At 39.4% G+C, this 72089-nt stretch overlaps 2 protein-coding genes and 1 long non-coding RNA gene across 3 annotated transcripts; 2 read left to right on the forward strand and 1 right to left on the reverse strand.

Annotated features, from left to right (window-relative positions):
* Positions 1-16655: 16655 nt before the first annotated feature.
* Positions 16656-20283, reverse strand: LOC122051799 (putative lipoxygenase 5). Its single transcript, XM_042613094.1, has 9 exons — positions 19817-20283; positions 19459-19742; positions 19135-19372; positions 18685-19008; positions 18499-18584; positions 18318-18425; positions 17935-18239; positions 17583-17849; positions 16656-17522 (listed from the first exon to the last, which is right to left on the reverse strand). Exons 1-9 carry the CDS (start codon positions 20187-20189, stop codon positions 16766-16768), a joined length of 2742 nt encoding a protein of 913 aa, XP_042469028.1. The 5' UTR covers positions 20190-20283; the 3' UTR covers positions 16656-16765.
* Positions 20284-40715: 20432 nt separating this feature from the next.
* On the forward strand, positions 40716-44653 carry LOC122051800. Its single transcript, XR_006131544.1, has 2 exons — positions 40716-40968; positions 44392-44653. It is a non-coding gene; the product is annotated as an uncharacterized LOC122051800 (long non-coding RNA).
* A 25677-nt stretch (positions 44654-70330) lies between these two features.
* On the forward strand, positions 70331-70856 carry LOC122053695 (superoxide dismutase [Cu-Zn]-like). Its single transcript, XM_042615683.1, has 3 exons — positions 70331-70431; positions 70565-70666; positions 70771-70856. The coding sequence occupies exons 1-3, from the start codon at positions 70356-70358 to the stop codon at positions 70824-70826; spliced, it is 234 nt and encodes a 77-aa protein (XP_042471617.1). The 5' UTR covers positions 70331-70355; the 3' UTR covers positions 70827-70856.
* Positions 70857-72089: the final 1233 nt, after the last annotated feature.

The following is a 72089-nucleotide window of genomic DNA, read 5'->3' on the forward strand; positions in this document are numbered from 1 at the left end:
ATTCCATATAGCTATGGAACTGAGTCTAGGTCTAAGGGTCAAGTCAAAAATACAAGGAAAGTTATCCCTAGGAGTATTTTTGTAACTAAGGTGACTATGACTTCTAAGAAGTCTAACAAAGTCACTAAAAAGGTCACAAGGGAAGAAATCCCTAGGGTTGACCTAGAAAGTGTGACCAAGGCTTCTAAGAAGCCTAACAAGGTCACTAGGAAGGTATCTAGGGAAGTTATCCCTAGTGAATACCTAGAGCATCCAAGGAGCATCAATAGGTTTTGGGTTCCTAGGAGCATTTTCTCTACCCCATAGATGAGTTAGAGAGTGTCAACTCAAATTGAAAGGGTAGTTAACCTAATCATGATGAAGTTAACACTCAAGGAGCATTTTAAGGTTATTATTAATCTTTGAAAATGAAAAGGAGTATCATTTGTTGGTGCGGGTAGCACTAACGGTCTAACCTAGGTTTTGATGAATGACAAATAGGTTAAGTTAGTTTTGTTGTTGTCTGACACTTTGATCAAGTGTGCAGGAGAAGTCCAGACAGGTCGACGGGCTGACCAGATGTCTAGAACGAAGCCCAACTAGGTCGACGGGCTGACCGGATAGCTGGCGAGAAGTCCAAGCGGGTCGACGGGCTGACCGGACGCTTGGCGAGAAGTCCAAGCGGGTCGACGGGCTGACCGGACGCTTGGCGAGAAGTCCAGACGGGTCGACGGGCTGACCGGACGTCTGGCAGGTAAGTCAGGTAAGTCACTGGAGGGGAGTGACTGCGAGGACGCGTTCCCGGGAAGGGAACATTAGGCGTCGATCCGGCTTAGATCCATTTCGGATGTCTAAGTCAAGATCGTGACTAGATTCCGGTCTCAGATAGACGGAATCTAAGTCATACCATTTGTGCTAATTCATATTATTATAAAATGTGCTAACAATCTATTTTGCAGGATACATATTGCCTCGGACTAACTTTGTTTTGCAGGAAAAGGGAGTTTTCTGGAACAAGGTGGTCCGGGCGCCCGGAGCCCCTCCGGGCGCCCGGAAGGCAAATTATATCCAGCCAAGTCGTCGCCACATGGAGTATCACGGTTTGAGCAGCTACGTCACATTCCAGGCGCCCGGAAGGAATCCAGGCGCCCGAAGCAGCATATAAAAGAAGCCCCAGGCAGGAGGTTCAGAATCAATCAATCAATCAGAGAACTCCTCTACTGCTGGTCCTGTTGCTCGACGTCAAGTACGACGCCAACAAAGCTCCGACAAAGTGCTCCTTCGGTTTCTTATTTAATTTCCTTGTCAGTATTACTTTGTTTTCACTAGCATTTTCTGTATTCATTCTGTAATCATATTTCGACTTGTTAGTGATTGCCCAACGAAAGTGGTCAAGGACCACGGGCCTTCGAGTAGGAGTCGTCACAGGCTCCGAACGAAGTAAAAAACATTTTGTCTATTTTACTTTTCCGCTGCGTTTATACTCCAAAATTTCTAATCGATATTCACCCCCCCCCTCTATCGAATCTAACGGTCCTACAAGTGGTATCAGAGTAGGTATCGCTCTGATTTGGTGCAACCACCAATCAGACTGGGGGTGAATTTTTTCTTTCTGTTTTCAGTCTAATTCTAATTTTTTTAACTAAATCTAAATTGGTGCAACGCTATTCTAGATTTTTTTTGTCTTGTCTCTTCCCGCACTACTAATCAAAGACCAAGTCTTGGGATTCTTTTTGGTTCTCTTCTTTCGTCTGTACGCAAGACTAAAATGTCTCAGATAGAAGGATTCAGCACAGTACGACCCCCGCTTTTCAACGGGGACGATTTTCCGTACTGGAAGAAGCGCATAGAGGTCTACCTCAAAACAGACTTCGACCAGTGGATGAGCATTACGAGACCCTACAAAATTCCAGTGGACAACTCCGGGAATTTACTGGATCCTAAAGACTGGACAGCAGACTTAAAGAAAAAGGCGTCAACAGAGAATAAAGCAATCAATACTCTACAGTACGGATTAACAAGAGAAGAACTAAACAGAGTCGGTCCACACAAAAATGCTAAAGAGCTGTGAGACAAATTGATCGAGCTGCACGAGGGAACGAGCGACGCTAAGGTAACAAAACGAGACCTGCTTTTAAATAAAATTTTTAATATAAAAATGCAGGAAGGAGAAACAGCGAATCAGCTCCACGCGAGGATCAAGGACATCCTCAACGGGCTTCATGCGATAGGCCACCAGATGGATAATAGAGACTTAATAAGGTACGCATTAAACGCCTTTCCACGTAATAGTTTGTGGGCATCAATAGTGGATGCCTACAAAATTTCTAAGAATCTTTCTAAATTAAAATTAGATGAGCTTTTCTGTGAATTAGAATTACACGAACAAACTAATGCTGGAGCCGAGAAAGGTGTAGCTTTATTTGCAGGTTCCTCAAAAGAAAAGAAAAGCAAGCCTGAATTTGAAGAAGACTCCGACCAAGACTCCGAAGAGAAGAACACCTGGTGAACTTGGTAAGAAAAATGTTCACCAGGAGAAAGAGGAGCTTCAGTAAAAAGGATCTTCAAAAGATCAGTTCTCCCTCAGAACAAAAGAACGTGACTTGCTACGGCTGCAATAAAAAGGGACACTACAAGAACGAATGCCCAAAACTGAAGTTCGACAAACCAAAGCCAGCCAAAAAGAAGGCACTCAAAGCAACGTGGGACGACTCCTCGGACGAATCGGAGGAAGAAGAACAGAAACATCAGAGCCACCTCGCACTGATGGCCCACGAAGCTGAAACAGAAGACGAATCGGAAGATGAAGACGGGTCTGAACTCGAAACAAGCCACGAGTCCGTACTCGTTTCCGAAGGCCCGAATGAGGTATACTTTAATTTAAACAAAAAAAATTTTAGAATTATTTCCTGTTTAAGCAATAAATTAATTAAAATAGAAAATGAAAACAAATCACTTCTTGAGGAGAATCAAAACCTCAAGGAACAAATCAAGAATTTCAATCCAACTCAAGATTCAACACTTGAGGAGGAGAATCTATCATTAAAAAATGATATTAAAAATTTAAAAGAAATGCTAGAAAAATTTACAACAAGATCAAAAAATCTTGACTTAATCCTGAACAATCAAAAAGCATGTTATAATAAAACCGGACTCGGATACAAGTCAAACTCAAATAAAACTTTTAAGTCATTAATAACTCAATACAAATCAACTAATCAAGCTTGGGTTCTAAAAGCGTGTCTGACCACGCAAGTAGGACTTAAGCAATATTATATACCTAAAGAAAAAAATACATTATATAAAATCGAATAAACCAAACCAAAATCCAAAATACAAATCTAAATCAAATTCAAAATCTAAACACTTTAAAAATCAACAAAATTATCACCAAGTTAATCATAACTATAAAAAGAATCGACACAAACCTAAAACCAAAATTTAAGTTAATGGCCAATAATTCAGGGGGAGGCTCCAGAATAGCTGGCATCTCCAAAACTAACTTACCCGACAGGGTAACCCAAAACAAACTAACCCGGCAGGGTAATTAGGATTAGAGACCAAGTTTAACTTGAATCATGGTACTGGTGAAATTTTTGGATGATAGTACGTTAGGGAAGCTTGGGCATCCCATATCTAGAAAGACATGGCTTCGATCTGGTGCATTTGGCCAAGTGGAACTGACCGAAGCTACCCTTAAATGGATCCTAATCAGTTAGACCAAGATTTAATACTAAGCTCCGTGGATAGGACTATTCGGAAAATCTCGAAAGGTTGGTTACTTCTAATGACGTCCATGTGACTCACCAAGCTTAGAAATTTATCCGAAGAATGCATATTTGTGGAGACCAAAGCTAAATCTGAATCTAATACAAGTTAAACCAAAACTCCATAAGTAAAAAAAATCTAATTTCATCTCACAAAATCATAGGATTCCCTGATTGATAATATAGATCGGGTGAGATGAATAAGGTACAAAATTTTAATTTTAAACTTAAAAATTAATTTCAAAATTTAATTTTAAACTTAAAAAATTAATTTCAAAATTTTAATTTTAAAACTTAAAAAATTAATTTCAAAATTTAATTTTAAACTTAAAAATTAATTTCAAAATTGTAATTTTAAAACTTAAAAATTAATTTCAAAACTTAATTTTAAAACTTAAAAATTAATTTCAAAATTTAATTTTAAAACTTAAAAATTAATTTCAAAATTTAATTTTAAAAAACAAAAAATTTAATTTCAAAATTTTAATTTTAAACTTAAAAATTAATTTCAAAATTTTAATTTTAAACTTAAAAATTAATTTCAAAATTTAATTTTAAACTTAAAAATTAATTTCAAAATTTAATTTTAAAAACAAAAAAAAAATTTAATTTCAAAATTTTAATTTTAAAACTTAAAAATTTAATTTCAAAATTTTAATTTTAAAACTTAAAAATTAATTTCAAAATTTAATTCTAAAACTTAAAAATTAATTTCAAAATTTTAATTTTAAACTTAAGTTAATTTTAAACTTAAATAATGCATGCTCAAAAGACTAACTTTAAATCCTACTTACTGTAGGAAACCAAGTGGATTTTGGACAGTGGTTGCTCCAAACATATGACTGGAGATCACACCAAGTTCACTCAACTCACTTACAAAAGCTTAGGAACAGTTGCCTTTGGAAACAACGGCAAACTCAAGGTAATTGGTATAGGTAATATTGAATTAAAATCAGACTTTATAATTACAAATGTTTTACTTGTTGAAAATTTTAAATACAATCTTCTAAGTATAAGTCAATTGTGTGATACTAGGTATAAGGTTAAATAGGGTATAAGTCAATTGATTTAAAACATTATAGGAGTGCAATAGGTAGCCTACTGTATTTAACTGCAAGCCGACCTGATATTTTATTTGCAGTTAGTATGTGTGCTAGATACCAAACTTGTGCTAAGGAATCCCATTTGACACAAGTTAAAAGAATTTTTAGATATCTTAAAGGAACAACAAATGTAGAAATCTGGTATCCTAGGACAAATAATTTTGAACTAATAGGGTATTCTGACTCAGATTATGCTGGATGTAAATTAGACCGCAAAAGCACAAGTGGTGGATGCCAATTATTAGGTTCATCACTTGTTAGCTGGTTTAGTAGAAAGCAACATTGTGTTGCTCTATCTACAACTGAGTCAGAATATATAGTTATAGGTCAATGTGTTGCACAATTATTATGGATGATGCATACTCTAAAAGATTTCAACTTAAATATCACAAATGTAAAAGTATTAATTGACAATATAAGTTCAATTAACTTAACCAAAAACCCTGTGCATCATTCAAGAACCAAACATATTGAAATTAGGCACCACTTCATCAGGGATCATATTACTAAAGGTGATATTGAACTCAAGTACATTGAGTCCAAATCAAATTTAGCTGACATTTTTACAAAACCACTCCCTGAAAGTGAATTTAGCAACTTACGTCGAAAATTAGGGATGTGCTTAATAGACTAGGATTTTTTTTCAAAATGATTTTCAAAAATAATTCTTTCAAATTATAAGTTAAACTTGTTTTCTTTCAAAACTTTCCATTTTTAGATTTTCAAAAACAGTTTTGGCCTTAGACTAGTTTTGAATCCTTAGAAAGCATGTACCCATAGGTCTAGTTTTTTAGCATCTCACCAATACCTTAGGTTTACCTTGCTTGTGTTTGACAAACATAGAAAGGGGTGAGATGCATAGGCCAATTGTCTGGACTTAAGATGCTTATTTCAGTGCATCAGCATAAGTCTGGACGTTAAATAACACTCAGATATTAATCAGATTAAGTTGATCAGTCAAGTCAACTTAATCTGACTAACCAAGAGAAAGCTACTATCTTCTGATAGTTAGTTAGTACCTAATTGGTTAGACAGCTGGTTAAATTTAAGTATCAAGTTCAGGGGGAGAAATTAACTAAAGTTTTGTGTGTCTGAAAAATATTTTTAAAACTAATTTACTTTGAACATTAGTTTACAAAAAGTTAAATTTAACTAAGTGTTTGAAAAAACTTGGAAGTTTAATTCCACCTAATTTTCAAACCTGATTTAAAAAGTTGACTATTAAAACTTTACAAATTTAGCTTTTATCAAATCAGCCTTAAAAATCTATTTTGGCAAAATTTAATCTCACTTAATTTTTGCTTTGTTTTGAAAAATTGAAGTTGAAAATTTACCTTTTGAAAAGTACATGTTACTTAAACCGAAAAAAAAAATTTTGAAAAGTTGAAAAACCTGATTTAAAAATTTTTACACGCCTGAAAAGTTAAAACTTGATTAACTTTAAATTCATACTTTTCAAAATTCAACTTATCTCCCCCAAGTCAACCTTTTCAAGATCAACTGTTTTACAGTAACTCTACACTATGTTTACCTTTGTTTTTTTTTATGAATGCCAAAGGGGGAGGGTTAGGCGGTTAAGTTAGATAAACCAAATTGAAAACACTAAAACTAACTTTAAAACCGATGTACCTGTTTTTTACGTTTTTTTCACTAACTTAACCAGGTTGTCATTCCATCAAAAAGGGGGAGATTGTTGGTGCGGGTAGCACTAACGGTCTAACCTAGGTTTTGATGAATGACAAATAGGTTAAGTTAGTTTTGTTGTTGTCTGACACTTTGATCAAGTGTGCAGGAGAAGTCCAGACAGGTCGACGGGCTGACCAGATGTCTGGCACGAAGCCCAACTAGGTCGACGGGCTGACCGGATAGCTGGCGAGAAGTCCAAGCGGGTCGACGGGCTGACCGGACGCTTGGCGAGAAGTCCAAGCGGGTCGACGGGCTGACCGGACGCTTGGCGAGAAGTCCAGATGGGTCGACGGGCTGACCGGACGTCTGGCAGGTAAGTCAGGTAAGTCACTGGAGGGGAGTGACTACGAGGACGCGTTCCCGGGAAGGGAACATTAGGCGTCGATCCGGCTTAGATCCATTTCGGATGTCTAAGTCGAGATCGTGACTAGATTCCGGTCTCGGATAGACGGAATCTAAGTCATACCAGTTGTGCTAATTCATATTATTATAAAATGTGCTAACAATCTATTTTGCAGGATACATATTACCTCGGACTAACTTTGTTTTGCAGGAAAAGGGAGTTTTCTGGAACAAGGTGGTCCGGGCGCCCGGAGGTCCGGGCGCCCGGAAGGGATCTGGGCGCCCGGAAGGAAAATTATATCCAGCCAAGTCGTCGCCACGTGGAGCATCATGGTTTGAGCAGCTACGTCACATTCCAGGCGCCCGGAAGGAATCCAGGCACCCGAAGCAGCATATAAAAGAAGCCCCAAGCAGGAGCTTCAGAATCAATCAATCAATCAGAGAACTCCTCTACTGCTGGTCCTGCTGCTCGACGTCAAGTACGACGCCAACAAAGCTCCGACAAAGTGCTCCTTTGGTTTCTTATTTAATTTCCTTGTCGGTATTACTTTGTTTTCACTAGCATTTTCTGTATTCATTCTGTAATCATATTTAGACTTGTTAGTGATTGCCCAACGAAAGTGGTCAAGGATCACGGGCCTTCAAGTAGGAGTTGTCACAGGCTCCGAACGAAGTAAAAAACATTTTGTCTATTTTACTTTTCCGCTGCGTTTATACTCCAAAATTTCTAATCGATATTCCCCCCCCCCCCCCCCTCTATCGAATCTAACGGTCCTACATCATTTACTCTTAATTGGAGTAATATGTGCTATAATTTGAGCATTTGGATATAATTATAATTGGCACAAGAAATCAAGTCTAAAGAAATGCCAAGTTGGGAGTTTGGCATTTTATTAGGGACTTAAGGGCAATCTAAGACTTAAATTTTAAGTTAGCCAAGGTTTTAGGATACTTAGATAGGTAATCTAGGTATTTTATTTATGCTAAAACCTGCCATGATTGTTTGCTTTTTATATGTCATGACATCATATTTATTTGCTTTGGCATTCATGCTTTATTATGAAAAATACCAAAAATACTATGTCATGTCATACATACATCATGTAGTCATAAGAAATTTTCTTTTGAAAATTATTTATCTTTGACGTATGCCATAACACATCATGTATTATTTTAATTCCTTGCAATTAAGGACCAAATGGCATTTGTTAACAAGTAACACCCTTGGTGGATGTTCACAACCTCAAAAATGCCTAGGTAGATATGCATGATCCCTAGACTAGGGCAAAACCAAAAATTTTACATCTCACACAAACTATAAGATGACTTGTGTGTGTTTTTGTACACATTAGATACAAGTGAGATGTTAGGATGATGAACAAAACTCAAGATGTTGATTTAATGCATTCTTTTGAGTTTTTAGGTTCATCAAACACATAGTTATGTGTTTTCCAATCATTGGGAAAGCTAATGTACAAGTCATGTGCATTGAGAACAAGGAACATGGTTGGATATTGGTTTTGAAAATCATTTTAAAATGCTTTTGGAAAACCTTGGTGAAGGCTATCTTTTGATAGTAATCATCATTGAATAGTTGAGCACAAACTTGAAGAAAACACTAAAGTGTTTACAAGTTTTCAAGTTTGTGTCAATCTTTGAAAATATAAAGTTTTTTCTTAGAAAACTATTTTTCCATGATACTATATGCCCTAAATAATGTCTACAATGATTTTTATGATTTTTGAAATTTTGTAGATTTTTCTAGAGGTTTCTGAAATTGACTGAAATGAAATTTCAGTTTTTTCAGAGCTTCAATCGATCACCCGATCGATTGAAGGGTCTCAATCGATCGGGCGATCGATTGAGAGCAAGATTCTCGCAAACAGAAGCTTCCTGGATCGATCCACCGATCGATCCAGCCCTCTTGAATCGATTAGTGGATCGATTCAAGCAGGTTCAATCGATTGGGACCCAACTCCAATCGATTGGGAATGCTGATTTTGGCTGGTAAAGCCTGATTTTAGCATTTTGGACCATCTTTAGTCTAGGTAACCATTCCAAACCCCTCAAAACATATTTATACACATTTAAGGGAAGTTTTCATGATAAAAACAAGGATGGATTGGTTAAGAAAGACTAAGTCGAAGTTTAGGTTGAGGTTTGGTTTCATTATTGAATTTATAAACCTCAAAACTTCTAATTTTGGGTTTCCTAAAGGTTTTGGGATTTCAAGTCATTGTTGGTACAATGACAGAAGTTTCGTGCATGTCTTTAGGGGAGTTACTCTTTAAGAACATGAAAAATACTTTTCATACACCTTGGAAGGTGGTTAACCTTCTTTCGCGGAAATGCTCGAGGTTGAGCATTTCAAAATAATGGAGAGTGGATATCTTCGTTATTCAAGGGGTGTCTGCTCAAGGATGAGCATTTAATGAGAGTGAAGGGTATGGGACCCTCGTTATCGGGTTGTGAGCAACAAGTGAAGTTGTGAACAACGTTAGATAGGGGAGAGTTTGCTTATTTTGATGTATACCAATAGGGGGAGAATGAAAGGATTTAAGTTAGGCCTTCATTATCTAAGAGGGAGTTTGCCCTCTTAGGGGGAGAACATAGGGTTTAACTTACGCCTTCATTACCTAGTGGCATGAAGGGAGTTGATGCTATGGGATTAGCCTAACTTAAATGTGGTATTGTCAAACATCAAAAAGGGAGAGATTGTTGGTACAATATTCCTCAGGTCAAGGTTGACCAAGTTGACTGAGCTTGGAATAAGTCAAGCTCGAGTCTTGATGTTTGGGTTTCGATGTTTGACAATACATGTAAACAACACATGGAGATTGCAGGGACAATTGTTCATGTGGGGAGATTGTGAAGAATAGTCAAGTAGGTCAAGGTTGACTGGATACTTGACTGGAAAGTCCAGGTGAGTGAAGTCAGGCAGAAGGAAAGTTCTGGTAAGTGAAGCCAGACAGTATGGAAAGTCCTGGTGAGTGAAACCAGGCAGATTGGAAGTCCTGGTGAGTGAAGCCAGGCAGAAGGAAAGTCCTGGTGAGTGAAGCTAGGCAGATGGAAAATCCTGGTGAGTGAAGCTAGGTGAAAGACCTAGTAAGTGAAGCTAGGCAGTATGGAAAGTCCTGGTGAGTGAAGCCAAGCAGATTGGAAGTCTTGGTGAGTGAAGCCAGGAAGATTGAAAGTCCTGGTGAGTGAAGCCAGACAATTAAGAAAAGTCCAAGTAGGTCAAAGTTTTGACCGGATACTTGGCACGAGGAAATCCAGGTGGATCAAGGTTGATCGGACACCTGGTGGTGAAAGTCCAAGTAGGTCAAAGGGATTAACCGGATACTTGGCACGAAGAAAAAGTCCAAGTGGGTCAAAGGAATTGACCGGATACTTGGCACGAAGAAAAAGTCTAAGTGGGTCAAAGGGATTGACCGGACACTTGGTGAGCGAGTTCTAGCAGGTCAAGGGTGATCGGATGCTAGGCATGATATACCAACAGGTCATAGGTGATCGGATGTTGGTTTAGGGGGCTTTGGACTTGATTTTGGGCAAAATCAAGGAGCTGAATCGATCAGCCGATCAATTGGCTCATGCCCAATCGATCGGCAGATCGATTGGGTGAGTCTCTGCGATAAGCTTCCTCCCAATCGATCGGTGGATCGATTGGGAGAGGCTCGAAATCGCACAGAACAGCGCTGAATCGATCAGCCGATCGATCCAGAGCTCCCAATCGATCGGACGATCGATTGGAAGGTGAGATTCTGCGTAATAAGCCCTGGATCGATCTGTGAATCGATCCAGGCGTTTCCCGAGAGCACAGAGGCACTCTGGATTGATCGACCGATCGATCCAAAGCCTCCCCGATCGATTAGAAGCAATCTGATCGATTGGGATTTGACCGTTGGCACAGGATATAGCTGTTGGCGTGCGTTCGTCTTCGGTAGAACTTCCAGAACTCACGGCTTCCATCTCTAATCCTCACAGCATCTCCACAGCATCTCTCTCAAGTTCAGATCGCCAGTTCTTGAAAGTTCTTGGAGGCTTGTGTTGGTGCATGTCCAAGTCAAGAGGCGAGGAAGAAGTTAGGTTAGGGTTTCGTGTGCAAACTTGTAAGCTTTTGCTTGTATCTTGTTTTCCCTTTCGTTCTTCTTGTACTGAGAGCTTGTAAGGCTTCTCCGCCTTCGGTAGTCACCGTAAAGGAGGGTTTTTATTAGTAGAGGGTGTGTGAGTGTGTGGATCCTTGGATTAGTCACCTCTTATTGAGGTAGATACCAAGTAAATCATTCGTGTTAGCGTTGTATGTTTTGTTTCTTGTATTTCCGCTGCATATCATTAAAGAAACAATCAACGAAGAGCACGAGGAGCGCGCCGAGCTATTCACACCCCCCCCCCCTCTAGCTACATATTTGGTCCCAGCATTATCGTCATGTCGGACTAAGTCCACCTGCAGGGTTTACATAACAATTCTTATGAGCTCCTCAAGGGGGCATCATCAACCTAGATTACTATGACACAGTTTCATTCTATAATCAACAACACACCATATAAATAATATCATTTCCCAACTTATTAGGTCTATTGATTTAACGAGCTAAATCACACCCTTTGATAAATTAAAGAAATACATATTAAGTATATGTGCTTGTTATTTTATCATAATTAAGAATACACACTTCCATAATAACAAAGGTATTGTTCTTTTATATAGTAAGTATAAAAGAAACTACCTCAAATGGTCCTGCTCAATACACTTATAGTGTACTAGTGTAATTTATTAGTCAAGATAAACTAATACCTAATTACACTACAACCACTCCAATAGTTTGTCTCATTCCATCCTAGTTGTGAGCAACTGTTTATAATTTATAAGGAACTGATAACATGAACTTCTGTGTGTCTCTGCACACCATGTTCTCTACAATATAAATTAAATGGACAACTACACTTAGCATAAATGTAGACATTTGACCAATGTGATTCTTATAAATGTTTACAAAGAACTAGACTTTTTGTATACACTCTAACACTTAGGAGCATAGGTAGTCGAGTGGAAGACGCAACTAGTGAGAAGGATAGCACGCGGTGCGTCCGAGGGACGAGGCGCTATGGAAGAATACACCGGAGGATGAGAAGGAAGTGTACGGTGGTTCCAAGGGATGAGAAGCCGGAGCGAAAGACTGCTCGGGGAGCAAGAGACGCAACTAGCGAGAAGGTCGGCACGGGGTGCCACCAAGGGGCGAAGACTGCGGATAAGTACGCTACCGGACGAGAAGGAAGCATGCGACGATTCTAAGGGACGAGCAGCCGGAGCGGAAGCCTGCTTGAGAAGACCGGAAGTTGGGTTCAGATGAGCCCTATTCTGGATGGCCGAGATCACCCAAATGAGCGAAAGACTCGGGCTAAGGCGAATAGAGCTGGAGTAGAAGACCCGGGCTAAAAAAGTGAATGATGTTGACTTTCCCCATCCGGGGCGCCCGGAACTGTCCAGGGCGCCCGGACTGAAAGTATATCCAGATCTCGGTCAAACCGAGATCTGTGCATTGGGAATAAAGTTTAATCCCCCCAGGACGCCTGGAACACTTTGGGGTGCCCCGACCAAAGCTATAAATACATCCTTGGTCCAGAAGCTTTACATTCATTCTAAGCAATTCATTTTCCAACACTTGTACACTTCAATTTAGTTAGCTGCTTTCTTTTTGCGCTTCATCGTTGTAAGAGGCTTCTCCGCCTGAAGGAGATACTAGTGCGACATCTTCCTTAAATTAACAACTTCTTCGGTTGTAACCAAGTAAATCCCTGTGTGCTTCTTCTTTTACTTTCTGTCTATTTAATTATTATGCAAGTGTTAGCTTAAGAAGTTTGAGAATGGTTGGTCTTTATTTTTGCAGGCTATTCAACCCCCCTTCTAGCCGGCCCCAACAGTCCAACAAGTTCAAGAACTCAGCGGATATCGGATAGACATGCATAATAAGATATAGCTAACAGTAATAATCATACGGTATAGTTTTCTAAACAATAAAAGGAAATGCAAACTAGAAGGGGCTAAAGAAAACTGTACTCACCATGACCTCCTATCTGAATATAAAGGGTCCTCAGACCAGATACCAAAATGTCACCTGTATGCATGTCAAACATATGCAACTCAAACAAATGCAGCATCCAAAATGCGCAATGACAAACAATAAATGTAATTTATGCATATGATGTAAAAATGACATGTGTCACCCCTGACGCCAGTCAGCCATCTCACACACGATGGTGAAACCGAGTGGGTATGGCTATGACAACTGTGCACTCTGCCATCACTGCTCCTGAGTGACCGAGTGGACATGATGCTATTGGAGTACACCTATCCTCCTACCCCAAATAGAGTGGGGGGGCTTAATGCTCTCATCTCCCTGTATCATAGTCAAGGGGAGGGATCCCTGCCCGCTACACGCTGCAGTCATCGCTACCCATGAGTGGACTAGCGGAGCCCTGACAAAGTAAACTGCACACACCCTGCCTGATATACCACTAACTCATGAATGGTTGTGTGTGCAGATCATGTAACTGGCAATGCGCTCAACAATAATGGAGTCAACCATCGCCAGCATTCAATCATGCAAGATGGTGCATGCCACTAAACATGTAGATACAAACAATATACCCTCTATATAAAATGTATCATTAAGGAAATAAATCATACGACGGTCTAGGTATCAAAAACCTAAGTACACAAATCAGATATGACAAACAACAAGACTACTACACAGTAGGCAATGTAAGTCACTATTTCTATGAACAGGGATACACATGGCGGCAATCAAAAAAAATTATAAGTAGAAATGCATAAAAGATAGGAATATAGGCAGACAACAGATACTAGATAGTGACATATCAAAGCAGATGCAAACATAATCATTATCACTAGAAATAAACTATTATGTATATCGAACATAACTATATCAAGAGATAAGTCAGAAGTACTCGCCTTAAATATAATATCATATCCGAAATAAATCCCTCGTCGAGATACCATCTCGAATCAAAGTCCTGTTACGACATGAACAATTTAACTAAGTACATATACAACATTTAGCTAAACTCAATCCCAAACTATTTAGGGAAAACTCTAGCTAACGATCATCAATTAATCTAAAAATAAATGTTTAACTCCTTTAATCACATCGGTTGATCAAGGAAGAGTTTAGCTCGATCACATTAGGTTAGGTTAACCACAACCCATTTCCAAACTCACCCAAATCTAGAGCCTTACCGTTGACTCACAGCCAAGGATAGTTGCTGCCAAAAGACCTGTGGCCTGAGCTACCACGAAGCCACTGCCACAGCAACCATTCCTAGTTAGCATAACATTCCACAATGAAATCAAATCAATGCTAAATCTAATGCCAAACATTTCTTTACCCAAACCAAAGATCCCTTATCCTACTACTTGAGACAACTGTTGGAAGATCAGTTGCTGCTGATCTTCCAAAACCAAAGCTCCTGTTTACACTCCACTGATCGGAAAGGAGGAGATGGATGGTAGATCGAAATCCTTCATGCTAGAGCTGCGACTGATCTGTTGGAGGATCTTGCGGCCGGCTTGAAGGGGGGGTTGGATAGACGGCACCCCCAAATCGTTAGCTTCCTACACTATTGTTAGCTTGCGCAGCGGAATACAAATAAAAACAAACAAGCTAAACTAAATACAAGACAAAGAAAGGAAATGCAAACCAAACCGCTAACACGTTCGATTTAACGTGGTTCGGAGATGATGCTCCTATTCCATGGCTGTGCGTAAGGTGGACGATCCCTCAATCCGTCGGTGGATTAGTCCCTGGAAACTCCGGCTAGCTCAACCTCCTTGTGGGTGGAGAAACCTCACCACAACACTCACCAACAACACTTGGACACAAGGGAACCTTGAGCACTTTGGTGACTACTAATTAGGCTTTAACCAAGTCTAATTTCGTCACCTTGGCCGGCCATACCAAGCTCCTTCTTATAGAGCTTGGAACAAATCAGAACCTGATTTGCCCGTTACTAGTCGACTGGTATCGGCACCAGTCGACTGGTGCCAGCTCAACGGCTCTCTCAACGGCTATGCTACAGTGCATCAGTCGACTGATCCATCACCAGTCTACTGCTACAGTGCGCTATAGTAACTGCTACAATAACTGCTACAGTGCCGCTACAGTAGAATCCTAAAACTAGGATTTTACTGCGAGTACAATCTCTCATGCACTCGTACCCTCACCCTTATGACTCATTTGACGCTTTCTTTGCAGCTTTGACCTCTTGCCTTCAAGCTTACTTCCTTTGGCTCTCGTCCCTCGGATGCATCCAAGCCCGTGGCTTGTCCCCAATGACATCCTTCGCGTATGCCTCGAAGTCACTTCCCTCGGCCCTTGTCCTCGCTGCCTTGTCCACGATCCCTCGGATGCTCCATCCTTCACCGGACCCGAAGCCGTCAACCTGAGTCACATATGTTACCTGCAGTCCTGCACAACTCAAGTACACATATCAAATAACGAGGGTAATCCTAACTTAAACCCTTTGCCCAAACACCAAAACACATGGTCTCGCGGACTATTGGGATTGCTCCAACATGATCTGCTCCGACTATGACAAGGGAGAGAGAAGCTCATCGATGATGAATCGTCGGCTATGGCTCAGAGTGGCTGAAGTAGCCTGATCCGGTGGTCGGCTTCAGGCTAGGGCACTGGTGCACAAGAGCGTGCGGCGTGGCGAGTTCGCGAGGAAAGGGGCGAAGGCTCGAGTAACACTCGGACGACGACAGCGATGAATTGCTGGGAAGATCGGGCTATGGAAGTGAAGAGGAGGTAGTGTCGGGTAGAAGAAAGATGGCTAGGGCACGACGAGGAGGAGGTGATCGGCGCTAGGGCAAAGGAAGAGAGCTCGGCGTTGCGTGAGGGAAGAAGGAAGCAGCGTTGGGAGGCTTAGGGAAATTGGCGCAATGAGATTAGGGCACGGGAGAGGAGGTCGGGCGATGCGCGCGAGGGAGTCGGGAGGAGAAAAGAGGAGGGAAATAAAAGAAATTAACCTAGGTTTTACTTAATCAAAACCTAGGTACATTCCTCAATAACTCTCACTTATTGGTATTCCAAACAGGCTTTCCCTTGGTTTAATAATTGATCCGCTTAATCTACGCCATACTAGTTCCGAAAAATTCTCAGAAAATTTCTAAAAATTCTGAAAAATTCGGTTAAGATTATTTGCCTATTAAACCTTATTATTAAATCTTTATTTGGGATACCGTATTTTACACTTAATTTATTAAATTCATTCTCTGTTTATGATAAGAGAAAATTACTTTAGTTTGCATAATTTTATCCATCTGATTTTTCTTCTATGGACTTTATGTATTTTGAGTATCAACTTGATAACTTTATTTTTAATATGCGAAGTAACAATTAATTATTTTAGGTTATGGGGATTAACGAGATTGCTAAACAGATAATTTAATTAAAGAAATATCGACGACAAAAAATGTTTTCAATAATAAAAATAATTAAAATCTTACTTCGTAATAAGTTGGGTGATTATATGATAAATAATTATTTAATATGGTTGATAATAAAATTATTATTCAATATTTTTAAAATATGAAATGTCCGAAAATCATATTATAAAATATATATGCAGTTAATATAGGAGTTTTTATTATACTTGTATTTTTTTTTTTTTGAATTCCCTATAAATCTGGGCTACCCACTGTTTAAAATTATCGACTTCCAGCTAAGCAAATTAATACACGGTAAATATCTAATTATTTACATGAAATTCAAGTAATTTTCATAATTTTTTAAGGGGAAAAAATCCTTTTTATACAATTTTTACTCATGATAATCAAGATATATATTATAATGAATGGAGATGAGTTCAGATGGTGACGCTGTTGGGCACTCCTCGGCACGTGATCCCGGGTCCCGAACTCGGCGCCAGTAACTCGTACGGAAGCACGCCGGCGCCGCACCTATTTCGCCTCGCAGGGTCGGCGTTCCGCTGCACGATCTCCGCCTCCGCCCGCCTCACCTCCGCAGCGAACTCGTGGAACGCCTCGACCATGTCCCCATCGGCCGTCCACGTGTACGGATCGGGGCGCTCCCCGAGGTATTCCTCATCCGCCGAGTGCGTCGACAGCGTGTCGATCACCGTCATGAACGTCGTCGCCTGCGTCAGAGACGGGAGCGACGCGAGGAAGTAACGTGCCGGGTCGCTCCGGAAGTACTCGTACTCCGGGTTCCCCACGGCAGGCACCAGGCGGCGCATTAAGGGAGGCCTATTGGGGATGTACCCGCCCAGCGGGTACTGCCCGAAGTTGAGGGCGGCGTGCTGAGCGGAGCAGAGCCAGATAAGGGTGGTGAGGAAGGAGCTCAGTTCTCCGGTACTCGCCAACTGCGGCCACCAGGGCGCGTCGCGCTTGTCGGCATGCCCGACGCCGACGGCCTCCGCGTACCAGCTCTGCAGCTCCCAGTCTGACCGTACCGACTCCGCGTCCGTGTAGTACGCCGCCACGTACTTCTCCACCCACTTCTCGATCGCCGACCATAGGAGAAGCCCGTCAGCGGCGTACGGGTAGTCCTCGATCACCAGCCTCAGCCCGTGCGGCTGCGTATCGTCCTCCACCGCCATGCCCCTGTTTCATGAACGGTAAATTCGTGTTCTCATCTAAAACTTTCGATTAATGAATCCTCACCGTCGAAGGAGATCGGCGGGGAGGCCTTCGTGGTCGATGCGCCAGTGGTCGCGGTAGGCAGCGGCGCTAATCTCCAGGCCAACAGGGCCGGGGGTGAAGCCCGATTCGATGACGCCGCCACCGTTGATGAGGATTTGGCGAGCGAGGGAGTTGACGTGCAATGTGTACCTCATGTGGGGCTTCAACAACTTGAATACCGGGTGCATCGCGCTTAGTTGCCGGTGCGCTGCCACGATGAACGGCTCCATGCACGCGTGCGTCTTCAACCTGCATCGCCGAATCTCCTCGATAAATTAATCCCCCATTCTTTAATATTTTCCCATCTTTATTCTCATTCGAATTGTATGATTACCAATGGTTTACGAGTTGGTGGACGCCGGCGTCGTTGGAGCAGACGTGGGCCTTAGCCAGTTGCCAGAGCCAGTTGCTGGTAGCGTCGGTGGGCGGAGTGAGGACTCGGTTGGCCTGGGGATCGCCGGGCCGCACCGGAGGCAGGCTGAGCTCGATGGCGATGGGCTTGAGCGTCCCCAGCTTGGTGAGGAAGAAGAGGGTGCGCGTGCCGTAAGCTTTCCGCCCGTCTTGCGCATTGATCCGGTCAAGGAAAGGGAGGTACGCGTCATGAAAATCCAACAGAAATAGCTTCTCCTCCTCCAGTGCCTGTCGATTGCAAATTCTCTTGAATCAGCATTTCTCAACTCAAATCGACATTTTTCATTCCCAAAATCCAACTTTTACCTGTTGAACGGGCATGCCTTCGAGGTGGCTGATGATGTGTTCTTCTTCAATGGAGGATTCTCGAGGCCCGTACACGGCAGGATCTAGTTCACTCACGGGAGGAAACGCCTAAGAGGATGAAGAATTCTTTTAAGTTGAGAAAAATGCACACAAAATACTCCTCCTTCGTCGATGGGATTACCTGAAGCTTTTGTATGTTGACTGGGTTAATCCCTGCAAGTGTTTGACGAGCGAACTCATCGTCCCGCAGCCACGCGAACTTGTCCTCTGGTGGATGCGTGTCGAAGGGAGAGCAATAAATCCAAGGCCAAACACTGGTGGAGAAATTGACGTGATCGTTTACTGGAAATCGAAAAGTATGGCTTACTGGTGATGATGTTAGGGGTGTCGTATCGGAGGAGACCGTCGCTGGACTCCTCGATCTTGCTCACCAGAGGGAGCTTGTGGAACAGCTGGTCCTGCAGACTCTGCTTCAGTCGAAGCCCTTCCTTGAAGAGGTTGTCCACTTCATGGAACGCCTTGAACTCGTTGCTCTCCGGGCAGAATCCGGCGACGAGCAACGGAACCAGGTTGTGGAGCACGGCCTTCCGCGCTCCCGCCGTCAACATCTCCACCTTCCCTTCCTCGAACCGGTCGTCGCGCGGCACGTACGTCGGCAGCGGATCCTCCACCCTGCTCTCTGTTTCTGGATCTGCAAACCAAAAGTACAGGAAAACAAGTGAATTGAGCTTTTGCCAATCAATGCAATCGCTTTCGGCCGACTCAGAATTCAACTGCTAACAACTCTTAGTACATCGCCGATATTGACATTTATGACCTGAGATTGTTGGAGGTCGCCCTGTCCTCAATCTTCTCGGGTACGGCCTCTTCTCGCCTCCAAGCGTGGGCCTCGCGAACTCGATTCCCTTATCGGGGTTGCCCAAATCGTTGTAGGTGTCGTAGTCGAACACTCGGTCGGTCAGCTTCCTCTGTCCTTTCCCGTCTCCGCGCAGCTCCTTGAGCTCCTGCTGCCGCAGCTCGCGCAACCCGACTGGAGTCTCCGACGGCAAATACGGCTGCGAAATCGAGTAAGATATCAGCATCTGTGATTAATTTGCAGAAAGCTTGCAACTTTGTAAGGGTTCGGTTGAGAATTCGAGACCGTGTTGCTGAAGAAGATGCGCTTGGTGGGGTGGATCCGTGTGGGTTGGACCCAGGAGTTGCAGGGGAAGTGAACGGGGCCGCAGGCGAAGCCCTCGACCACGACGCTCTCCAGGAAGAACTCACCGTGGTGCCAGTTGAGCACCGTGATCGCGCCGGCCTCGCCGAAGTCGGAGTCGACGGCGAACTCCGCCGTGTAGACCGCCTTCTCCGCCTTCGCCGCCGCCTTCTTCTCGGACCAGCCCCGGAGCTCCGCCCGGCTGCTCGCCTTCGGCTTTCCCGTTTCTGGCGTAAAAAAAAACAGATTTTTAGAGCTAATTCGCAGAAAAATAAGACCAAACGAATCGCAATCAACTCACTGAGATCAATCTTCGTGCTGATGAGCTCCAAGACGACGTGTTTACCCATCTTGTCCAATAAAGCATCAAACTGGCTCGCGACCGTCTCCTTAAGATCCTCCTTCTTCTTCCTCCTCACCGTCACTGCTGCGCGGACCTTAAACCTCACCGGTTTCTCCTCCACCTCCGCACTCACCGTCCTTTCTCTCAGAACCATCGTCGCCACCACTGAAGGCCTCACGGCTCCCCCAAGCCGGTAAATCCTCCGCCTCTCGACCTGGGAAAACCCGAACCTGCCCTGTTCGCTGGCGGCTCGCAACAGGGGCGATCTCGGAGATAGAAGAAGACTCCTCTGGGACAAAGAAGCCCCCAAATTCTCCATGGAAAGCGCCATTTCAAAGCTTTATCCTCTTCAAAATCTGAACTTTCCAAGAGGAAAACAATAATTGGACACGGAATTTGAAAAGGCAGTGGATTTGGTTCTTTACTTCTTTACTTCTTTACTGAACGGCCGATCAACTTATAGGGAGACGTAGGGGCGAAATCGTCATTACAGATCTCACGAGAAAATTCGCGCCCTTCACACGCATTTTGCGCGCGCATAAAATAAATAACGTACTCCAGTTCACACGCATTAATTAACACGGAATTTGATCCGTTAGAAATTTTTTTTTTTTAATTATAATATATTACATCTATAATTAATGTATAAATATGATATTATTAAAATATTTATATATATATATATATATATATATATATATATATATTCTATAATATCCTTATTATAATAACAATAACACATTAAACAAGGATTTTATTGTAAAAAAACCTACACACTGTGCATCCAAATCCCAATTGGCCCGGCTTAGTTTTCCGACTTATTTCGGTTCGATTGGTCATAATAAAAATCAAATCAGGCTCGGCTCCCATTGATTAATTAATTAAAGATATTGAAAAAAAATTAAATTAATATCATTAATATTAATTAGTTAAAAATGTTTTGCTAATTTATTAATGATACCTTGTCAATTAATTCATTATTGATTCCACTTCCCATTTATACCTTGTATTTATCTTTATTTCCTCATTAATTATCTATCATAATTTTATATGAGATTTTATTCTACCTTAAATATAATTCATTTTTAAATTGACATATTTCTTTTTTTTTATTATTACTCCGACTCACATTTTATTTTGCAATTAGTAATACTATTCTTATAAAACCTAACGAATTCTTTTCTCCTCAATATTTCTTAAAAATTCTAATAGTTCTCTAGTGTATTGTGCCATACTCGCAGAGAACGTCCTTCTCTTCCTTTGCCAATAATATTTTTCCTCGCTCTTTCTTTTTATTTCTCGAAAATAATATGAATTAAAGATTTTTTTTATCATAAAATACAAAGTTAAATGCATTTAAAAAAATAAATTTTTTAAAATTAAAATTAATAAAGTCTATTTAACATTCTAACTAAAAAGATTAAATAATTTAATAATTTTATTAATAAAAAATAAAATTATTATCAAAATATCGGTCAGAAAACTAAATTTTATATAAAAATTAATTTTTTTAAAAAATAATATTTAATTCTTTTTAATTACTAATTTTAAAAATATTTTTTTAAAATTATTATTTTCGGTCCCAAATCTAAATGAAAAATGTTAAAGAAAATTCAAAATATAATAAAAAAAATATTTTTTTATTTTTTTACCTAGGGCCCCAAGAAATCTTGAGACAGCCCTAAACCGAATCAATATTAAAAAGCAAAACTTGTTTCTCAATTGATTCTATTAAATCTCTTCACCAAATGTTGTTGAAAATGATCAAGCAAAAAGTAGTGATGAATGATTGAACATCAAAGACCCTCCCCCACCAGTCAATTGATTAAACTGTTCGAATTAGCGAAACATTTTAGTCGCGATCGAAAGGTGCATATATGTGAGATTAAAAATGGGTAATGTGCAAACAATTAGGAGGGCGGCATGGCATATGATGCCCCCTTTTCAACGTGTGATTAAATTTAAGATTTAGATTTAACTTGATTAAATCGATCGATTGAGTGTTGATAAGCGATCTACCGCGATCTAGATTCGCAAGATCTTGTATTGGTGAAAAATTCGAAGAATCGTATGTGGGAAAGATGTTGACGACTCCTCGTGGATTTTCCTTGTTCTATTTGAGGTATTGAGACGGTCAATTACGGAAGGAAGTTTGGATGACGTGGACCATTGCAGTGCTCCTATTCGTTTAATTTGGACGGAGATCCGCATTGCCGAGAATACACTATCACTCACATGTGGAGTATCCAAATATCATTTTAATAATAGAGAAAATTGCAAGTTCAACCCCCAATGTGCTCAATATTTTTGTTAAAGGGAGACCCGATTAAGAGAGCAATCTATCATGGTAATCATATTCTTCGGGAAGGGAATGAAACGACGACAGAAATAAAAAGAAACCAAAATAAACTTAAAGAAGGAAAAGGAAAAGCGAGTGGGGAAGGCTGCGGTGCTTCATGACATCTTACACACGACGTGATGAAGGAAGATGGAAAGATCATTCCGTCCATTTTTTAGTGAATAAAAAAATGAACTAATTTTATAAATGTTTAAAAATGACACGATGGTAAAAGTATTTATGGGACAAATAAAAGAGTTTGGCATTCAATCTAGAAGTCCATTAAATCGTCCATTTCAACATTAGTCATGCCAAAAAAAAAAAAAATTCATAGATGTTTCAGCTTTTAAAAAAAATAATATACAACCAACCTACCTTGGACTATAAAAATAAAATGCCACCACCGTCCTTTACTCCTTTTCTGCCACCGTCCTCGCCCAAGTTCAAACCGTTGGTGACTTGTATCACCTATCAAATCGAGAATATTGAATATTATATATATTTAATTTTTTTTTATTTCTAATTTTTAATATGTTAATTAAAAAAACGGCACTCGTGTTTCCATGCAAGCATGCAACAGATCAAGGACAACGTGGAGCACAAATTTAACACACAATGCACAGTGTGACCAAGAACACGACGATTACTACTGTTTTGGGTTTTAAAGTTTTAATGCTCGAAAGTGAGTCCTTGACGACGAACTACATTCCTAGCTAGGGCACAAAATAATTAACACATTTGGTTGAAGGTCGATTAATGGGACACCTTCCCAATTTATTGAACTAGGTTTATATTTCAAAAATGCTTGGATTAGGAAGGGGGAAAGGGACCTTGTAGTTGACATTGAAAGGGAATCAATGGAGCACAATGAGCCAACAAGGTGCTCCCTTCATCACCCTACCAACCGACCTATTCATCCTAATCGACTTCGGTTTTTACGATACCATTATTGTCTATACTGGGGGGAAATAAGAGATTGAAACTTCTTTTGAAAAAAAATGTATCATCTAGGAGAGGAAAAGGGGGGGAGTGAATATAGAATTTTTGGAGTTTGACTTTCGATTTTTGACTTTAGTGTATATGCATTATTCGACATTTTACCAACCCTAATATGTGAATTCACATATATATTTGACAAATTTTCCTGACAATCTATGAACATTTTGACAAGAATCGCCTATATTTGTCAACTTATCCCTTACCTCGATAGTAAATCTATCATTATGACAAAGATCTTCAGGGTTTGACTTTGCCCCTTGGCCCTTGTCAAAGTAAAACGGATATACAAAGTCAAACGCAAGAGCTAGCTGGAGGCAATGAAATCGATCAAACAACCAAATCTCCACCAAGCAGGCCGTTGACATTGCCTATGTCAACGGGAGAGTAATTAGTTAATTATAATAATAATTCAATATTTTTTAATCAACGAGTCCTTAATTAAGCTCGATCGATCACAATTGAAACATTTAATGGATCGGTTAGTTAACTACTGTTGGCCGACAAGAATATCATAAGCCTACGGATTGAAGTAGACGACTTGGCCTCGCTCCACGACGATACATCGATTATTGCTTGCATTCATGTTGGAGAAAGTAAACACGTTAGATAAATAAAAACCACAATTTTCAGATCCCTTCCAACCAAAAATATAATTTATTTTGCAATTAATCAAATATATATATATATATATATATATATATATATATATATATATATATATATAATTTTAACCCTTTAAATTTTGATAAAATTAAAAATGAAATTATATTAATATTTTTTTCTTTTTACACTGAAAATAATTTTAAGTTTTATTAATAATTTTTTTGATTATTTTTTATATAAAAATATGTATTTTCATGATTTTCTTTAGTCCTATATCTTAGAATTGGTAACATCACGAGCGGAGAAGTTTCTATAAATACCTTGGGCCGGCGACGTTAAAAGATTTCTTGGCCTTTTGGCTAAAATAAAATATAGTATCTACTCTTATCAATTCAATATCTAATATAAAAAATTAAATTAATTGTATATGAGGAAGAGCCCATTATAGTAGCTTGTTATTGTTAGTATTGGTGCAGGTTGCACTGATAATCAAGTTTTGATATATAACAAATAAGTTAAAGTTAGATGTATTTGTTGTCTACCCTTTTTACCAAGTATGCAGGACTGAAAGATAGGAACCTGACATCAGGTTGAAGCCCAATTAGGTCTGGAGGACCTAATAACTGGTACGAAGTCCAAATAAATCAAGGAGTGACTTGATATTTGGTAGGAAGTCTAGTTAGGTATGCGGGACCTGATAACTGGCTGAAATCTAGATGACACATCTGACAGGAAGACTTGGTGGGTCGAAGAGTCAAGTATATCTACAATAGTAAGTGAGGTAAGCACTGGAGGGGAGAATTTAGTGAGGGTAAGCCCCAATTAGGGGTTGTAGGCGCCAATCTAATTTAGAGTCATTTTGGAAGTCTAAGTTGAGTCCATGACTAGATTCTGATCTTGGGAAGACAAGATCTAATTAACAATCATTTTGTTCATTTTATACTGTGCTAACTTTGTGTTGGATGGTATTGTTACTAATACTTTGATATAGGGAAAAAGTTGGAAAACTCGGGTTCCATGCGCTCGGATTGCTTCCAGGTGCTTGGAGGTCCGAGCACCCGGAGTTGCTCTAGGCACCAAGAATGGGACGAACCCAATAAGCGCTAGGATGAGGTGGTGCACTCTGGTTGGTCAGCACGCGTCAGGATCCAGGCGCCTAGAAGTGGATAAAACTTTGTGGATGAAGTTTTGATGAGGTGCGGCCATGTCAGCAATTTAGGCGCTAAGAGAGCAGCTCTAAGCGCCCGGAATAGCCTATAAAAGTAGTTTCGACCAACAGCTTCAAATCATCAATTGCTACGACTTTTGTACTCACGCACTGCTTTGAAAAGGTTTCGAGGATATCAAAAAGTTGCTCCGACAACTAACAATTAAGTTTTCATTCTTTTATTGTCGGTATAATTTAATTACTGCATTGTACTTGATTTTGTAATAATTTTGTGATTATAGTGATTGCCCAACAAAACCACTCAGTGAGTGTGGGCCTTAAAGTAGGACTTATCGAAGGTTCTGAACAAAGTAAAAGAAACTTAAGTTAGTGGTTGTTTTATTTTTCGCTGCATATTCTCGTGATTTCAGAAAAAGCGACGGATGCTATTCAACCCCCCCTCTTCTAGAACCTTTTTTCTATTTTTATTTTTGAACCATTAGTCAGAATTAGTGTAATTACCTCTTCTGACAAATTTATCATATTATTATTATTATTATTATTATTATTTTATTTTTTTCTCAAAATTAGTGTAACACCATTCGAGCCATTCTTTATGTTTATTCTCCCTGCACTTCTTATCCCAAGATATAGTCTTGGAATATCTCATTGAAATTGCGTTGTGCAAGAAAAATTGTGAACAAAGAAATGCTTGGGCGAAATGTCAACGAACCACCACCATACGACCAAGAAGATTTCAACTACTGGAGGCGAGGAATGGGGTGATTCTTGGGAAGTAAAAATATTGACTATTTGTTGATATTAAAAAAGACTTCTCGGGACTCTGAGTTAAACAAAAAAGTAATTGAGTTAATTTGTATTATTTTACTGAACAATGTATTATGCATATTGGAAAAGTCCGAGAATACATACAAACTTTGAACTCAGTTGATCAAGCTTCACGAGCAACTGTTGAAGCTTGAGGATCAAGTTAAAAGTAAATCTAGATTCGAGTCCAACCCAATGGAGAAACCTATTGAATTAAGGGTTACGTTCAATATTAGTACAATTTACTAAAACATTCATGTCAGTATAGAATTAAATAATGTACATGATAATTTAAATAATTATAAAATTACTCCTAGTATGATGCATGATAATCTAGATGCATATATCGAAATTATTAAAAATTTAATTGATAATTCAGAAAATGAAATTATTAATTCTAAAAATTTAATTAATTCAAAAAATTTAATTCATTTGGAAAATTCTGATTTAATTAGTTCGACAAATTCAAAGTTAAATAAATTGGATGATAAAAATCTTAAAAAATTAGAAATAATTAATAATTCAAACATTAAAATAAATTTAAATTTAAAAATGACAAAATAGATATATATAAAATTAATAAATACCTTAATAAAATATTTGATAATTTAGATATAGTGAATCTAGAAATTTCTATTCAAAACTAATAATAATTTAATTAATACAAATTTAAATCTTAAAGATAATAAACTTAAAAACAAAGAAAATATAAATATAAAGATAAATTCAAATAATTCGAAATTAAAAACTAATAAAAACTTAAATATTAAAGATAAATCTTAAAAAAATAATTCAAAGAATTTAACAAATTTAAAATTTAAAAACTTAAATATTAAAGATAAACCTTTAAAAAAGATAATTTAAATAAATTAAAAATTAAAAATTAAAAATTAATAAAAACTAAAATATTAAATATAATTTTTAAATAAAGATAAAAACTTAATTAAGCTTATTTAAACAAATATTCTATGATATAGAGGGAGACATCAAATTAGTTGGCAACTCTAAAATATAGTTACCCATTTGAGTAATTAGGATTAAATTAGAAAGATAATTTGATTCTTGTCCAACCTAATATCAGGATGGAGCGAGATGACAGTGTTGGACCGTGTTGGCCGACTAAAAGGGGGGTTAAATAGCTCTGTAAAAATAAAAAGTAACCCTTCTCGATCTTTCAAATAAACACTTGCATAAATAAAGTAAACAAATAAAACAAGAAAGAAGAGGCAAAGGGGTTTTACTTGGTTACAACTGGGGAAGTTGTTAATCCAAGGAAGTTGAAGCGCACTAACTATCTCCTTTAGGCGGAGAAACCTCTTACAGCATTTAAGTACAGAAAATAAAGAAGCTAAACTACAAATTAAGTGCACAAGTATTGGAAATGCTAATTGCTTGTCTGTTGTCTAGCTTCTGGACCAAAGCTATATTTATAGCCTTAGTCGGGACGCCTGGAAGGGTTCCATGCGCCTGGGAGGGGATAAAACTTTATCCCCGACGCAACAGTCAATGTCCATGTCATTCTGGATAGAATCAGCATTCCGGGCGCTCTAAACTGTTCCGGGCGTCCTGGACTCTTACGGGCGCCCCGGACTATTCCGGGCACCCCAGACTGTTCCGGGCACCCCAGACTGTTCCGGGCACCCTGGGTGGGGAAAGTCAGCCTCGTTGACTTTTTCAACCGGGGTCTTCGGCTCCGTTCGCCTCGGTTCAGGTCTTCCGCTCGCTTGAGTGATCTCGGCCATCCGGAATAGGGCTCACCCGAACCCAACTTCCGTCCTTCTCGAGCAGGCTTCCGCTCTAGCCTCTCATCTCTCGGAATCGTCGCGTGGTTCCTTCTAGTCCACCAGCGTACTCATCCGCAGCTCTTTGTCCCTTGGACGCACAGAGCTCGTCGGCTCTCTCTCATGCCGACCTTCTCGCTAGCTACGTCTCTTGCTCCCCGAGCAATCTTTCACCCCGGCTTCTCGTCCCTCGGAACCAGCGCACGCTTCCTTCTCATCCGTCGGGGTACTCTTCCGCGGCACCTCATCCCTCGGACACACCAAACCCGTCGGCTCTCTCCCCGTGCCATCTTTCTCGCTAGCCACGTCTTCCGCTCGACTTCCTGTGCTTCTAAGTTCCTGCACACTTAGACACAGGGTTAAAATACGACAGGACCTAACTTAACTTGTTGATCACATCAAAACAACCTTGGGGTTCCAACAATCTCCCCCTTTTTGATGTGAGCAATTCAAGTTAAGCTAGGGTAACTAGCATAAATTAAAAGTAATTAAATTTTACAATGAAAGTGTAAAAAGATAAAATTTTTAATTTTGATGCTCCCCCTAGACTTAATATTACCTTCTCCCTTTTGATCACATAAAAAATGGGGTTCCAAGAAAAAATTTAAGGGTTAATCCTTTGAAATAAGCAAAGTATATTTATATGAAATACTTTGAAAGATAGAAACCAAAAGAATTTTCTGATAGTTTTTTTTTTAATTCAATTTTTGAGACCTAAAAAAAAGAGCATGCATTTTCAAGATTTATCACAAATTGCATTTTAGATAAGCAAACAAAAAAATTTTAAATTAAAAAAAGAAAATCCTTTGTAGGGATAACTCAAACGGTTGGGATTTTCGAGCCGCAAAAATCGCTTTTTGCATTGCAGAAACCCCGAAGTCCCATGCCACCGGATCCGTGCGAAGATTAAAATTTCGTGTACTTGTTTTCTAACCTAGATCTACACTAGATCTACATGTTAAGGAGTTTATACCTTTGATGCGAAGCCCTTCGCATATCCCGCTCGTCCAAAGTTCGCCGGATCTCAAGGGTGTCAAGTGAACACCCCTCTATGTGTATCCACACGAACAAAAGGTGGAGAAGAAACCTTAGAGTGTGCTAGCACCCTTGAAGGTTTCAGCCAAGGTGGAGGAGAGGGAGAGCAAGAAGAGAGGAGGAAGAAGATGGAGTTACAAAACAAAATGAAACTCACAACCATTGAATTGTGGCCGACCACTTTATGAGGAGTTTTAAACTCCATGGAATTCCAAGAGTCACAACTCTTGATTTCCCTCATGAGGTGGCATACACATAAACCAACCTTAATGATGTGGAACATCATTATTGGCCCACCTAATGCCAACTTACAAATGAGGTGGCAATGGTCAAGTCAAATTTGACCTTTCATCTTCCCTCTCAAGTCAAGTCAAACTTGACCACTTCTCTCCCATGGTTGATCAAATCTAACCATTGGTTCAAGTCAATTTTAATTTAATGAATCTCTATTCATTAAATTAAATTGACTCAATGAATCCAAGTCCAAATTAGACTCATTTAACACATGAACTAAATTGAGTCCAACTCAATTAGTTTAATTTGGATTACTCTTAATCCAATTTGGTTCATCACATGAACCTAATCCTCTTGGTTCATCATATGAACCTATTCTCCATCTAATTTCCCTTTGTGTGTGACCCTATAGGTTCTTGTAACGTTGGCAATGCTCCTAAACCCATTTAGAAGCATAAGTAATGAGCGGTATCTAGCAACACATCATTACTACCCAAGTTACAAGAATATTGAGATCCAACATCACCTTGTGACTACTAATTGTGACTCTTCACAATATATGACAAGTGTCCTTCTATCCTTGACATCTAGGTTGATCAATTTGAGGCATAGATGGTGTCATCCTCTGATCAATCTAAATCTTGAACTCCAAGTAGATTCACTATATTCAAATGAGCTCAATATCTCATATTGACTCATTTGGGCATGACCATGCACTTAGTGGTCTCACTCTATCAAGAATAACGATGTCACTCCCGTTATATAGGAGGGATAAATCCCATCTACATCACTCACATCCCTCTGCATAATTTGTTACATACCCAATAATCGCCTTTATAGTCCACCCAGTTATGGGTGACGTTTGACGAAGTTAAAGTATGTAACTCCTTATGTAGGGAACCATGTTGACTTCAGGTTCAAGGACTAATAGTCATACTAATAGCCATATGAGAAAGTATATGACACTCAACTAACACAAACTAAATTTGTCATGGTTTAACAATTTACAAAAAGAATAATATTAGCTTATTTTTATTTAAACAAAATTCATTCTTAAGTTATTGTCATTTCTTTAATATCATTATGATATCTAAATTTCCATTTTAGTCTACCATAATTTCTCAAATCACTTTTTTTTTTTTCAAATTTGAAGCAGAAAATATTTTGCATGCAAAAAATTATATTCTTTCCTTTATCATGTTATATTCTATTGTTAGTTTATTGAGATTCTTTAATCGACAAGTTGTTGCTTGAGTTTTTTTTAACTCACTATTCTTAGTAAATTTTTTTAGATTTTAATTCACAAAATTCTTTCAACAAGATAATTTCTAATCTACAAAAATCTTTCAACAACGTTTCTAATTCATAAAAATCTTCTAGCAACGTTTTGATTGACTTAATTAATTGGTCAGGAGGTGAAGACCATACCTGACTTACCTTGTCGGCTTTTGATTCTCCCCCTGTTGAGTTGTTTTCTTCCAAAGACTCTCCCCCTTCAGCGATTCTCATCTGGGATGAGCTTTCTGTGTCCTCGGGATGAAATTCGACTGTTAGGGCTATCCCGACAGTTTCCTCGATCTCGGACTCTTCTGACTGTGATTGGTGTCCATTAAGGAGTTGGATTTGACCTCAACTGGTTCTTCGTAGAGCTTCAAGAATTTTTCTCAAAGTTCTTTTACGCTTTTGTATTTTCTTACTCTGTCGAGATCCTTGGCAGGTAGTACGCTCAAAAGAGTGGACTCAGCCTTACCATTTGCCATAACCTCGTTACGTTGCTCGTCAGTCCACTGATGCTCCTCAAGTTCTTCTCCTTCTTTACTTTTGAGCATTTCAAAACCATATTTCATTGTTAGACACATATTAAACTCAGTTTTAAAATAAACCTGCATTCGTCACTTCCAAAAAGCGAACTCCCCCTCGAAAGTTGGTGGGTAGATGTTAGCTTCGACCATCTCATTGTTTCAGTCGATGGTTAGTCCTTCTGATGCGTCCTTGCTCTAATACCACTTGTTGGACCACGTTGGCCGACTAGAAGGGGGGTTGAATAGTCTTATAAAAATAAAAAGCAACCCTTCTCGATCTTTCAAATAAACACTTGCATAAATAAAGTAAACAAATAAAACAGGAAAGAAGAGGCAAAGGAGTTTTATATGTTATAATCGGGGAGATTGTTAATCCATGGAAGTTGAAGTACACTAACTATCTTCTTTAGGTGGAGAAACCTCTTACAACATTTAAGCACAGAAAATAAAGAAGCTAAACTACAAATTAAGTGCACAAGTGTTGGAAATGCTAATTGCTTGTTTGTTGTCTAGCTTCTGGACCAAGGTTGTATTTATAGCCTTGGTCGGGGTGCTTGGAAGGGTTCTAGGCACCTAGGAGGGGATAAAATATTATCCTCGACGCAATGGTAAGTTTCCACGTCATTCTGGATAGAATCAGCATTCCAGGCGCCCAGGATGGTTCCGGGCGCCCCGGACTGTTTCGGGCGCCCCTGGTGGGGAAAGTCAACCTTGTTGACTTTTTCAGCCCGGGTCTTCTGCTCTGCCTCCGTTCGCCTCGGTCCGGGTCTTTCGCTCGCTTGGGTGATCTCGGCCATCCAGAATAGGGCTCACCCAAACCCAACTTCCGGCCTTCTCGAGCAGGCTTCCATTCCAGCTTTTCATCCCTCGGAATCGTTGCGTGCTTCCTTCTCGTCCACCAACATACTCATCCGTAGCTCTTCGTCCCTCGAACGCACATCGCCCGTCGGCTCTCTCTCGTGCCGACCTTCTTGCTAGCTGCGTCTCTTGCTCCCTGATCAATCTATCGCTCTGACTTCTCGTCCCTCGGAACCAGCGCACGCTTCCTTCTCGTTCGCCGGGTACTCTTCCGCGGCACCTCGCCCGTCGAACGCACTGAGCCCGTCGGCTCTCTCCCCGTGTCGTCCTTCTCGCTAGCCACATCTTCCGCTCGACTTCCTGTGCTCCTAAGTTCCTGCACACTTAGACACAGGATTAAAATATGACAGGACCTAACTTAACTTGTTGATCACATCAAAATAACCTTGGGGTTCCAACAATCTCCTCCTTTTTGATGTGAGCAATCCAAGTTAAGTTAGGGTAACTAACATAAATTAAAAGTAATTAAATTTTGCAATGAAATTGCAAACAGATAAAAATTTTAATTTTGATTCTCCCCTAGACTTAATATTACCTTCTCCCCCTTTGATCACATAAAAAATGGGATTCCAAGAAAAAAATCTAAAGGTTAATACTTTGAAATAAGCAAAGTATATTTATATGAAATACTTTGAAAGATAGAAAAAAAAAATTTTCTTATAGTTTTTTTTTAATTCAATTTTTGAGATCTAAAAAAAAAGAGCATGCATTTTCAAGATTTATCACAAATTGCATTTTAGATAAGCAAACAAAAAAAATTTAAATTAAAAAAAGAAAATCCTTCATAGGGATAACTCAAATAAATTTTTTCATGGTTTAACAATTTACAAAAAGAATAATACTAGCTTATTTTTATTTAAACAAAATTCGTTCTTAAGTTATTGCCATTTCTAAAATATCATTATGATATCTAAATTTCCATTTTAGTCTATCATAATTTCTCAAATCACAATTTTTCAAATTTGAAGCAAAAAATATTGAGCATGAAGAAAATTGTATTCTTTCCTTTATCATGTTATTTTCTATTGTTAGTTTGTCAAGATTCTTTAATCGACAAGCTGTTGCTTGAGTTTCTTTTAACTCACTATTCTTTGTAAATAATTTTTTATATTTTAATTCACAAAATTCTTTCGACAAGATAATTTCTAATCTACAAAAATCTTTCGACAATGTTTCTAATTCGCAAAAATCTTTCGACAACGTTTTGATTGACTTAATTAATTGGTCGGGAGGTGAAGACCATACCTGACTTACCTTGTCGGCTTTTGATTCTCCCCTTGTTGAGTTGTTTTCTTCTGAAGATTCTCCCCCTCCATCAATGCTCATCTGGGATGAGCTTTCTGTTGGATCGAGAAGCGCTAGAGGGGGGGGGGGGGGGGGGGAATAGCGCTTGTGGCTTTCACACATTTCAGATTCAAAAATCGACAAGAGTAAAACAGCGGAATAAAAACAAGACACAAAGAAACCAAGATTTACTTGGATCGGAGACTTGGACGACTCCTACTCCAAGGCCCATGCTCCTTGAGCATTTACTTTGGGCAACAACTAATATAGCACAAAAGTTACAATTGAATATTACAATAAGTGCAATAAAAGCTATGCCAATAACAAAATGGAAATTTAGAAGTTCTGGGTCGTCGGGGACTTGTCGTAGCTTAGCCGGGTCATTTCTTGAGCAGCACATGAAGGATAAATAGCTTTGGAATTGATTATCTAAGCTGCTAGTCAAATACCCCATATAAAGGCTGTTAGAGGTGCCTCAAAGCCCCTTGAGGGCACCTCCAACGAGCCGAGTCAGCCGTGCGGATAAACGCTGAAGAAGTCATCGCTGATCCTTTTGAAGGCGCCTTCATAAGCCTTGAAGGCGCCTCCAACCTACTATCCGAGTCACCTCAAGCCACCATGAGGGCGCCTCCAACTCCATTGCACGCAACCTCTACTCCTTTTCACCCGAGGTGCCTCAAGCTCCATGAGGGTGCCTCGGGTACTGTTCATCCGAGGCTAATCTTGCTCCTTTGTCCCTGAAAAATATGTTAACCCACAAACCAACCACATATCCTGCAAAACAAAGTTAGGACACACAATAAACATAATAACATGAAAGTTTGACAATCACGGGCTGTCCGGTTCTGATTTCGAATTTTTGATCGGAAACCTTAGGTCGAACCGACACCTACTGTTCCCCCTTTCGGGGAACGCCTCCTCACCTACTCCACTCAGGAGAGCATACCTGATGCCAGTCCGGTTCTCCAGATCGACTAGACTTTTTCACCTAGGGTTACCACCCCCTAGGACCTAGGGTTACCACCCCCTAGAGGTTTTCGCCACTTAGGGTTACCTCCCCCTAGGACCTAAGGTTACCCCCCTTAGGATTTCTACCACCTAGGGTTACCACCCCCTAGGACCTAAAGTTGCCGCCCCTTAGGGGTTTTCTCCACCTTGGGTTACCACCCCCTAGGACATAAGGTTACCGTCCCTTAGGGTTTTCCAGTACCACCTAGGGTTACCACCCCCTAGGACCAAGAGTTACCACCCCCTAGGGTTTTCCACCTGCCTAACCGCAGTTAGGTCTTTCCTGAAAAACCTCATTCACACATGTTAGATAGCAAAACAACTTAACTTTGAATTCCTTTGCCATTATCAAAACTTGGGTTCGATCATGGGATGCTTCCCGCACTAACAATTTCTCCCTGTTTGATTATGGCAACTAAAATTCAAAGTTAAGAAAAAAGTCACAATAAAGAAGTGATGTAAAGATAACAATGCAAGCATAACTGAAAAATAGTGCAATCATAAATTTAATATAACACCCCCCTTAATAAAAGCACCCCTTAATGAAAACTCCCCCCTTAATAAAAGCTCCTTAAAATTTTATTTTGAATTTTCTCATACTCTCCCCCTTTGCCATACATCAAAACAAGCAAGATAGTAAGGAAAATTAGAAAAGTGATCAATGACCTTAGCTAAGAATAACTTCTTTTTTTTTTAAGAGATCTTTTTAGAACGTTTAAAATAGAGAATTAGACATATTTTGATAACCACTTAGCTTTTTAGAATAAATTTCCTTATAATACTTTTAGCTAAGTGAACTCAAGGGTTTTTAACAGACTTTAAATTTTGAAAAGCCTTGAAAAGTACTTAGATAAATTCGAAAGGATTTTGCAAAATATTTAGTTAAGATTAAAAAGGCTTTTGAAAAATACTTAGCCAAATTTGAAGTACGTAGCCAAATTTGAAAACTTTTTAAAAAGTACTTAGCCAATTTTGGAAAACTTTTTGAGAGGTACTTAGACAATTTTGAAAAAAACTTTTTGAAGAGTACTTAGTCAGTTTTTAAAGAAGGGAGTTTGATAGGAACTACCACACTTAGCTTAAATAGGAAATTTTCTTGTAGGAAAAATTAATTTTCGAAATAAATTTAGTTAAGGGAAAGTTTTGATTTGAAAAGTAACTTAGCTAAAGGTTTGTGAAAAATAGATGATAAAACTTTAAGGTTTAAAATAAACTTCTAGAAAATAACTCTTTTAGGGTTAAAGTTGATTTAACTTTAAATTTTATCACCACTTGAAATAATTTTAGCTAAGGCCACCCTCACAAAAAACATTCAAAAAGTCCTATAGTCCAAGCATGAGTAACTTAATATTCTTGGCCACATGTCTAACCATTTGTTACTAGCTGTTTACCTAGAGGGCAACAATTTTCACTTGGTTAGTCAAGTTAAGTTAGTGATCCAGTTATATTTGACTAAGTCTGGATAACTTAACTTGATTAATGTAAGTTAGGTATTTATGGGCCAGACTTATGTCGATGCATAGACATAAGCATATTGAAGTACAGGCAATACCATATGCATCTCACACCATTCTAAGTATTTTAAAACACAAGCAAGTTAACCCTAAGGTGCTTGTGAGATGCTCTGGTTGAAACTAGGGGTACATGATTTTTAGGGGGTAAAATCCTAGGCTAAACCAAATTTTTGAAAACACTAACAAAAGTTGAAATTTTTGAAAAATATTTTTCCTAGGATTTTAAAACCAAAATAGATAACAGACTAATTTTAGTATAAGTAGAAATAAGTGCTAAACATAACAACAAGCCAAAAGATAGTCATCTATACATGAAGTAAGTATAGATATAATCAGTACAATGCAAAGAGGATCAAATCGGAGGGTCGTCAGTTGAAGGAGGTGATGGAGGCCGCTCGGGTATATGCAACGCTCGATGAATCTCCTCCCGGAGAGAAGTAACCTCGGTTCATAGTGTACGGAAGCCGTCCAAGACCAACTGATGTGTCAGCACAGAGGATCACTCGAGACGAGCGAGTCTGTCCTCAATGGATAAGGAAGTGGAAGGCTGAGCTAACGTCGAAGGCTAGGATGGATCGATAGGCTCTCCAAATATCTGATCATGAGTAAACTCAAATAACTCCTCTCGTCCCTCAGGTGGCTGAAAGAACTCATCTGGGGCTAGGCCAAATCCCTTGACTGGAACAACTGGCTCAGCCTCAACTGGATTGGCTGGCGGCGGTCCACCTCTCTCGGAGAAAATCCTTTCCACCAACTCTGGTGGAATAGGACAAATCATCAACCCTCTTGAGGTTGTTGTAAAACTGGGCACATAAATCTTGGTTTACTGCATTACTGCAGTAAACCAATCTATCAAGCTGATAGTGCTCTATCATCTGAATGACGGGCTGGCAATAACTAGTGAAAAATGGCCTACTTAAATACCTACATTTAATTACAGAGTCTGAATGCTCAATGAAACTAAGCCTATGTTGCTCTGTGGGGAATCTAGCATCAGCAGAGGGGGCAGTGCCCTAAGTGGACACAACATTGCGTCTTTTCCTAATTTTAACCAAATACACATAAAATATCAAGACAAGCACAACACACATGTATAAAATGATTTAAAATGGATTAGAGTATACCTAGGAGGCATTGTTAGGTTTAGGTGAGGGAAACTTGGGTTGAAGGCGCCTTGGAAGGGAGAAATCGTCGTGGATTCGAGTGGAAACCGTGAGAAGAAGACGAACAGAATCTATTATGTTCGTGGCAAAAAGTTGATGTTGAGGGCGCCTTCAACGAGCTTGAAGGCACCTTGGAGGTGTTGTTTGAGGCGCCTCGGTGATGATCCGAGGCGTCCTATGATGGATCGGCGGGAGTTTTCCCGCCTTTCTCGAGGGCGCCCCCTTGTGTGGGAGGCGCTTGAGGTTTGGAAAAAAATTGCTAAACTTTTTTTTTTAAAGTTTTTTAAAGGATTTTTAAAATAAGTGTTTAAAGGATTTTTTCAATAAGTTTTTAAATAAGTTTTTTAAAAATATTTTTAGATAAGTTTTAAAAAGATTTTTAAATAAGTTTTAAAAGATTTTTAAATCAGTTTTTAAAATATTTTTAAATAAGTTTTAAAAATATTTTTCAATAAGTTTTAAAAAGATTTTTCAATAAGTTAAAAAAAAAATTTAAATAAGTTTTAAAAAGATTTTTTAAATAAATTTTAAAAGATTTTTAAATAAGTTTTTAAAAAAAATTTAAATAAGTTTTTAAAAGATTTTTAAATAAGTTTTAAAAGATTTTTAAATAAGTTTGAAAATATTTTTTAAATAAGTTTGAAAAGATTTTTAAATAAGTTTTAAAAACAAAATTTATATAAGTTTTTAAAAGATTTTAAATAAGTTTTAAAAATATTTTTAAATAAGTTTTTAAAAGATTTTTAAATCAGTTTAAAAAGATTTTTAAATAAGTTTTAAAAGATTTTTAAATAAGTTTTTAAAAAATTTTAAATAAGTTTTAAAAAGATTTTTTAAATAAGTTAAATAAGTTTGAAAATGTTGATTAATTCGATTAAGTTAATTAAGTTTATTTAGTTAAAATTTATTAAGTTTAACCTAGATCCATCTCACCCGATTCTACGTTATCAACCAGGGAATCTTAAGTAGTTTTGTGAGACGGTTATCTTTGTTTTGGATTATTTCTAAGGATTAATTTACATTTGAGTTAAACTTAGGTTTTCTAATTGGTTAATTAAATACACATTTCAAAGATTGGCTCCCAGACTGTAGTGAGGCACTAGGCCTTCTTAGGTATGGGATCATCCACCACTTCTAGACAAAGCCTTTCAAAGAAAATATATGTTTAATTTCCCTTTTGAAACCCCTAGGTTTAACTAAACAAGTATAGATTATGCCTAGGTCCTTAAACTATCCTAATATGAACATCCTGATTAAAAAAAAGGAAATAAACAAGCATCAAGTAATTTTTATCTATTTATTAAGATAGTTTTTCTATTGGCTCCCCCTGGATCATAGCCTCGATATGGTCTATCAAGGTAAATAGATAAAACCCTAAACCCTAAACCCTAAACCCCCAACTTGATTAACCAAGTTGGACTTAGGTATCCATGCTTGGACTATCTTTCTATTCGGTCTGTTAACAAGCGATAAATACGACCGATATTTCTTTTTGGTTTTAAATCATAGTCCGGATCGATTGTACACTACTTTCTGATTTCCAAGAATCAAGTCAAGATTCTTGGAACCCAGTGTAAACCATTCCAATGTAACCTTCAAATCTTTGACTTGACTTTTCAGGCTGGAATTCTCTTCCTCAAGCTTTTGGACTTGAGTTGAGGTTCCAGTCTGAAATGGGTCAGTCAAGGATTCAGGGTTAGTCACTTCTTTAAGGGATGTTACTTTCTTTAGAAATGACTTGATCCGAATATTAGACTTAGCTAGTTTACGCATTAAATAATTTATTAAATTATACAAATGAAATGTACTTACAAAGGGGTTTGGCCCTTCGGAAATGGATATAGATCCATGGCTTCTCTTAGACTCAGCTTCCGATTCGTCCTCGCTTTCGGATTCGTTGATTTGGTCTTGGGATGTCATTGCGAGGAAACTTGTCTGTTCGAGTTCTTCACTATCGGACTCTTCCGAAGAAGACTCGTCCCAAGTCACTTTCAGGGCCTTCTTTCTTCTGGGTTTCTTCGCGTCTTTCTGGTTCAGACAGTTGGCCTTGATGTGCCCCTTTTGGTTGCATCCGTAGCATGTCACCTCGAACTTCACCTTTGGTTGGGCCTCCTTGGATTGGATCAACTTTCTAACATCCTTTTTGTTGAAGCCCTTCTTCTTTCTGTAGATCTTCCTCACCAGGTTGACAAGTTCGGTCGTGAACTCGTCGTCGTCGTCGTTCGAATCTGGTTCTTCTTCTGATTTTGGTTCGGTTCTGCGCCTTCTACTTGTACCTGCAACCAAAGCTACACCCTTCTCAGTTGGGCGTGCATTAGCCTGCTCATGCAATTCAAACTCAGAAAAAAGTCCATCTAACTTTATTGACGAGAGATCCTTGGATACCTTGTAAGCATCTATGGATGGCCACAGAGTGTTCCTAGGAAAGGCGTTGAGTGCATACCTTATAATATCCCTGTTCTCCATCCTTTGACTGATTGCATGGAGTCCGTTCAATAGGTCTTGTATGCGGGCGTGCAGTTGGCTTGCCGTTTCATTTTCCTATAATTTAATGTTATACAGTTTATTTAAAATAAGGTCTCTCTTGCTTACCTTTGTGTCTGATGTACCCTCATGTAATTCGATCAGCTTTTGTCACAACTCCTTTGCACTTGAGAAAGGTCCTACTCTGTTGAGTTCCTCCTTTGTCAGACCACACTGGAGGGTGTAGGTTGCTTTGGCATTAGCTTCTACCTTCTTGATTAGGGCTGCATCCCAGTTCTCGCAAGGTAGTGGCTTGCCGGCGCCGTCAGTTGGTAATTCCAGCCCGATTTTAATGATCATCCAAACTTCAAAGTGAGTCTGGAGATACGCCTCCATCCGACCCTTCTATTAACTGAAGTCATCTCCAGTGAAGAGCGGTGGGTGGGCGGTGCTATATCCTTCTTGGAGAGCCATTAAAGATCTTACACGAAAAACGAACAGAAAATGAGTCCCAGGACTTGATCCTAGATTAGTAGTGCGGTTTAAAAATAGAAATGAAATACGATCTCGAGTGGTGTTGCACCTACTTCGAGAGACGAATCTGATTACGAAAAACTAGATCAGAAGACGACAAGAATACTGATTCTGATCGACTCCGAAAAGATGAAAAACACCATAAAAAAGTGCTTGACTGGTGGTTGCACCAAGTCGAAGCGCCCCAGCTCTGATACCAATTGTTGGATCGAGAAGCGCTAGAGTGGGGGGGGGGGGGTGAATAGCGCTCGTGGCTTTCACTCGTTTCAGATTCAAAAATCAACAAGAGTAAAGCAGCGGAATACAAATAAGACACAAAGACACCAAGATTTACTTGGTTCGGAGCCTTGGGTGACTCCTACTCCAAGGCCCATGCTCCTTGAGTGTTTATTTTGGGCAACAACTAATATAGAGCAAAAGTTACAATTGAATATTACAATAAGTACAATAAAAGCTATAGCGACAACAAAATGGAAATTTAGAAGTTCCGGGTCGTCGGGGACTTGTCGTAGCTTAGTCGGGTTGTTTCTTGAGTAGCACACGAAGGATGAATAGCTTTGGAATTGATTATCCGAGCTGCTGGTTGAATACCCCATACAAAGGCTATTGGAGGCGCCTCAAATCCCCTTGAGGGCGCCTCCAACGAGTAGAGTCAGCCGCGCGGATAAACGTTGAAGAAGTCCTCGCTGATCCTTTTGAAGGCGCCTCCTTAAGCCTTGAAGGCGCCTCCAACCTGCTGTCTGAGGTGCCTCAAGCCACCATGAGGGCACCTCCAGGTCCACTGCGCGTAACCTCTGTAATGACCCAAATTTCCTCATTTTAAGCGAAAAAAGTAATTCAAAAATATTTTTAAATGCTATAAAAAAATTCTAGAGATTTTTAGAAATTTTTAGAGTATTTTTATGTAATTTTTGGAGTTCGTTTGGTATTTTTACCAAGAGAAAGAAGTTAAAAAAAAAAAGAAAAAAAAGTGTTGAAGCCGGGTTTTGAACCCAAGACCTTGGACCCAAACCAAGTTTTAACCGAACTCAGCCAACCAACCGGTCTGCGAGAGTTTTGTTAATCAAGTATGGAGTGAAATATATTTAAGCTATAGTTGGAACGTTTAAAATAAAAGGGGAATAAAAGTGCGCGGCTGAGGGATCGAAGCCGAGACCTTTGACCCGAGCAAAACCCGCTTGACCAGCTGTGCTGGCGGCCGGTGTTAATTAAGGAAAGGGATGAATAATACTTAAGCAGTAGTTAGATAATAAAATACCTAAGTTAAGAGAGGACTTAAGTTTCTCCCATGACCTAAAACTCCCGAACCCCTCTCCTCATCTCTCGTGAACGGCGACGGCGACGGCGACTCCACTGTTCGGGCAGAGAAGGCGACAGAGCTAGGCCTTTTTCTGGCCGGTCTTCACCCAACCGTGACCACCTCGACGAGGGGAACTCGGGAACACCAAGAAGCTGCCGAGATTGAAGCTTCTCCGAAACCCTAGGACCTCTTCTCGGTTGTAAGTCCAAGAAAACGAAGGTGAGTTGCTACTCACCTGCAGTAGGATAGCTCCGAGGTTTATTTCTTGTTATTTTCCTTGTTTCTGAAGCTTTGCGTGAAACCTTAGAGCTTAAAGAATCTGCAATAGGGATTTAGTCTTCCTTTTGGTTTCGGATCATGCTGCACAGTTTTGCGGTTTCTTTTTATTTCTGTGGAACCAAGCTTAAAGAATCCTGTACAGAATTTGTTGCTTGTGAAGCTTGCTGCCGTGAGTCTTATAAAGAAAATAAAGGGATGTTTCATGTACAGAATTAGGATAGCTAGAGGTTTAAGAGCAGCATGCGTTCCTTGCTTTCTTTCTCTTATTTCAGTTGAGTTTTTCTTTCATTGGATATGGACAGGGTCTTCCTGGATGTTGTCCATCAGATTTGTTTCATTCTTTACCATCCACAGCATGTTCTTGTGTTGGTTTGTGTTGGAGCCGAATTCATGTTTGCTAGGGATCTAATTCTTTTGTTTCGGATCATGTTGCACCGAATCTGTATGTTGGAGGGTTAAGGGTAGATTCAAGATTCTTTTTCCTTCTTCCTTGCATATCCACTGTAACAAGTTTAGAGACCTTGTTTTCTGCCGTGTAGAATTTAGCGCTGAGCAACTTGGGAGTCCATTTATCCAGCAAAAGTTAGACACTTGTAGTATCTACGAGGAGAAGACATCGGTTTTCATTGAAGTACTTCTACATGCTTCTTCATTAATGACTGATTTAATGGGAATTATGTTATTCAGAAGATACAAAACAACTAGCAAACTCGCCTCTAACTGCTTCTCTGATTTCCATTTCAGAAATTCTTAGTGTGCAAGTATTTTCAAGACACCACCTGTTTGACAATGCTTTCTCATTTGTTGAACAGAGGAAAGATAACAAACAACTACCAAACTAATAAGCTTGTTGTCAATGTCTTAGCTTAGATTCTTCAGATGTATGGCTGTTGCAATATCCATAAGATGGTTTCGGACAAGGAATTTAATAAATCTATATGTAGAAGCAGATGGGTGAAACTATCCCTATTATGCTTCTTTGCATTGCAGGTTTTTATCGAATAAAATGTGTCGAGAATTCTCATTCAACTCAAATTTCTGAATATATTCAAAGAGTTTAAAGGTGATTTTTCATTGGGTCTTTGCCTCTTGTGTTGACGGAAAAATGCCGAACAGATCCAAAGGAATGAGAATGGGTGTGGTTAAGTGGTAGGTAGATGATTCCATTGTTCCATTATGATGCTTAGAGGTTTTAATTTGTTCCCTTATGATACTTGGATGTTTTCATTAATTTCTTATGATATATCGATAGTAAATACATTGGTTGAAGTTTAACGTTGGGTCCTTTATGAAGACAGTATAGGACTATGCATGTTACTTGTAATCTTCGATATCCTTACTAGTGCCCTTTTGTTCCTTATTGTTTCCTTGCCGTGGGACAGAACAGGGGAAAAGATTTTGGTTTCAGGTTGTTTCTTTTAAGCACTAAAATTGTCACAGACTAAGGTTTGTAGCGATTATGACATATTTTCTAGCAACCCAAACTGAGATGCTTTAGATTTAGATTAAGATTTGGACAGTAGCAAATCTGAACTTCCGAAGTCGATGAAACTATAATTGTCATTTCAGATTACTTGTATTAACAATTGATCCGAAGTTTGTTAATTGTAATATTTTCTTTAAGCACTATTAGATGATATTTGTTGTCTTTGAGTTTAAGATAGCGCTACTCACCTGCATATTGTGACATGTCGTATTGTGTTGCAAGTTGTTGATTATGAGGAATAAACGACAATTAATAAAGAAATGAATTGTTTAGTTAGACATATGGTTTGGATTTCTTCAGACTTTGTAGTAGAAATTCGGAATCTTTTTGATGTAGATCTTCTTGTTTGGGATCTTAATGGGCATGATCAGTTCATATGGAGTTTTACAGTTTCCTTTGGATAGAACTGAAGAAAATGGAGGAATGCATGCGATGAGTAGTTGTGGTCCATTGTTTCCTTAGGATAATTTCAATGTTGATGCATAGTTGAAGTTCTAAAAAGGATACATTGCTTACTTACGATAAATTGACAGTTTAGATGAGATGAGAGATATGGTTAAATTTACAGTTATGGACAACCTTAGTTTGTATTTAGTTAGATCTTCCAGCATGTTATTTAGACTTGCAGATTTTGGTTTCTTTTGCAATTAATTGGACATGAACAGCCTAGTCTTAGGAGAATTCGGTCGAAAGTTGTTTAGCTTGAATGTAGCATCTAGACTTTTATTAAGAAGAGCAGTGCAGATTTTTATTAAGAAGAGCAGTGCAGATTTTTATTAAGTAGAGCAGATTTTATTAAGTATTTTAAGTGCAGATTTTAGTTAACATTCAAGTGCAGTTTCGTTAAGCTTATAGTGCAGTTTTGTTAGCACAATATGCAGATTTCTGTTAGTTAAATATGTATAATTTTGATTAGCATAGTATGCAGTTTTATTGAGCATTTCAGTACAGTTTTATTAAGTATTTTCATGCAATTCTGTTAAGCATTTTAGTGTAATGTTAATAAGTATTTTAGTGCAGTTTTGTATGAGATATCCTTTCATTAGAGGTATTAACAAGTATAAGAAAGATAAAGAAAAGAAAGGAAAAGGTCAAGGCCTTAATTAAATTCCAAAGTCAAGACTTTAGGGATTTTGGCACACAAGGTGCCTATTAAAATGGCAAGACATTTAAAGAAGAAGTAATTAAGATTATAAGTATTTTACTTTTAAGAAGAGGCTAGTACCCGACTTCACAAGGTTGTCATTAAACAAATCCAGGTGTCCAATTCCAAGGTCTTGGCCCTGGTAGACCAAGGTCTGCTCTTTTAGGATTGGTGGCTCGCTACCCCAACCTATTAGGGAACACGCATAAAATGGTACTATGCCTGGGCCCAAGAGAAGTTGATTACTATTTTGAAGTATTATAAGTATAAGTTTTTGAACAAGTAAAATAAGTTTCACATAAGTATTAAAGAATAAGTCTTTAAGCAAGTGAAATAAGATACAGAATGTGTTTAGAATTCAGTAAGTTGAGTTCTTTATGCAAGCATGATAGTATAGACTTGCCTTACATGTTTAGCCTTTCAGTATGTTAGTTTACTAATAGAAGAGCATGAGTTACCTTACTGTTATTTGCTATTTATGAGCATGATTAGCTATACATGTTTAGTATTTCAGTTAGTATGATTCCTTTATTGGTTTATGAGCATGATTAGCTATACATGTTTAGTATTTCAGTTAGTATGATTCCTTTGCTATGTATGAGCATGAGTAGCTTTACATGTTAGCATTCAGTTTTAGCATGTTTTTATTTATATACATGCATATCGAGTTTTTGTGAGTTAGATAGCGCTCACTAAGCTTTATGCTTATAGTTTGCATTTCCTCCTACTGCAGATAAAGGAAAAGCTAAAGTATGAAAGGAAGGCGACAAGGTGGTGGTGATGAAGGTGTGTGATGGCTGGACTATGGGGAGATCAAGAGTTTGCTAAGGAATTGTCATGACCTTTCTGTTTAGAGTTCTTTTTGGTTTTCCTTAAACGCTATTATGAGGTTGGGACTGTAATTGGGTTTATTCTATACTTGTAGGCGGATATGTCCTATTGTTGGAGTTATATACTTGTTTACCATTGTTAGAATAGTTTCTTTTGAGTTATTGTGTTATTATTACTGCGTGGTTGTGAAAAAAAAATGTGTTCCAGCCGCCTGTGGCTGAGTATATATCATTTGTATTGTTGATTTGGTCACCGGTACAGGGGAGACTCTGTCAAAATTTTTCGGTAGGGATTCCTCATAGTCAAGTAGCGTACCGGTTAAGTAGAGTTAGTAGTTAGGTAACGTCCACCTTTAGAGTAGTAGTAGTAGTGTAGAAGGTGGGTTGTTACAACCTCTGCTCCTTTGCACCCGAGGCGCCTCAAGCTCCTTGAGAGCGCCTTGGGTACTGTTCAACCGAGGCTAATCTTACTCATTTGTCCCTGTAAAATATGTTAGTCCACAAACCAACTACAATCCTGCAAAATAAAGTTAGTACACACAATAAACATAATAACATGAAACTTCGACAGTCACGGACTATCCGGTTCTGACTTCAGATTTCTGACCGAAAATCCTAGGTCGAACCGATACCTATTGTTCCCCCTTCCGGGAAACGGGTCCTCACCTACTCCACTCAGGAGAGTATACCTGATGCCAGTCCGGTCCTCCAGACCGACTGGACTTTTTGCCTAGGGTTACCACCCCCTAGGATTTTTTGCTACATAGGGTTACCTCCCCCGGATTAAGGTTACCCTCCCAAGAATTTCCACCACCTAGGGTTACCACCCCCTAAGACCTAAGGTTGCCGCAGAGTTTTCCTCCACCTAGGGTTACCACCCCCTAGGATTTAAGGTTATCGCCCCTTAGGATTTTTCACCACCTAGGGTTACCATCCCCTACGACCTAGGGTTACCACCCCCTAGGGGTTTCCCTGCCTAACCGCAGTTAGGTCTTTCTTGAAAAACCTCATTCACACATGTTAGATAGCAAAACAACTTAACTTTGAATTCCTTTGTCATTATCAAAACTTAGGTTCGATCGTCGGATGCTTCCCGCACCAACACTTTCTGTGTCCTCGAGATGGAATTCGGCTATTAGGGTTGTCCCGACAGTTTCCTCGATCTCGGATTCTTCTGACGGTGACTTGGTGTCTATTAAGGAGTTGGATTTGACCTCAACTGGTTCTTTGTAGAGCTTCAAGAAATTTTTCCAAAGTTCTTTTACGCTTTTATATTTTCTGACTCTGTCGAGATCCTTGGCAGGTAGTACACTCAAAAGACTGGACTCGGCCTTACCATTTTCCATAACCTCGTTACGTTGCTCGTCAATCCACTGATGCTCCTCAAATTCTTCTCCTTCTTTACTTTTGGGAATTTCAAAATCATATTTCATTGTTAGACACATATTAAAGTCAGTTTTAAAATAAACTTGCATTTGTCACTTCCAAAAAGCGAACTTCCCCTCGAAATTTGGTGGGTAGATGTTAGCTCCGGCCATCTCATTTTTTCGGTCGGCGGTTAGTCCTTCTGAGGCATCCTTGCTCTGATACCACTTGTTGGACCATGTTGGCCGGCTAGAAGGGGGGGTTAAATAGCCCTGTAAAAATAAAAAGCAACCCTTCTCGATCTTTCAAATAAACACTTGCATAAATAAAGTAAACAAATAAAACAAGGAAGAAGAGGCAAAGGGGTTTTATTTGGTTACAACAGGGGAGGTTGTTAATCCAAGGAAGTTGAAGCGCACTAACTATATTGTTTAGGCGGAGAAGCCTCTTACAACATTTAAGCACAAAAAATAAAGAAGCTAAACTATAAATTAAGCGCACAAGTGTTGGAAATACTAATTGCTTGTCTGTTGTCTAGCTTCTGGACCAAGTCATTCTGGATAGAATCAACATTCTAGGCACTCGGAATGGTTCCGGGCACCACGGACTGTTCCGGGCGCCCTGGGTGGGGATAGTCAACCTCGTTGACTTTTTCAGCGTGGGTCTTCTGCTCCGGCTCCATTCGCCTCGGTCCGGGTCTTTCGCTCGCTTGGGTGATCTCGTCCAGCCGGAATAGGGCTCACCCGAACCCAACTTCCGGCGTTCTCGAGCAGCCTTCCGCTCTGGCTTCTCGTCCCTCAGAATCATCGCGTGCTTCCTTCTCGTCGACCAGCATACTCATCCGCAACTCTTCATCCCTCGGACGCACAGAGCCCGTCGGCTCTCTCTCGTGCTGACCTTCTCGCTAGCTGTGTCTCTTTCTCCCCGAGCAATCTTCCGTTCCAGCTTCTCGTCCCTCAGAACTAGCGCACGCTTCCTTCTTGTCCGTCCGGGTACTCTTCCGCGGCACCTCGTCCCTCAGACGCACCGAGCCCGTCGGCTCTCTCCCCGTGTCGTCCTTCTCGCTAGACACGTCTTCCACTTGACTTCCTGTGCTCCTAATTTCCTGCACACTTAGACACAGGGTTAAAATACGACATGACCTAACTTAACTTGTTGATCACATCAAAATAACCTTAGGGTTCCAACAGGCAGTACGTTAGGAAAGCTTGGTCTAGGGAGTCAAGTAGGGTAAGGTGTACCCAACTTGGTCTATTTAGTTAGGTAGAACTATCCGAAGCTACCTTATCACATCCTAGACTAGTTATACCAAGGTTTATTAATGGGAAAATTAAATATCTAATTTATTATAAAGGTTTATTCTAGAAGTAGTCCTTATTCCGATAACTAAGAAAACCCCTATGCCTCGCCACAGCCTTGAAGTTTATTTTTTAAATATACATTAAATTAACTGATGATTAAATCTAAATCTAACATAAGGTTAACTTATCTTCAAACTAAAATTTCAATATAATTCATCTCAAAAGCTATAGGAATATCTTAATTGAATAATTATACCGAGTGAGATAATTAATTAATTTATACTTAAAACTTTATTAAATTATTAAACTAAATTCAACTCAATTTAATTAAAATTCACCATAAATTTAACTTTATTTAATAATCTAATCTTAATTTAGAATTTAGGTTAGCATTTATTGAAATTATAATTTATAGTTAATAATTTAATTTAATTTAAGATAATCTAACTTAATTTAATCAAATTGCTTTATCAATTAACATAACTTATAATCTAATCAAAGTTTAATTGCAACTTTAAATAAAACCTCAACTTTAACCTTAATTAAAATCTTAACTCTACTTTAATTAACTCCTAATTTAACTTAAGCATTTAATTTAATTTAAAATTTACTTCAATTAAATATTAATTAAAATTTGACTTTAATTTAAATTTGATAAAATTCAATCTTAATTAAATTTAATTCAACCTTAATTAAAAAAACACTTGATTTAATTAACTTTTCCTAATAGATTAACTCTAATTAAACTTTAACTTTATTTAACCTTATACTAACTTCAACTTAATTAATCTTAATTTAACTTTAATTCAAATATTGACTTTAATTAATAACTTAAACTTTAACCAATTTAATTTAGCTTAATTTAATTAATATTAAATCTAATTAAAATATAGACTAATTAAACTAAATAAGCATAGTCTGATATTAATCTTTCAGGAATAATTGATTAATGATTAAATTAATTAATTTTATTTTCATCAAACTTAATTAATAATTAGAATGAGAAAACAAACTAGTTTTTCAAAATAATATATTTTTTGAAATTAGTATTCCCGACTCTAAATCCATTAGACACTTCGGTAGAGCTCCTTGTAGCTAACAAGTGTAACCAAAGATGTTTGATTAAGGGGTAGTTTTATTCAATATTTGAATATTTTTTAATTACTTGAAAAATTAGTGACATATATAATTGCCAAATTTGTTTGACAAATTTTGTGTGAAAAATTAGTTTTCAAAAATTTTGCATTAAAGTGTTCAAAACTCATTTGAAATTTTTTTCTATTTTCAAAAATTGATTGAAAAATATGTTTCCAAAAGATTTTGGAAAACTTAATTGGAAAATATGAAAGTGTTTTCAAAAACTTGTTAAAATATTTTTCAAAAATATTTTTTTGGAAAATTTTTTTGTGTTTTCAAAAACTTGTTTCAAAACATCACTTGAAAATTTATTTGAAACTTTACTTGAAAATTTATTTCAAACTATACTTGAAAAAATTAGTTGAAATCTTGTTTGAAAAACTTGGTTGGCAAAATCTAACTATTTTGCTAAAAAATTGCCCTTGGTTTAAATCAACTTAAAAAATTTAACCTATTCTTGAAAAATATATTTGGAATAGTTGAAAATTAAAAACTTATTCAAAATTACTTTGAAAATTGTGGTGCAAAAAATCTACTTGATATTTTTTTAAATTTTTTTTTTTTCAACAATTGATAAATAGAACAACTACTTGCATTTTGTATTCTTAAAACATCTTAATTGTTTTATTATGCAAATGATTGCTTTTACTTGTTTTTAATGTTTGAATCATTTTTTTATGTATGTCAAAGGGAGAGGATATTAGATTAGGATAGAGAAATCAAACTCACTTTACTCAAATTTAGAAAAGTAAGCTTAACTTGTATTACATGTTTAATGCTTATTTGCATCTTTTTTTTTCTAACTTTAACCCAAGTTGTCATTACATCAAAAAGGGGAGATTATTGGTACAGGTTACACTAATAATCAGGTTTTGATGTATAACAAATAGATTAAAGTTAGATGTGTTGGTTGTCTAGTCTTTCTACCAAGTGTGTAGGACTGAAAGATAAGGACCTGATACTAGACTGAATCCCGATTAGGTCTAGAGGACTTGATAACTAACACAAAATTCAAATAGGTCAAGGAGTGATATGATATTTGGCAAAAAGTCCAGTTGAGTTTGCGGGACTTGACAATTGGCTGAACTCTAGATGAGGCATTTGGCAGAAAGACTTGGTGGGTCGAAGAGTCAAGTAGGTCTGCAATGATAAGTGAGGTAAGCACTAGAGGAGAGAGTTTGAGTGACGGCGAGCCCCAGTTAGGGGTTGTGGACACCGATCCAGCTTAGAGCTATTTTGAAAGTATAAGCCGAGACTATGATTAGATCTTGATGTGCATAGATTATATAGGTTTTTAAGCATATTTTAACGCACATCTACTTGTATTTCATGAGCCTAATATATGCTTATTGCACCATATTTCATTATTATTTCATATTTCCATTCTTTTTGTTTGGAGAAATGCTCTTTACTTATTTTTATTGATAGGATGCAAATTAGATTAAAAATAGAGCAAAATACGCATATTGGAGTGAATATAGAGAAGACTAGAACCTGGTCGTGCCCCCTGGCATGGCCATGTGCCAGCCTAAGGGAAGGTCATGCCCTATAGGCACGGTCGTGTCCCAACACCTATAATGAAACAGGCTCCAGTTGTGTCTTGAAGGCATGACTATGCCTCCACCAGCTGCTAACAAGGGCAAGTCATGTGGATTCACATGGTCGTGTCCCCTGTCTAGAGCACAATCAAGGGTAGGTCGTGTGATTTCACATTGCATGCTAATTTTCCAGAGTTGACTCAAGGCTTGGCATTGCCAAAAGGCATAACCATGCCTCTCCACCCGAGGTTATTCATGCCACGGTCGTGTCTTTAGGCACGACTGTGTGACGGAGAACACAAGGGGGTCGTGTGGTGTGGAGTCGAGACCGTGTCGTGCAAAAACAAGGCTGAGTTGAATCTGGGTATATTGCAGACTTATTTTGAAATGGTTATAACTTTGTCTTAGATGGAGTTATGGGTTGTTCTTTATACTAAAATGTAGCTAACTTCAAGATCTATAACTTTTCTTCAGGTTCAATAGAAAGAAATCATGGTCTAACCATGTAAAAAGGCACGGCTGTGCCTCCCAACCGTGGCTTCATTGGGTCCTCCATCTAAATTGCAGATTAAACTTGGAACCACCATAACTTTCAGGTTAGTTGGAGCCAGAGCTCAATACAAATATCAGATTATATATAATTTCAGGGGCTATAACTTTGGTTCAGGGTAAACATAAGGAAACTAGATTTAAGGGGTGAAAATGTAATTTACCAGACCCCTGTAATCCTAGTTAATCTAGGCAGTTTGGAGGAGGTATAAAAGGGTTAAGAAACCTATTTTTTTGACTCATCTCTAGCTTGGGGCTCCACCCCCATTCCTTGGGGAAGGGTTCTCCCCTTTAGGGGAGCCCTAGATCTTCTATCTTCACTAATCGATCCACCTCTGGAGCAAGGATTGAAAGAAAGAAGACTAACAAGGCATAGATAAGTATTCCTCTCTTCTCTATCTTGTGTTTTGGATTGTATGATGCTTAATTTCTAGTCTCTTATTTGTAAATTCTTTAAAATAGAATAGATCTCTAGATATAGGATGTAGGAAGTAACTATGATGTGGTGTGATATATGAACTATATATTTGGATATTTTTTATTTAATAAAGTATTTATGTCATGTTCTATGTGTGTTGTGCCTTCTATGTGTTTGATGAAATATGTGAATGATGTAAACATGCAGATGTGTATTGTTGGGATACTCTAAATTGTATGACCAGGGGGCCCTAGTGATAAGGGTATCCCTTTAATCGGATATTTAGGGTATCTCCTTAAAAGAGAGGACGATTCTCCACAAGGAAGCATCTAATTAGGCTTAATAATGGGTTATCTCTAATCCTATGTTAATAAGTATCTTATGTAATCTAGCAATTGCATGATCGGGGGACCCTAGTGACAAGAGTATCTCTTTAACCAAACTCGTTAAGTTACCTCTTCTACTTAGTGGCATCAGATACCAATAGGGGTAGCACTTCAACATGGCTATCGCGGGGTAGTGTCGGTATTTTGTTAGACTTCCTACATGTTCATAAGGATGGAGGTAAGGAGATAAATAATGTATAGGAACATTAACTAACATTATATAAAATCGAAACCCTAGAATCATTCTCCTAACCAACTTCACCTTCACTCACTTACTCTCTCTTCTTTCTCCTCTCTCTCTCTCTTAACCTTGGCTCACTAGCATTCAACCAATCTTCGACCATCTAGATAACTTACTTTGCGACATCTCTAGTACTTAATCAACAGTCTCTGTGGATTCGATAATCTTTTATATTACTGACGGTGTTTCCTTGCACTTAAGGATTCATAACAAGTTTTTGGTGTCGTTGTCGAGAACTGTTTCCGATTAACATTAGTTGATTAGTATATGAATTACTCTAGACTTCTTAATTGATTTTTTATTTATTTGTTTGCTTTTATTTTTGCATTTCCTTTCTTGTTTTTCATTATGCATTTTCCTTCTTGTCTTTGATTCTGTATTTTTGGTTTTCCTTATATTTTTTTTAGATATCATGAGCACTGATTGTTGGATTGATCGCACGTGAGGGGGGGGGGGGGGGTGAATCACGTGGTTTTCGAAAACTCATTCTTTTTTATTTTGAAATCATGAGTATGCACAGTGGAAATTAAAAAGGCGAACAACACAGGAAAACACGAGTGATTTTACTTGGTTCGGAGCCTTCGGTGACTCCTACTCCAAGACCCAAGTCCCACGGATCTATCAATGGGTAATCCACTAAAAACCACTTCCAGTACCTCTGGAAGAGGGAATCGAGTACAGATAAAGTTTGGAGAAGTGTATCAGACTACACTTTTTGTTTACAGAATTTAATTACAACTAGAAATCTTGTTACCGACACTTTAGGAATTGATGTGAAAGCGCTCGTGTGCCGGAGTCGGTCTGCCTGTCATGATCGAAAGTCCTCAAAGCAGTCGTTGGATGCAGCAGCTTTGTAGCAGAGTCGTAGCAGGAGTCCAGAGTAGTCGGAGCCTCAAATAGACGTGTAGTAGCTCGTATATGTGTTGTTAAAGAAGCTTTCGGCGAGAAGCCTTAAATATATCATGGAAGGCGTCTTCCATAGGTGTTGAAGGTGCCTCAAATGGGATAAATTTTATCCCACAAATTCTGTACGTTATCTTCTTCGAGAGCCAAGCTTCATCCCATAGAAGGTACCTTCCATAGCCATGGAAGGCGCCTTCCATGAACAGTTTGAAGGCGCCTTCCATGAACAGTATGAAGGTGCCTTCACTGCTTGAAGGCATCTTCGAACACTGTTCATCCAAAGGTTTTTGCTCCTTTTTACCCTGTAAAATATGTTAGTCAAATAACTAAAACATCTATCCTGCAAAACAAAGTTAGCACAATAATAGGCGGTAGCAATTAGTTTCTATTCTCCCAGGACTAGAAACTAGTCAAGGTCTCAAATTAGTGATCCAAAATGGACCTAACCTGGACCAACACCTACCATCCCCTCGACTGGGATGCACCCTCACTTAGTCACTCTCCTCCAGTGACTTACCTTTACTTACCATTTTTCCAATTGTCTGATTCATATACCTAACTGGACTTCCTGCCAGATATACGGTTGGCCCGTTGACCTATCTGGACTTTTCGCCAGATATCTGGTTGGCCCATTGACCTATCTGGACTTCCTCAGACTTGTCAGCTCCTGCACACTAGGTTAGTACAATAGATAAAATAGTAAAGTAAAATAGTGTCAATATATTTCAGGATTCTCTGGTCTGGTCGACTGCGCGCAGTTGACTGGAAACTAGTCGGTCACACATTACCTAGGGTCACCTCCCTAGGGTTGCCTAACTTCACTCACTAGGACTTCCATTGCCTGGCTTCATTCACCAGGACTTCCTCTACCTAGCTTCACTCACTAGGGCCCGACTTCACTCACCAGGACTTCCACCACCTAGCTTCACTCACTAGGGCCCGACTTCACTCACCAGGACTTCTATTTGCTTAATCTCTAGTTAGGACTTCACACTTGCCTATCCTTCGGTTAGGATTTACCCTTGCTAGTCATCTACTCCTGACTAGACTACTCTATTCCAAACATCAAGTCCTATTTGGATGAACCCTTGGTAAAACTTACCAGATTTGGGTGCATTGTCAAACATCGAAACCCTAGAGGTCAATTGTACCAACACTAACATGTCAAGTAGACCTTTAAGAGAATTTTTCACACCCATGAGTGCAAGAGCAAGACGCCCATTGATGAAAATTATGATTTAGATGATGATCAATTTGAGTACCTTTGTAGAGTGTGTGGTAGTACGTCTAATCTTGTAACGCCCGAAAATTCTCAAAGTAATTTTAGAAATATTCTATGATTTTTCTGGAATTTTAGAATATTTTTATGGAATTTTTAGAATAGCCGAAGTAGCAAAATTAAATAAAAACGTAAAATAGCCTAAGCGGGAATTGAACCCGAGACTTAGCGAACTCTACGCCTTATAGATGACTCTAGTAACCAAGGGGCCTCTGCAGGGGTGTGCTGAAAGAAGAGGAGAATAGTTCTATTTAAGATTTAGTTGGGTGGTATTAATTACTTAATATAAATAGGGAATTAAGAGAGGAGTTATTATTTTCTAAATGATAATTCTCTTCTCCCTCACCCTCACCCGACGCCACCCCTCTTCTCCTCATCCTCTCGGTGCACAAGCCCAAGTGACCTAGGGTTCCATCCCTAGGATCATTGGAGGACCTTCCGACGACAACTCCGGCACGAGGACGTTCCTCTCTGCGAGAAGAACACATAGACGTGAGAAGACCGTTGAAAGGATATTCTCCTCCGGAAAAACTAGCGATCATATTCATAAGAAAACTAGCACAGGATGTAAGTAACCCCTCACCTGCAGTGTAAGTAGCTAGTCGTATGCTTTTATGCTCGTAGTTCGCCTTTATGATCTTAGGGTAGCCATATGCAGAATTAGAGTACACCAAGTGCTCGATAAAATGGCTAGTATAGTTATATGCTATAGTAGACATTGTAATAGTTCAGTTAAATGCCATAGAGGCATTTTAAATAGCATATATAGCCTAGCTTCAGTTTTATGGGACTACGGTCTAATAGGTGGGCTCCCATAGTCGCCTCTAGCTTCAGATAACCTAGCTCTAGGTTCAGATAACCTAGTAAAAAGCAAGATATGATAAATTAGCTATAAACAGTATTTTACTTTATCAGTGGCACTGTACTGGACTTCAGTTGTTCTTGGGTTGGGCTCCCATAGTCGTCCCTAGGTTTAGATAACCTAGTAACTCTACTAGATTCGAGATTTGCTACCTCGGGCCTAGTTATGGATGCGCGCACAACAAGTACAGTTGCCGGGCCCATCAGCAGCATGTTTAGTATTTTTATCTATTTACGAAAATAGTTTTCAAACTTCACAAAATAGATAAGTGAATTCAGCTTAGCTTCAGTTCAGTTTTCTATTGATATAGCAGATAGCTTTATGTTTAGTTCTTGATTTCCATGATTTACATGCTCATGTGCCATGTTTTAGCATTTCTAGTATGATTGTCAGCTTGCATATCAGCACAACATCTTTTAAAAAGCATGATTTCTGTAAATGCATGTTTTTGTGAGGTAGATGGTTTCTTACTAAGCTCTCAAGCTTATAGTTGCATTTTTCCTTATGCTGCAGATAAAGGTAAAGGAAAGATAGAATAGCGGAGCCTGGAGGCAATGCGATGTGATGTGTGTGCGAAGGAACCTGGAATAAAGACCCTTGGGGAGTAGCCCATTTAAAGACTTTGTATTTCTGTTTTTAGATACTTCCTTCACTCTTAGGATGTTAAGTATCATGAATTGTGATTCTATGAATTATGCCATGTGTAGACTGTTAGTTGTCTTGCTGATAAATAGTAAAAGATATATGAAGTCATGTCTAGTAGTATTGTTTCATAGTTTAGTGATTTCTGAAGGTTCTGAATAAGTTCGGGTGGTTTTCTGCTGAAATCAGAACCCCAATCGATCAGCCGATCTATTGAGGAATCCTCAATCGATCAGTCGATCGATTGGGAGAAACTCCTCGTGCACAGAATGCTATTGAATCGATCAACTGATCGATTGAGGAATCCTCGATCGATCAGCCGATCGATTGAAGCGCGATCTGTCGCATACAAAGAGCTGATGAGTCGATCAGCTGATCGATCGGCCATGGATCGATCAACCGACCAATCGGGAATTTAAATCCTGTAAACATAGAGCCTCTGAATCGATCATCGGATCGATTGGCCAGGCTGGATCGATCAGCCGATCGATCCAGAATTGACCCCGTGCACAGTAGCCTGTTGAATCGATCAGTGAATCGATCAGACCTCTCCAATCGATCAGCCGATCGATTGGAATGTCTGATTCCAACAAAAAAAATGTCTAAGTTCAGTTTTTTGATCAAATAGAAAGTTAGTCTCCCTTCTTTAGCATGTGTACAACTTCAGAAGTGTACTCTAAGAATAATTTCAGATTTCATTGTAAATAGCAGAGAGTTTTAAATTAGTTCAGTTCTTTTCCGCACAAGAATAGTTAGCATAATGTAACCCCCGGCCTTACAGCCTAGACAGTAGGAGGCGGGGCGTTACAGAGTGGTATCAGAGCAAGTTCCATACTTCCTCACACACACATCAACATTGAACCTACAGCTTCCAAGTAAGAATACCTCTCACTTTATATATGTTTTGCTTTAATGTTTATAGATGACTAGAGCTTGTTTATATATGATAACATCTAACATGATAATAGTAGTTATGTACCTATGATGGTATTAGTTATGTATGTCCTCTACTTCTCTAGAAAATGGTACAAGGACACCCAGCTAGAAACACACCAGCTACTGAGCCCCAGCATGAGGTAGGCAGCTCAGTGCCTCCCCCAGACCTTGCAGCAGTAGTGGCCCAGTTACAGAAACAACTAGCTGAACAACAACAGAAGATAGCCACCCTAAGGGCTAATCAGCAGAACACTCCCACTGTCACTCCAGAACCTAACCTAGCAACCCCAGTAGCGATAGAGGTTCCACCAGTCCAACCTGCAGCACCAGTAGCCCCAGCAGCAGGGGCAAGGAGAGAAGCTTATCTGATCCAGTGGTAGAAAATCAAGCCAGAGAATTTCTCATGCACCAGTGAACCATGGGATGCCCAAGCCTGGTTCAAAACACTGGAGAGTACGATGGAGCTTCTGGACTGGCCAGAACATGAAAAAGGTGAAATGCGCCTCTTTCTGCTTTACAGGAAATGCACGTATGTGGTGGGAGAAAATTAAAGTGAAGCGCCCAGTGAACCAGATGACGTGGGCCGACTTCGAGAGAGAATTCTTTGAAGAGTTCTTTCACATGCGGGTCACAAACCGCCACTATGACGAGTTCACTGAATTTCGTCAGGGCAACCTTTCAGTTGAGGAGGCCGTGAAGAAATTCAATAGACTAGCTCGTCTATACCCCGAATTAGTCAACACTGAAAGAGAACGAGTCCGGTTGATGCTTAAAATGTTAAGGCCGAAAATAGCAATGAATGTGGCCAGCGGCGTTCATAGGCCGCAAACTACTGAAGAACTAGTAAGTAGTGCTCTGACCACCGAGCATTACCAGAACAACATCAAACAACAGAAGCAAGCCGTTTCAGAGTCTAAGGGCCAAGGAGGCTCAGGTACTCAGAAACACCAGGGCCACAACTCTAACTGGAAAGGGAACTCCAACCACAAACGCAAACCAGGGAGTTACCCAAAAGGCGGACCAGCTAGTAAACAACCTAGTTATCCCAAGTGTGCTACTTGTGGGAAATTCCACCCAGGAGTTTGTCGCAAGGGCACACGAGGATGCTTTGAATGTGGCCAAGAAGGGCATATGACTAAGCAATGCCCAAACAAGACCAGTCTCCCTCCACCACAGCCAATCCAGTACGGAGGTAACCCAGCGCAGTTACATCAGATGCAGACTGCTTTAGATGGTCCACACATCAGTCAGGGCAGACTAGAAGTCCCCGCAGTCACAACAAACGCGAGGATCTACTCACTCACCAGAGAGGACGTAGCGAATGCCTCGACAGTTGTTACAGGTCAGATTAGTATTTTACAGCAAAGTGCAACTGTCTTATTCGATACTGGGGAAACCCATTCTTATATATCCAGGTCATTTGTCGAAAAGTTAGCAATACCTCCAGATGTACTCAGTGGCCAATTTTTAACAACACTACCTTCAGGAGAAATTATGGAATCCACGCATTGGCTTCGAGCAGTGCCAGTCATTATAGCAGACAGAGAGCTTTTTGGTGATCTGATAGTGCTAGATATGACTGACTACGACGTCATCTTGGGAATGGATTTTTTGATCAAGTACGGTGCCTCCATAGAGTGCCGTAAATAGAAAGTTGTATTCCAACCTGAAGCAGGAGTGCAGTTTGGGTACATCGGAGAACCAAAGAGAAAGGCTAAGAAGTTTCTCTCAGCTTTGAAAACACAGAAACTATTGGATTCAGGATGTACGGGGTTCTTAGCGCATGTAGTCAATACCAGTCAGGACAAGGACCAAAAGCTAGAAGAGGTCCGAGTTGTATGTGACTACCCAGTAGTTTTCCCTAAGGAGTTACCAGGCCTAGCACCAGACAGGGAGATTGAATTTGAGATAAAACTCGTCCCCGGTACAAATCCCATCTCCAAAGCACCCTACCGCATGGCTCCAGCAGAACTGAAGGAACTTCAGGAGCAACTACAAGAGCTGCTTGACAAGGGCTTCATACACTCTAGTCACTCACCATGGGGAGCGCCTGTATTGTTTGTGAAGAAGAGGGACGGGAGCATGCACCTGTGTATAGACTACCGAGCATTAAACTAGGTCACGATTAAGAACAAGTATCCTCTTCCCAGGATAGATGATCTGTTCGATCAGCTAAAGGGAGCAGCAGTGTTCTCTAAGATAGACCTCAGATCGGGATACCACCAAGTGAGAGTTAAAGAGGGTGATATACCCAAGACGACTTTCAGGACCAGATACGAACATAATGAGTTCGTAGTCATACCCTTTGGCGTGATAAATGCTCCAGCTACTTTCATGGACCTCATGAACCGAGTATTCAGAGAATACTTAGATAAGTTTGTTATCGTATTCATCGACGACATTCTTATCTATTCCAAAACTCAGGAAGAACATGCAGAGCACCTAAAGATAGTACTGCAGACCCTTCAGCAGAACCAGCTATACGCCAAGTTTACGAAATGTGAATTCTGGCTCGATCAGGTGTCCTTTCTGGGTCACATAATCTCTAAAGATGGTATCACGGTAGACCCCAGTAAGATAGAAGCTGTGAGTAACTGGAAGAGACCTAAGAACGCCAGTGAAATCAGAAGCTTTTTGGGACTAGCAGGTTATTACAGGAAATTCGTAGAGGATTTCTCCAGGATAGCCTCCCCACTAACAGCTCTCACCAGGAAGAACAGAAAATTTCAGTGGACAGAGGACTGTGAAAACAGTTTCATGGAGCTCAAAAGAAGATTGACCAGTGCTCCCATTCTGACTCTGCCAGAAAACACAGACAGTTTTGATATTTACAGTGATGCCTCTAAATTGGGATTAGGAGCAGTACTGATGCAAGAAGGTAAGGTGATTGCCTATGTCTCCAGACAACTCAAGGACTATGAGAGGAACTACCCTACTCATGACCTTGAGCTTGCAGCAGTTGTCTTCGCCCTCAAAATTTGGAGACACTACTTATATGGAGCTCAGTGCAGAGTGTATACAGATCATCAGAGTCTGAAGTACTTTTTCACTCAGAAGGATCTGAATATGCGACAGCGCAGATGGCTCGAGCTAGTCAAAGACTATGACATAGACATCCTCTATCACCCAGGAAAAGCCAATAAGGTGGCAGATGCACTTAGCAGGAAGTCCAGTGCCACCTTACTATCCCTAGCAGCCATGTCACCGCCCCTACAAAAGGAGATTACAAATTTCGGTCTCGAACTTATAGTTGGCCAAATCTCTACTATGACATTAGCATCTACCCTACTTGGTGATATCCAGACAGCTCAGGATCAGGACCCTGAAATTCAGAAGATCAAGCAAGGGTTAGCAGAATCAGAGAGTGGAGAGTTCAGAGTATCTGATAGTGGGGTATTATATTTTGGTGACAGACTATGTGTTCCGGATCAGGAGGAACTATGGAGGAAGATTCTAGATGAGGCTCACAGGACTCTTTATGCGATGCATCTTGGTTCCACCAAGATGTACCAAGACCTAAAGAGACGTTTTTGGTGGCCTGGGATGAAAAGAGACATCGCTAGATATGTCAGTACCTGTCTGACCTGTCAGAGGGTCAAGGCAGAACACCAGAGACCAGGAGGAGTTCTACAGCCTATTCAGATCCCAGAATGGAAGTGGGAAGATATTTCCATGGATTTCATAGTGGGACTACCCAGAACCACGAATGGTTTTGATGCCATCTGGGTAATAGTCGACAGATTGACTAAGTTAGCCCACTTCTTAGCTATCAGGATATCCTACTCCATGAAGCAACTAGCTCAGTTGTATCTCAAGGAGATCGTCAGACTGCATGGAGTCCCACGGACCATCATTTCAGACAGAGACAGTAGATTCATATCACACTTCTGGGAGTGTGTACAGTCAGCGTTGGGCACTAGGTTAAAGTTTAGCACAGCCTTCCACCCTCAGACAGATGGTCAGACGGAGCGAGTAAATCAGGTACTCGAAGATATGCTCTGAGCGTGTGCCCTAGACTTCAAGGGAAGTTGGTGCAAATATCTGAGTTTAGTAGAATTTCCATACAACAATAGCTATCAGGCCACTATCGGCATGGCACCCTACGAGGCTCTCTACGGGCGGAGGTGTAGATCTCCAATCTGCTGGTATGAGAGTGGTGAACAGAAAGAACTAGAACTTCAGACAGATCTAGTAGCAGATACCACAGCAGCTATACAGCAGATCCGCCAGAGGATAGAGACAGCTCAGAGCCGCCAGAAAAGCTATGCTGATACACCGCGTCGACCCTTAGAGTTTTCAGTTGGGGATACAGTATTCCTCAAAGTAGCTCCCATGAAGGGAGTAATGCGTTTTGGGAAGAAGGGCAAATTAAGTCCCAGATATGTGGGACCATACCTTATTACCAAAAAAGTTGGCAAAGTAGCGTATGAGCTAGAGCTACCCCAGGAAATGTCAGCTATCCATAACGTATTTCATGTCTCTATGCTGAAGAAGCATATCCCAGATGCCACCCAGGTGATTGAGCCTCAGTTGGTACAAGTCCGTGAAGACCTCAGCTATGACAGTCGGCCTATTCAGATAATAGACCGAGCAGTTAAGAAATTGCGGAACAAGGAAGTACCATTAGTAAAAGTTATTTGGCAAAATTACACAACAGAAGAGGCAACTTGGGAGACAGAAGCTAGTATGAGGCAGAAGCACCTAGAGTTATTCTAAGTTCGAGGATGAAGTTTTCATAAGGTATGGGGGATTGTAACACCCGAAAATTCTCAAAGTAATTTTAGAAATATTCTATGATTTTTCTGGAATTTTAGTATATTATTATGGAATTTTTAGAATAGCCAAAGTAGCAAAATTAAATAAAAATGTAAAATAGCCTAAGCGGGAATTGAACCCGAGACCTAGCGAACTCTACGCCTTATAGATGACTCTAGTAACCAAGGGGGGTGTGCTGAAAGAAGAGGAGAACAATTCTATTTAAGATTTAGTTGGGTGGTATTAATTACTTAATATAAATAGGGAATTAAGAGAGGAGTTATTATTTTCTAAACGATAATTCTCTTCTCCCTCACCGTCACCCGACGCCGCCCCTCTTCTCCTCATCCTCTAGGCACACAAGCCCAAGTGACCTAGGGTTCCATCCCTAGGATCGTAGGAGGACCTTCTGACGACAACTCTGGCACGAGGACGTTCCTCTCTGCGAGAAGAACATATAGACGTGAGAAGACCGTTGAAAGGATATTCTCCTCCGGAAAAACTAGCGATCAGATTCACAAGAAAACTAGAGCAGGATGTAAGTAACCCCTCACCGGCAGTATAAGTAGCTAGTCGTATGCTTTTATGTTTGTAGTTCGCCTTTATGATCTTAGGGTAGCCATATGCAGAATTAGAGCACACCAAGTGCTTGATAAAATGGCTAGTACAGTTATATGCTATAGTAGACATTGTAATAGTTCAGTTAAATGCCATAGAGGCATTTTAAATAGCATACATAGCCTAGCTTCAGTTTTATGGGACTACGGTCCAATGGGTGGGCTCCTATAGTCGCCTCTAGGTTCAGATAGCCTAGCTCTAGGTTCAGATAACCTAGTAAAAAGTAAGATATCATAAATTAGCTATAAATAGTATTTTACTTTATCAGTGGCACTGTACTGGACTTCAGTTGTCCTTGGGTTGGACTCCCATAGTCGTCCCTAGGTTTAGATAACCTAGTAACCCTACTAGATTTGAAATTTGCTACCTCGGGCCTAGTTAGGGATGCGCGCACAGCAAGTACAATTGCCGGACCCATCAGCAGCATGTTTAGTATTTTTATCTATTTACGAAAATACTTTTCAAACTTCACAAAACAGATAAGTGAATTCAGCTTAGTTTCAGTTCAGTTTTCTATTGATATAGTAGATAGCTTTATGTTTAGTTCTTGATTGCCATGATTTACATGCTCATGTGCCATGTTTTAGCATTTCTAGTATGATTCTCAGCTTGCATATCCGCACAACATCTTTTAAAAAGCATGATTTCTGTAAATGCATGTTTTTTTGAGGTAGATGATTTTTTACTAAGCTCTCAAGCTTATAGTTGCATTTTTCCTTATGCTGCAGATAAAGGTAAAGGAAAGATGGAATAGCGGAGCCTGGAGGCAATGCGATGTGATGTGTGTGCGAAGGAACCTGGAATAAAGACCCTTGGGGAGTATCCCATTTAAAGACTTTGTATTTCTGTTTTTAGATACTTCCTTCACTCTTAGGATGTTAAGTATCATGAATTGTGATTCTATGAATTATGCCATGTGTAGGCTGTTAGTTGTCTTGCTGATAGATAGTAAAAGATGTATAAAGTCATGTCTAGTAGTATTGTTTCATAGTTTAGTGATTTCTGAAGGTTCTGAATAAGTTCGGGTGAGTTTCTATTGAAATCAGAACCCCAATCGATCAACCGATCAATTGAGGAATCCTCAATCGATCTGCCGATCGATTGGGAGAAACTCCCCGTGCACAGAATGCTATTGAATCGATCAACTGATCGATTGAGGAATCCTCGATCGATCAGCCGATCGATTGAAGTGCGATCTGTCGCGTACAGAGAGCTGATGAGTCGATCAGCTGATCGATCGTCCATGGATCGATCAGCCGACCGATCGGGAATTTAAATCCTACAAAAAGAGAGCCTCTAAATCGATCATCGGATCGATTGGCCAGGCTGGATCGATCAGCCGATCGATCCAGAATTGACCCCGTGCACAGTAGTCTGTTGAATCGATCAGTGGATCGATCAGACCTCTCCAATCGATCAGCCGATCGATTGGAATGTCTGATTCCAACAAAAAAAATGTCTAAGTTCAGTTTTTTGATCAAATAGAAAGTTAGTCTCCCTTCTTTAGCATGTGTACAACTTCAGAAGTGTACTCTAAGAATAATTTCAGATTTCATTGTAAATAGTAGAGAGTTTTAAATTAGTTCAGTTCTTTTCCGCACAAGAATAGTTAGCATAATGTAACCCCTGTCCTTACAACCTAGACAGTAGGAGGTGGGGCGTTACACATCTAGCTGCTATTTGTCACTTTTACTAAAAATCTACTAATACTCCATAATTTCAGTGTTTGTTTCAACTTCAACATCTGTTGGGATATACCTGTTAGCTAGAGCCATAGAGCCAATCATTTGATGATTGTATTATGGACTTATTGTATCATATTTTTATATTAATAAAGGCATTTGTTTGGTTATTATACTTACTTGTATTGGTGCCAAATAAACTAAGTATAATAACGTCCTTAAGTAGAAGATTCTTACCTATATCAATCGATTGGTTGAATCGATAGTGAGATGATATAGGGAACACTACTCTAAATCATTCCTAGTCAAGTATTAACATTCAGGGACAATGTTAATGCAATAAGACTAGCATGTAAGTCAACTCGATGACTTGATCTCACAAGTCATGGATATAGAGATATCAAGTTGACATATGGGTATACATTAGAGAATGTATACTGAATGACCCGCCATGAGAAAGTATCATGGCTCGTTATATGAGTGTCATATACTTTCTCATGTGGCTATTAGTATGACTACTAGTCCTTAGACCTGAAGTCATCATAGTTCCCTACATAAGGAGTTATGTACTTTGGTTTCGTCAAACGTCACCCGTAACTGGGTGGACTATAAAGGCAATTACTGGGTATATAACAAATTATGCAGAGGGATATGAGTGATGTAGATGGGATCTATCCCTCCTATATGACGGGAGAGACATCGGTATTCTTATAGAGTGAGACCACGAAGTGCATGACCATGCCCATATGAGTCAATATAGGATATTGAGCTCATTTGATTTAGTGAGTCTACTTGGAGTTCAAGATTTAGATTGGTCAAAGGATGACACGGTCTATGCCTCACATTGACCAATTTAGATGTCTAGGATAGAAGGACACTTGTCATATATTGTGAGGAGTCACAATTAGTAGTCACAAGGTGATGTTGGATCTCAACATTCTTGTAACTTGGGTAGTAATGATGTGTTGCTAGATACCGCTCATTACTTATGCTCCTAAATGGGTTTAGGGCATTACAAACATTACAAGAACCTATAGGGTCACACACTAAGGACAATTAGATGGAGATTAGGTTCATATGATGAACCAAGAGGATTAGATTCATTTGATGAATCAAATTGGATTAAGAGTAATCCTAATTGGGCTAACTTGAGTTGGACTCAAGTGGATTCATGTATTCAATGAGTCTAATTTAGATAATGACTCATTAAATTAACTTAATTTAATGAATTAGATTCATTATATTAAGTTGGCTTGAATCAAATGGTTAGATTAGATCAACCATGGAAGAGATTTGGTCAAGTTTGACTTGACTTGAGAGGAAGATTAAAAGTCAAGTTTGACTTGACTTTATGCCACCTCATTGGTGAGTTGGTATTGATGTGGACCAATGATGTTACTCCACATCATCATGGGTGCCACTTCATGGAAGTTACAAAGTCATTTTCTTTAATAGCTTCACATTAATTGCACTTAATGTAATTTTTTTGGGAGTTACACTTTGAATTGGCCGGCCACTTTTGAATGGGAATGGAATTGATTTTCCTCATTCAAGTGCATTATTCCTTCTTCTTCCTCTTGGAGCTCTCTTCCTCTCCCTCTCCTCCTCAACTTGGCCGAACCACACATAGGTGCTAGCACACCTTTTTGTGTGGTTTTCTCCACCTACGTGTTCGTGTGGATACTTCTAGAGGAGTATCTATCTTGATACTCTTGAGATCCGACACCGTTTGGACGAGCGGGAACGCGAAGGGCTTCGCTTCAAAGGTATAACTCTTTTCATGTAGATCTAGGAGTAGATCTAAGTAGAAACTCGTACTTGTAATTTTGTTTTGAAATTTTTCTTCGCACGAGATCCAGTGGCATGGGTGATTCGGGGTTTCTGCGACGCGAAAAAGCGATTTCGTGGCTCGAAAAACCCTACAGTGGTATCAGAGCCACGTGCGAAGCTTGTACGAGTTTAGTTTTTGTTTTTATGACAAAAATTCAGTTCTGTGATATTATGTAATTTTATGGGTTTTAGAGTTTTTTATGGGTAATTTTCTCGTAGAAGCGAAGCACAAGTGTTTCGGCACTTGTAGGCTTCGACTATCGAGAAGAATTTTCCAAAACGGCAAAGTTTCGGCCCAAAATTTTTTGGGACAGCGGGCTAAGGCGCTCTTGGATCGCTTAGGAGCAACTCGCGATGGTTAGATCGCGGGTAGGGGTACTGCCCCTAACCCCGCAAGGGGATTTGCTCTGCGATTGCGCCTGAAATCGCTATTCGGGACCGCCGGGAAAAATTTACTCATAAAATCTGTAAAATTATGAAAAATTACATAAAATTATGAAAAATATATAATTTTGAATTATATATTAATTTTGTGATAGTCATGGCCCAAATGACCCAAATTGGATTTGGAAATGTGTTGTAATTCATAATACGACCTGCGTGCCGTTATGTGATGTGCGTGCTGTATCTTATTTTTATTTATTTTTATTTGTCGCGACCTGCGCGTCATGCCTTCTTTTTATTCTGGTTGTAAATTAGATTTAGACTCGAATGTAACTCGAGTTTCAAAATTGTAATGTAAATTTTGAAGCGGTGGAAGGTCCACACGAGACGGAGTTACGAGGAGGGCGCGAGCAACACAAGGTGGTCAAAAGGAAGGAGCTTGAGAAGCTATTGACCATAGGTTGACCATCCGATCTTCTCATTGGCTTGAGAAGATCGTAGTAGGGCCATGACATAATCACAAAATTATTTGATTAATTATTTAATTAGTTGTTTTGTGTGTATGTGATGCATGCTAGTTAATTAAGTAATTAATTAGTGCCTTACGATTAGATTAGATCTAAGTCGTGCACATGATGCACCCTTCGATTAGATTAGATCTATCGAGTATATGATACGCATCATCGTTTAGATTAGATCTAAAACGTGTCAACTCGTAATGCCTACCATGCCGTGATACCTACCACTACCTCGATCGCATGCTGTTGTTGAATCTGCCAAAGCAGAGCAACACATACTATCTTGGTAGGGTATGGAGGGACAATCTTGGTCTCGCCTATCAACGCATGGGTGAATACAAACTCAATTAGATTGAGTATTCCTAGTTAACTCGGTTGGATCGAGTATAACTATAGGCATTCTTCCAACAGTTGGAAAGATAGGTCAAAATCACATATATATTAACTCTCGGGCGTATTAGCCAAAGCTAACTCGAGTTTTAATATAAATGCGGATTTTGATCCTATAAACAAGAGTTGCATAGAGGTGTAATTGGTAATCGTTACCTACCGATCATACTAAGTCTTGGGCGTATTAGCCAAAGCTAACTCAAGGGTTAGTATGATGTGGATCTTGTCCCACATGAATTATAGAATTCAGTGGGAGCATCATTTAGTTAAAGACCTAATTAAATGATTAAGAATATGATACTTATTTCTGCATTTATTTCTGTTGTAGAATTGCCATGACGTCGAACACGAACACCTTCTCCCTGCGATCTGTCCTCGAGAAGGACAAGCTCAACGGAGCAAACTTCCTGGACTGGTACAGGAACCTGAGAATAGTTCTCACCCAAGAACGTAAACTGTACGTTCTGGAGCAGCCCATTCCGGAGGCTCCTCCTGCCAATGCCCCGCGAGCTGACAAAGATGCTTACAAGAAGCATCAAGATGATGCATTAGATGTGTCCTGTCTAATGCTCGCGACCATGAACTCTGAGCTTCAGAAGCAACACGAGTTAATGGGCGCTTACGATATGGTTGAACATCTTCGTCAGCTGTATCAAGGACAAGCGAGGCATGAGAGATTTGAGATCTCAAGGGCACTGTTTCAGTGCAAGATGTCAGACGGGGCTCCCGTAGGCCCATATGTACTCAAAATGATTGGGTACATAGAGAACCTACAAAGGTTGGGGTTCCCTCTTGGCCAAGAGCTGGCTACTGACCTGATCTTGCAATCCTTGCCGGATAGCTACAGTCAATTCGTTCTAAACTACAATATGAACGAGATTGACAAGCCACTGCCCGAGCTGCTTAGCATGTTAAGAACTGCTGAGCTAAACCTTAAGAAGGCTAAGCCCAACACTGTTCTGATGGTTCAGAAACATAAGGGCAAGGGCAAGCCCAAAGGCAAGGGAAAGTCCCAAGCCAAGGGCAAAGGCAAGGCAAGGCACTGAAGCCTAATGCACTACGGTCAGACCGGGCACTGGAAGCAGAATTGCAAGGTATACTTGGAGGATCTTAAGAAGAAGCGAAGTGAGACTTCCACTTCAGGTATATATGTTATAGAAGTCAATCTATCTATTTCTACATCATGGGTATTAGATACTGGATGTGCTTCTCACATTTGTACTGATGTGTAGGCGCTGAGAAATAGCAGGGCATTGACAAAGGGCGAGGTGGACCTACGAGTAGGCAATGGAGCACGGGTTGCTGCTGTTGCTGTAGGGACTTACTATTTATCTCTGCTCTCTGGGCTTGTACTAGAGTTAGTCGATTGTTGTTATGTGCCTGCATTAACTAAGAACATTATATCAGTTTCTTGTTTGGACAAGAAAAGTTTCTCGTTTACTATAAAGAACAAATGTTGTTCCATCTATTTAAACAATATGTTCTATTGTAGTGCACCTCTGATAAACGGACTCTATATTCTAGACTTTGAGAGCCCTATCTATAACGTAAATACCAAGAGGTTCAAGTCAAATGACATGAACCAAATCTACCTCTGGCACTGTCGCTTAGGTCATATAAATGACAAGCGCTTATCCCAGTTCCATAAGGATGGTTTGTTGGACTCATTTGATTTTGAATCATATGAGATATGCGAGTCATGCCTACAAGGCAAGATGACCAAGACTCCCTTTAGTGGGCACAGCGAGAGAGCAATTGATTTGTTAGGACTCATACATAGTGATGTATGTGGCCCTTTCAATGTTGCTGCTAGAGGCGGTTATAGATACTTTATCACATTTACTGATGACTTCAGTAGATATGGTTATGTGTACTTGATGACACATAAGTCTGAATCCTTTGAAAAGTTCAAAGAATTCAAGAATGAAGTACAGAACCAGCTTGGCAAGAGTATTAAGATACTTCGATCCGATCGAGGTGGAGAATACCTTAGCCATGAGTTTCATGACTATCTAGCAGAGTGTGGGATCCTATCCCAACTCACTCCTCCTGGAACACCACAGTGGAATGATGTATCCGAAAGGAGGAATCGTACCCTATTAGATATGGTACGATTTATGATGAGTCACACAGATCTTCCGACATACCTTTGGGGCTATGCTCTAGACACGACAGCTTTTATACTCAACCGAGTTCCATCCAAGGCTGTGATAAAGACACCATATAGGATATGGACTGGGAGAGATGCCCAGGTGTCTTTCATGAGGATTTGGGGTTGTGAGGCTTACGTTAGACGTCAAGTCTCAGACAAATTAGGACCCAAATCCGACAAGTGCTACTTTATTGGATATCCCAAGGAAACTAAGGGATATTACTTCTATATTCCCAGTCAGCACAAGGTAGTTGTGGTAAAGACTGGGGTCTTTCTAGAAAGGGACTTTGTTTCTAGAAAGACTAGTGGGAGGGCGTTCGATCTTAAAGAAGTTCAAGATACAAACAATAGCACTGATGCCTCGATGGAAATTGAACTGGAACCACAAAGTGTTGTGGATGATGTTGTTCCACAAGGAGTTGAGGAACAACAACCAGTTCAAGTAGACATACCTCTTCGCAGGTCTGATAGGGTACGTCGTCAGCCTGAGAGATACTCATTTCTCTTGTCTGACCATGATGACATTGTGCTAATAGAGGATGAGCCTACCACCTATCAAGAAGCTGTGATGAGACCAGATTCCGAGAAATGGCTAGAGACCATGAGATCCGAAATGGAATCCATGTACACCAACCAAGTATGGACTTTGGTTGATCCACCTGAAGGGATAAAATCCATTGGGTGTAAGTGGGTCTTTAAGAGAAAGACTGACATGGATGGACTTATCTATAAGGGCCGCTTGGTAGCTAAAGGTTTCAAACAGATTCATGGTATTGACTATGATGAAACCTTTTCTCCAGTAGCGATGTTTAAGTCCATTCGGATCATGCTGGCTATTGCAGCCTACCATGACTATGCACTACAACAAAAACCCTCATAGACATCGGTGGAACAACAACAGTTTTAAGCAAAAACCGATGTCTTTGAGTATTTTACACCGGTTTTTCCAAAAACCGGTGTCTATGAGCGCAGATTTTCGCTCATAGACATCGATTTTTTAGCCGATGTCTATGAGCGCCCTTTTTTTCGTTAATAGACACCGATTTTAATAGCGGTTTTTTAAAACCCGATGTCTATGCACCAAAATAAAATAATATAATTTTTCCACCAATACTTAGCCAAAATTTTCAACACTTCACTCTTCCCTCCAAACCTAAACCTATATCGCGTCGTCCACCGTATACCGTCGCGACGCCACCACCACTTTCCTCCTTGCCTCATCTCCCTCTTCCCCTTCCTAGATCTATGAAAGATGGCATCTTTTTCGTGGACGGAGGAGGATATGCTACGGTGCTGCGGTAGCAAGCGTTTCGCCAAGGAGCTCTCCTCCACCTCTCCGTTTACTGACCTCCACCACGCAATCCAGTCCACCCACGGGATCTGGTTCAATAAGGTCGCACTTTTGACCTCTTCTTCTACATCTTTCTCTTTTTCAGTGTTTCTTTTTTATTCTTCCTTCCAACCTCACCACCTTTCTTCTTCCATAATTCTATCTTTATATTTGCTTTTGTTTTCTTTAATCTGAATCTCTTATTTCTGCCCCGTTGTTGTTTTGGTGCTCGATCATCTGGTAAATCTCATTTCTTTTTTCCTTTAATCCATTTATCAAAGGTATACTTTCCGATCTGAAATTTGTCTTCCATCGTATTGTTGTTTTGTTTTCGATCCTTAGGTTTTATCTCTTTTTTTTCTCGATTTTAACTTATGCGACTGCTTTGATTTGATTTGGTGAAGAAAAAGTGGAGTTTTCTACTGAGATTTGATGGGTTCTCTATCTATGATGGAGCGAGAGCTGATTTCGTCTCGAGTTTGATGGTATTTGTTTAGCGTTTAGTCTGGCGATTGTTGAGTTGCTTTTCTTTTTGTATCTGGAAGACGAGATCGATTATTTCTCATCTAGTGGCGATGCTACTTATTTTGAGACATTTAATGATGTCTTTAACCTTGTGTTTGATGTCTGCTGTGTAGAACACCTAAGGAAATGGTGAAGGCTGTTGCTGTCTTGGGTAACAGTGAGGGTGTTAAGGGCACAATTTACTTCGTCCAGGAAGGAGATGGTGAGAAATCTCTTGAAATACTACTTGTGGAATGCTAAATTCTTTTCAGATCTAGGGTTTCAACTTCAACCATTTTGATTTTTCTGTGAATTTGTGATCCGATCTAATTTTGGGATGTAAATCTCTGTGATAGGTCCAACCACCGTCACCGGATCCATCACTGGCCTCAAGCCTGGGCTTCATGGCTTCCATGTGCATGCTCTTGGAGACACCACCAATGGATGCATGTCAACTGGTAAAATTATTTACCTTTTCTTTCATGGCGATCTATTGAGTTGCAAGTTTCTGATTGAAAGGATTAAATTATTGATTATGTACTCATGCTCTTGTATACTGCAGGGCCTCATTTTAATCCTGCTGGAAAGTTACATGGTGCTCCTGAAGATGAAAACTGACATGCTGGTGATCTAGGCAATGCCACTGCTAGCGAGGATGGTAAGTTACTTTATCATCAGCTCATGATGTTACTTTTGTTATCTATTTTTACCCATATTTACTATAACGCTTTTTCTCGTAACAAAAAAAAAATCAAATGATTTACCCATTTACTATAACACATTTACTATAAAATGATTTATGCAGATTGAGGCTTCAGGAGGTCAGGCTCTCACTTATGGAGGAGATGTTTCAAAAGAAGAGGATGTGGAATCCATGGTCAAAACTGTTAGTAATGAAGATTGCATAGATCTGGCTTCTTACAATTTCATCTTTGACTTATTTTATTGCATGTGCAATTTTTTTAGGCAGTAGATGCTTGGGGATCAGTTGACATTTTAGTTAACAATGCAGTTGTCTGGAATTATACTTATGTTCATCTTGTCATGAGACACACTGTTGATGAGAATGAAAAAATCACAATGGAAGGAAGTCATTGACCTGAATCTTACTGGTGTCTACCTTTGCACACAGGCATGCATTTTCATATCTTATTATCTTGCAATCTTTTATGATGAATACTTATTTCACCATGATGACATTTCTCCTGCAGGCAGCAGCAAAAATTATGATGAAGAAGAAAAAGGTATTCTCTTCATATATATATTTTTAGAAGTTGGTTACCAATTAGCTAAGTCATTCAATATAGTATTTAACCTGAAGGATTTATATCTATATGAGCAGTTGGCTTGGTAAAAACCATATTTATGATTATTCATTTGTTATTAGCATAGACATTGTGGATTTCTAGAAGTAAATCTTGTTATTGAGTTGTCAAAATGTTGCTTCTAATTAAACCCTATCATTAAAATTGATTATTACAAGGAAGGGAAAATGCTACTAGAAGAGCTAGAAAATAATTTGGAGGAAATGGATAGAAAAATATTTCTCAGTTTGTGATTTCTAGATAAAGAAAAAATGGGAAATCATTTGATGTGATTGTTCTTTTATTTTGTTGATCCTTAGCATTAGCTAAGATCAATGTTCCCTTTGGTTCAAATACTACCTAGACCAATCAAGTGTTTGGTATACCTAAATTCTGGAAATAATGGTGCCAAAATTGTTGGAACATTGATGATTTAGGTGGATGGGATGAATGGATGGCATGAAGTTTTCGATAAAACATAAGTCAAATTAAGGTTAGTAGCAAATATGGATGTGTGATAATATCAAGGCTCAGAATTTGGAATCGTGCTAAAGTTTTAGACTTTGATTGAACTGAT

This window comes from Zingiber officinale, chromosome 3A (assembly GCF_018446385.1).
Source record: "Zingiber officinale cultivar Zhangliang chromosome 3A, Zo_v1.1, whole genome shotgun sequence".
In the NCBI taxonomy this organism is placed as follows: domain Eukaryota; kingdom Viridiplantae; phylum Streptophyta; class Magnoliopsida; order Zingiberales; family Zingiberaceae; genus Zingiber; species Zingiber officinale.

Excerpts from the sequence above, each read along its gene's own strand:
- LOC122051799 (XM_042613094.1), bottom strand. The coding sequence starts at position 20,189 with ATGGCGCTTTCCATGGAGAATTTGGGGGCTTCTTTGTCCCAGAGGAGT. Across the intron at positions 19,009-19,134 it reads GCGACCTCCAACAATCTCAG|ATCCAGAAACAGAGAGCAGG; the intron begins GTCATAAATGTC and ends TTTGGTTTGCAG. Across the intron at positions 18,585-18,684 it reads CACCCCTAACATCATCACCA|AGGACAAGTTCGCGTGGCTG; the intron begins GTAAGCCATACT and ends CGCATCCACCAG.
- LOC122053695 (XM_042615683.1), top strand. The coding sequence starts at position 70,356 with ATGGTGAAGGCTGTTGCTGTCTTGGGTAACAGTGAGGGTGTTAAGGGC. Across the intron at positions 70,432-70,564 it reads CTTCGTCCAGGAAGGAGATG|GTCCAACCACCGTCACCGGA; the intron begins GTGAGAAATCTC and ends TCTCTGTGATAG. Across the intron at positions 70,667-70,770 it reads CAATGGATGCATGTCAACTG|GGCCTCATTTTAATCCTGCT; the intron begins GTAAAATTATTT and ends TGTATACTGCAG.